This window comes from Cupressus sempervirens, chromosome 11 (genome assembly GCF_028749045.1).
Source record: "Cupressus sempervirens isolate cs-2001-9-10 chromosome 11, ASM2874904v1, whole genome shotgun sequence".
In the NCBI taxonomy this organism is placed as follows: Eukaryota; Viridiplantae; Streptophyta; class Pinopsida; order Cupressales; family Cupressaceae; genus Cupressus; species Cupressus sempervirens.
The window spans coordinates 560,930,933-561,003,021 of NC_143128.1; the positions used below are offsets into that span (position 1 = coordinate 560,930,933).

Genomic DNA, 72,089 nt, shown 5'->3' on the forward strand with positions numbered 1-72,089 from the left:
CTTAAAGTTGAGAGTTTATTGGGTTTCTTGCGATGGTGTGAAAACCTTTGATATAATCCTTATTTGACGGTTAGGAATCCATCTCCAAGGGCAATTGACCTTTCAACAAGTGATATGGAGATTCCAATGCATTCTGCATTGTTGATTTGATTTCCATCTTCGCTCTTGCCACCTTTGACAAGGGTGTTTGCCATTGCTATATATTTGAGCTCTTCTTCTGTATCGGATTCAAATGCTCTTCCTTCTAACTTGTTTCCACAATCAACATCATATCCTCTAGCCTTGACATTAATGTCCTATGCTGCCTTTTTCTCTAAATATAAGTGTGATCTTCTTTTTGAATGCATCCTGTCTTCACCATGAACACTTGATCAAAACATCAGGGTTTCAGAACAACTTCCCTCTCATCTAGGAAATGCATAGACTTACGCTCCCTTTCCTAACCACCTAATATGAACAAATGCATTAGATTGTTTTTGAATGCCCACTTAGATGCACACAAAGGGATAAATGAGAGGAGAAGTTCCTTAAGGGCAATCTAGACACATACATAGCATCATATTGACTCAACCCTAATCCTAGAAGTTTGAAAAATATAGGGGAATTGAAAGTGCCCTAACAACCTAATAATGTAAAACTTGACCATGATTGAGGCGATCTATTTTTTTCCAAGAGCTTTCAATCTTGAGAGTTTATGCATATCCTCAACCTCCCCATGTACTACCAAAATTTATTCCTCCAAGGATAGCTATATTTGAGTTTATATGGCAATTGATTTTGATAGATAGAGAGTACTTAGGCCCCAAATTACATAAGGGAACATTCTTGTGTAGTTGTGTTAGGATAGGGGATTTTTCAATTGGAATGGAGTCTCTTGACCAAATTCACCAATATATGAGACATTATAACTTATCTACTGCCCCTTATGGAACTTATGATTCCAAGGGTTTTGTTAGGCCTACTCTAAGGGAAATTAGAAATTAGACATTGCCAAATAACAAGGAGTTGCCATAGGAGAATTTGATCAAAATTATAGTAGCTAAGGGAGAGACCGATGAAAGATTAAGAAAGTATGAAGATACACTGAGAGTAGAGAATAAGATGAAGAGAAAAAACCCAAATTTCAAGGGTTTTTATCTAGAAGTATCATACCCTAACAGATTCTACAATCTTATGCTTGAGAATTATGCCCATATCATGTCATAAATGCCACAAGAGCCAGAGGGTGAAGAGGGGAGAGTGAATCCTAATTCTCTAGAGTTAGATGTTGTCTTAGAAGTGACACAAGAGGAGACCAAAAATTAAACATGGGTGGTAAAGGGACACAAAAGATAGAGAGTTGTCCAGATGGCTGATAAAGTAAATGAGAGTACTATACAATTAAGATTGGGCAGAAGCCAATATTTTGTTGACATGAGGCAAAATTACTTGTAGAATAGAGTGACAACAACAAAAATTCTCTAACTGACTTGCAAATAACAATTACTAGGTTGGGTGATAGTGTTAGAGTAATTATTCTTTTATGTTTATTAATTAGATCTCTTGATTTAATTAATTAAGTTGTTTATTACTCTAGTTACTTAAGCTATCTCTTAGGTGCATATAATTAATATTTTATATTAATTATATTGTGCAACCTAGCTTTATTTCCCTTTAGGGTTTCGTTCACCTTTAAGGTTGAACTCTTATTTTTTCATTTTATTATCTTGAAATACATTTTTCTTTCACTCCATTGAGATTTCCAAGCTCTACTTTTTTCCTTCTCTAGTTTCTCTTCAGCATAGGGTATTTGCATGTAAGTGTTCTTGGAAAATTGTGAAGTTAGTTTTCACAACTTCTACATGGTATCAGAGCATCCCTACTATTGCCTAGTTTGGAGACTTTGAAGCCATGATTCAACAACAAAAACTCCAGCTTTTCGAGGTTTTTTCTTCAATTTGGAGGAGGCACCTTTTTTTGGTGCACTTTGGGAAAAAATAGACATCACCATTGCATTCAGAAGGCTTGGTATAGTCAAAATTCATATAAAATTTGTGAATTTTGGCTACCATAGGCTCTAAAAAAAATTTGGCCTTCTGGGGGCCATACAGACATGAAAATCAAGATTTAAAAATAAATAAATCAAATTTCTTTGATTTTCGGCCACTCCACCTAGCAGCCACCATAGTGCCACTCTGCTGCCACCAAAGTGACACTCGTGCCTAGCCTATGCCCTGCCACACTTGGCGTACTGCCAGCGGGTTGGCTTGCGCCCAACTGCCATCAACAGGCTGCCCACCCACCACCACCACTGGCACAACACTACCTAGCAATTGTCGCCGCTGATGCAACTTTGCTCGGTGACTACCATCGGTGACCTCCCACCGCCTGGCCACTGACATCACATCCTGACCCCTTGACATCAGCATTACGACAAGTGATGTCACTTTACCAACTACTGATGTCACTTTTTCGTCAAGCTGACATCAGCATTTCAATGGGGAATTTTCAAGGAGGTTGAGATCACTTTTCCAGTTACTGACATCATTTTTTGGCCACCAAATTTTTTTTCTGGTAGACGGCCATACTGTTCAAATTTTTTCTCATGCCTAGAATTTTCTAGAGAGCTTATTTTTGGAGGAGCAATTCATTTTTTGGCCATGACTTGAGCATAGAAAGGTCTTTTTTTTATCTAAAAGAAATGTCAAAAAGTTGGTTCTGAGCTGGAGATGATGATGTCGATTTTATTTTGTTACAAGGTTGTTTGAGTTCCTATTTTTGGTGTTGAAGTAGAGGCTTTAGTTTCCTCCCTCTCTGCATCTAGTGTCTACGCTTTTTTTTCAGTTTTTGTGTTTTCAGTAGTTGTTTTTTTGGTTTACGAGGGATATCTTTATACATTGTGGGGGGCAGGGTACATTTTCTTTTCTACAATTTAATTCAGAATTGACCCTTCTACTTCCATCTTCTTCTCTCAATGTCGGATCCCTCTGTGGCCTGGCTGACACCACACAATTACCATAATTAGAAAGCACACATGACTCAACTTCTTATGTCACATGCTTTATGGTCATGTCTGGATGAGAACCAACCTATTCTATAACACCCTTTTGAGGTTCGTCAGCACAGAAATAAAATGGATGAAGCCAAGGGATTGATTGCACTAAACATCTTCAATAGTCTCTTGTTTCACTTGGATGGTTTGACCACTCCTCGGGCTGTTTGGACCAAGTTTTACAACTTGTTTGACATTGTGAATGAGTTTCAAGCACTACAACTTGATGCAAAGTTGACTTCTTTGACACCTACCAGCTTTCCCACCATTGAGGACTTCTTGATGAAGTTCAAATCTCTGTGTATAGTTTTGTAAGGATGTGGGAAAAACAAAACAGATGATGAGTGTATTTTTTTGATACTCTCAAAGTTGTGAGGATAGTATCAGATCTTTTCTCCCACTTTTTACTCCACTATGGTTGCCTTGGATAACAAACATCAAATGCCTTCTTTTGAGACATTCTATGATCGGTTGACACTGGAATAGGCAAAGATCCAACAGGTGGATGTTTTTGGCTCTTCTAGCCAAGCATTGGTTGCTCAGTCTTCTCAGAGGAAACCAAAATAGAAAGCCAAACCAAAGAAAAATACACCGAAAATTGATTCCAAACCTCCAGCTAACCCTTCCAAGGGTAAATCTTCTTTGAAGTCTATTGAGTCTACCTCCAAGACTAAGAAGAAAACAATTGAGACCTATAGTTTTTGTGAAAAGGATGGACATCCTGTTTCTAGGTGTTTGAATCATTTGGAGGCTTTAGAGGAAGCCATGCAAGAGCATCACATTTCAGCTCCTAAGTCTTCATCCCCCCTACAGGGAAAGCTCACACTCTTATTGCACGAGCTATGACTTCTAGGCCTCCCTGGATTCTTGATTCTGGTGTCTCTCACATATGACAGACATTCAACAGTTGGTCACCTCACTTGCTCCTTGTGCTACTTCACAAATTGCTATTAGGAACTCATCACATCTTTCAGTCATGGGTTTTGGTTCTGTTGCATTAGTTGGGGGTTCTCTTCAAGATGTTCTTTTTGAACCTAACATCTCAACAAACCTATTGTCTATTTATCTAATTTGCCACTCTGGCTTTGGTAAGATAGTTGAGTTCTCACCACATGATGTGGTGATTCAGGACTTACATGATTCTAAGTTGATTGTGGCTACTAGGAGTGTTGACTCTACATCTCACCTCTATAGATTTGATGGATTTGAGTCTTTTGATGACATAGATTCCTATCTTGTAACACATGCAGATTTAGTAAGCAAACTTTGGCATGAGCATTTGGGACATGTCAATTACAAATATCTTCAGTAGGTGAGCACACAGGCACTTATTCTTGGGCTTCCCCATATTTCTTGCACAGATGGTGTTTGTCAGGGTTGTGCTCTTGGCAAACAACATAGGGATCCTTTTCCACATGGACGAGCTACTCATGCTTTGGCACCATTGGAGTTAATTCATAGTGACCTCATGTCATTTTCCACTCCTTTTTCTGGTGCTAGATATGTGTTTACTTTCATTGATGACTTCTCCAGACACACATGGGTGTACATTTTGAAGTACAAGTCGAATGTCTTTGATTCATTTTGAGTCTTCAAGACATTTGTGGAGAAGCAATTTGGTCTTTCTCTTCGACAGATATGCATAGATAATGGGGGGGAGTATGTGAACCAAGCTTTTAGGGATTTTTTCTTTGAACATGGTCTTAAGCATCAATTTTTAGTGCCCTACACCCTTGAGAAAAATGGTGTGGTAGAGAGAAAGAATAGAACACTTTGGGAGATGGCTAATTGTATGATTCAGTCCAGGTCCATGGATTCGTCCTTTTGGGCAGAGGCAGTCAATTGTGCCAACTATATTTAGAATCAGATGCCTCACAAGGCAGTTTGACATATGACTCCTGAGGGGGGTTGGTCTCATGTCAAGCCTGATGTATCTTCATGCCAAATTTTTGGTAGTGAAGCATGGGCATTTTTACCAGATGCTCAAAGGAAAGCAATGGAGCATAAGAGCTGACACCTCATTTTTGTTGGCTACACTGACTTAGATTGGATCGGTGATGTTGATGATTGGAAGTCTACTTCTGGCTTTGTTTTTTGTCTTGGCTCTGGTCTTATCACATGGTCATGCAAGAAGCAGCATGCTCACCCACTTTCATCTACAAAGGTTGAGTATAGAGCAGTAGTGCTTGCTAGTCAATAGATTTTATTGCTTCGGCAGTTGATGACTGAGTTTGGTTTTCCTCCTGATTGTCCCACTATTCTGTGGTGCGATAATTAGAGTGCTATTCATATTTCTTGCAACTCGATGGAGCATTAGTGCACTAAACACATTGAACTTCATATGCATTTCATCTGTTAGCTGATCCAAGATGGTGTTCTCTCTTTGGAGTATATTCCCACTGACGTGCAAGGTGCTGACATCTTCACCAAACCTTTTGCATCACCACGATATCTTCAGTTGCAGTCTATGCTTGGGGTTACGAAAGTTGTCCTTGGGGGTATTGTTGAGGCCTTCCTTCCTTCATGCTTTTTTAGCATGTTTGCTCTATCTCTTTTTGGAGAGGGTTTTTTCCCACTGGGTTTTCTCCTTTGTCTTCGGTTTATAGAGATTTCCTTGTTTTTGGGTACTTGATCAGGCCTTGTTTCCGGGACCCATTTTCTTGCTTTCATAGCTTTGCTAGGTTAGCTTACCTCTTGAGCTTCACTTAAGGGGGGGTGTTAAAGTAATTTTTCTTTTACACTTATTAATTAGATAATCTTGATTTAATTAATTAAGTCGTTTATTACTCTAGTTACTTAAGCTATCTCTTAGGTGCATATAATTAATATTTTATATTAATTATATTGCGCAACCTAGTTTTATTTCCCTTTAGGGTTTTGTTCACCTTTAAGGTTGAACTCTTATTTTTTTCATTTTATTATCTTGGAATACATTTTTCTCTCACTCCGTTGAGATTTCCAAACTTTGCTTTTTTCCTTCTCCAGTTTCTATTTAACACGGGTTATTTGCATGCAGGTGTTCTTGGTGAACTATGACGTTGGTTTTCACAACTATAGATAGAATCATCTAAGCCAAAAAAAAATTGAAGATGATGAGTTGATCAAATCTATAGAGTTTAAAAGCTTCCTATACAAAGTCAAGAAAAATGAATTGACATTGACTCTCAAGCCAGGGGAATCAGTAGAAAAGCAAAAGGATCTTGTTGAAAAGCTATTAGCATATGACCTTGAGAGTGAACTAATGACCCCTACTGAGGCCTAAGATCTTGTACAAAGAAGTGGTATGCTTCTAGTACCTAAATGGGATATGGAGAAAGCTTTTGTGCTAGATCAATTAGGAGGCATGAAAAAGCTATATCTTATGAAGCATTAACATTGAAGGCTTCTAGAGGGGAACATGTTTCAATATAGATTCAAAAACTTTGGTCATATGGAGCATGACACTAGAGATAAATAAGCCTAACCTAATGGATGTGAAAAATACAACATACAAGAGTGCAATAGTGTGGACAATGGATAGTACCACATGTGAAGAGATCTTGAGTGCTATTAAGCACTTTGCATTCATGAATGAGGCCAAAGTTGATCAAATTGAAACAAGACTAGGTAAAACTTTTAGAGATTACATTGATGTGAGGAGAATCTATGAAGAAGAGTTCATAAAGAAGTATGTGTATGCACAGAGAATAAAAGAGCTAGAGGCCAAGACTCTGCAGCTAGAGAAAGAAGTTGTAGCATTAAAAGAGAAACTCAAAGCCATGGAGGAGAGAAAAGTTGAAGTAAGAGTTGAAGAGTCAAAAAAGGCCAATAAAGAAGAAACAATCTAGATATCAACAGAGGTGCAAATAGAGCTTGAGCTTCAAACTGTATCAATGGAGATTGAAACTCCCCAGTCAAACAATCAATTAAAATAAACCTATTGAAAGGTATGGTAATTCACAGGATAAGTGTCTTGAGAAAAATTTCTCAACAGGCACACACCATTTTAATTTCATTGCAAAATGTTGAATACACTTGTCAATAAACATTAACATGGTTGTCACCAATTTTCAACCAATGGGGACCATACATACAATTCTTTAAAAAATTGATTGACTTAATGGTTAAGAAGCCAGATTTGCTACATAAAATATTCATAGTAAAGCAAGATCTAGAAGTTGTAAAAGAGTTAATTAGATTTTTTATTAGTAAACTACAAAGTGTTCAAAGTAAAGTAAAAATAATGATTGAGGGCATTGATTCTTTTGTTCCATAAATCTAAGACCGTGATAATAAGTTAAATGATTAGCAAGAGTGGTTAAATTCATTTGATAAGATTCTGATAGTGGGAGGAGTAACAACTATATTTGATGGAGATGTTGATGAGGTGGCTTTCAATGAGTTGATTGATTCTCTTTTCAAAGTGGAATAAACATGAATTTATTTGTGACAAAATCAAAAGCCATCATGGATGAAAGTTGGAATAAAGTAGTTAGTGAATTGGAAGCAGTTAGGGGTACTGAATGACCTACAAAAAGAGAAATCTATGCTTTGGAAGCAACTGGCAAAATCAAAGCCTTACCGACCAGAGGTAGTTAGATGACAATTGATTGATAAAAAAATAAAAAAATAGAGGAAGGACAACTATTTCAATGGGATACCTTATCTTTGTAGTTCACCCGCTTTGGATAGTCTCATATTAGAAACAATGAAGTTGATCCTGAACATCTAGAATTATAGTTGTTCATCTTTGGCTATCTCCAACATTTTCTCATGTAATTGATTTGTCATATGTAAAACAATATTATTACAATTGATTTTTGACAAGTGTCCTCCCATCTGAAGCTTTTTACAATCCTTATTTTATAAAAGGATTTCCAAGATGTGGAGTCCAAATTTTGAGTCAATTTTGATGGAAATATCATTTGGAGCCGGTCCATGTTTTATTCTTAGTTTATGATGTTCTACCTTGTGTTCTTAGAGTTTTAGAAATGTTTTGGAAATTAAATGAGAAATTATTTCTCAGTTCTTTGTTATATTTCAGAGTCTTATATCAGAGAAATGTATCATTCTCAAGAAGATTAATACAAAGAGCAGTTGTAGGATATTTGTGTGTTCTAAATTCTGTCTCCATTTTATGTGTCTATGACTTTGAGGGTAAATGAACAATGTTCAGTTTATTTGAATGAAATTTGGATGAGTTGTATATTACTTCATTGTTTCTTCTAATTCAATGAATTAAGTAAATGCTTTCGTGAAGTGATAGGGTTATTGATGTATGGAGGGGATATTGTAAGTATAGAATTTAGGGTTTAACAACTGATATATTTAATTGCAAGTCGAATAAATAGATATAATTCATTGATATGACTCTATTCTAACAATGAATTAAGGCATTGGTCAAGATTAGAAAAGCAAGCAAGATAGTCATAATTTGCATTAAATTGTTCATTTTAAAATCAAAATCAATTTATAAATGTTTATGGAAATGAAATCAAATGTCCGTCATCACTGATTGTAAAAGTTTAGAAAGTTTTAATTGGTTGTTGTTAGCTTGTTATCAATTTGCAATTTCAATAAGTTTTAGAGACCAAGTTTGTTGCAAGGGATTTATAGTGTGATAATGTTCAGAAATTGTTGAAATCCCTAGGTAAACCCACCTTGGTTAGTAGAACCTATAGTGTAGAAGGAATTACTACCTTGTTATCCAAATCCAAAATAACATGTGCCAGTCATGAGAAGTAGCTAAACCCTAGGCATCATCTTATTTTTGTTGTCTTCTGGTACTGTTAAATTAGAACACCAACATGCTAGTTAACTACCTTAAAAGTTTTGATCAAAACTTTTAAGGTAGTATCTATCAAAATTACTTGTGTTTAGTTTCGATCGAAAGTTTTATTGGATCTCCTTCTATTCTTAATGGATAGAGATCTGAATAGGATCAAAAGGAAGAAAACTTCTTAATTTCATGTCCCAAAATATTTCAAAGAAAAAGAAAGTCCATACAAATGAAAACCATGTTGTTGATCAAAGAAAAAAATCAATAAATTATCTCCATAACATAATATTTTATTAAAATTTTAAACTCAAACTCCACTAAAGTTCACATGGAAAGGAACTTTAAGTTGGTTGACACACATCCCTTCAGTTACATTGATCATATGTGCAACTTGTGTAATTAATTATTACTAGGCAATGAGAGTAGGCTAACATTAGATAAAATCATTTATTACTTATCCCATGTGTGTGTAAGGGGTAGTGTGAGTATGAAGTAGTAGTGATTTTTAGTATTTGTAGGGTCAAGGCAATACAAAAAATGCAAAGAGTATTTAATGTGTTTGTGATCTTATATTTAAGATATAACATATAATGACTTCTTGCAATGAATGCCACTATATCAGTTTTACTATTGAGTATATTTCATATCACAATCATACTCACCCTACCACACTTCAATTGCTAAGCCTTTCTCTCTATCCAAACTCCATAACTAGGCTCACTTCAGACTTTTATCAACTTTCCCTATATAAGCCCTAAATTCTTATCACTTTCTCTCTACTTAGACCACCCTCTGAGATCCTTAGTCCAACTCAGGACAATCACAAACTTAACAACAACAACAACAAAATTAAATTTCCTCCTCTAAGGCATGCAACCTTCTCCCATACTCGATCTTTCTCAACTCTTTGTACAATAATCATATCATCCATAATATCTCCTCACCTCGACTTTCTACAACTCATAACAATGTTTGATATTCCTTATTGTCAATAACCAATATTCACTCATTTCACACAATTAATCTTTGACCAACCCTTCTCTTAAGCACATATCCTCCTTTTGCAACCATCTTTTAAACCCTTCAATGCTTTTCATATCAATCACCAACATTTTTTCATAGACAAAACCCTTATACAACTTGCTTCAAAATTTTAATTACATCTTGTTTAAGAAAGCTTGTGAAAAAATAAACAAAAAATATTCTTCCAATTTGCCCAAATAAAAAATCTAAAATTAGATGTTACAAAACCGTGAAATCATAGAAACACTCCAAATTCTAATGGAAGACACTATTATAGAATAAATTGATTTTTTTCACCTCTGAATGTAGATAGGAATAGTGAATGTCCTCTCCAGTCCAAGATTTGCAACTTCTACCAAGCCCTTCGCTTTATCCATGAGAAAGAAAATGTACCTTCATCAGTCTTCCTATGCCAAGGGGAGTACCTTTGTTAGTCTCACTATTCCAAGGGTACCTTTTTTAGTATCACTATGCTATGGTCTAGAGTACCTTTGTCAATCTCAGGGAAATGAAAAATGAGAACCCATGCTTTGTTTACGAGTAATAAAAAATAAGAACCCACAATATTTTTTTTCAAATATTGCCCACCTTTTTCATAATTTTGATGAATGCGAGAAGTCCTCTCATTAGAATTTCAATGAATGCCAATAATTTTTGGAATTTTTTTTTTACAGAAAATGCATTGCTCGTTAGGAAACTTCATCAAAATTTGAGGCCAAATGTATTAGAAAATGCCAACAATGCTTGTCCTCATAATTGGATCAATACTAGGCGTAATGCTCAACTCAAGGATAGATTATCCTAACTAAGAAACCTATTTTCTTTATGAATATGCATTTAATCATTAAACACATGAATGTTTACTTGAAATGGGGTTTGTAGTGCCTGCCCTAGTTCACACTTTTGCTATTGTGGCCGAACTCTTTTAGGATAGTTTTATGTTGATGATTATTAGTGACATTATTTTGAGATTACTAGATATTGTTTCAAATTCAATTGATATATGATGAGATTACTTGGTACTTTATATTTCATGTATGTATGATGATTATTACAGTGTTTGCAGTTATTAATGATGATTAGTACGATAATTGTTTATCATATGTGTTTTCTTATGGATACTTACCCCATACTTGCATGTGTATGGTGTGCATGTTGTTTTCTTTCTGTATGGCATTTCTAATGTGGTTAAGGAAGGGAGTCGTAGTCACTTGCTAGTCGGGATCTACACGATACATCACTTCCTACCATTGCCTGTTTAGCTTAGTATATATTGTGCTTGTACATGTGTGGATTTTATGCAGGTTGCAAGTACCAGGTATCGACTTCCCTGAATTGCCAGGATGAGCGTACCCTATCGCATTATCTCAATGGTAAGAGAGGGGAGATAAAATTCTCAAGTCCAAATCCCAACCCTTTAAGCCATTTGTCCTAATTGAAAATTAGGACAAGTATCTAAGTTGAGTACCCTCCAAATGCGTCGAATGACGTAATTCGTGATATTAACCCCTTAGTTTGATTTTGTATGTGTTTTGCTATGATGGGTTTTTATATTTTACTTTATGAGTCTTTGGGGTATTTTCTACTAATTAAGTCTAATTAAAAGATTTAATTAAATGGAAAATTATTACAGTATTTTAATATTTTATTTTATTTAATTAATTGGGAAATTAATTAAATAAAAGGAATTAAATTTGGAGATGAAAGTTACAAGTTTAAATTTGGAACATGACAATATTTATTTTAATAATAATATATTTAGAGTTCATTTTTAATAAATGCTAAATAATATTATTATATATTTTATCAATTAAGTTTCGAAAATAAATTTAAGAGTGGAAAAGATATTAAAATTATTAAAAGATTCTAGATCACGTGATACATGCATGTGATTAAAATATATTAAGATAAAACAAGTGGATTTAATAAAGTGAGTGCATGAGATTTAAAATTAATAAATTTATTTAAAAATAGTCAAGTGAATATTAAATAAATTAATATGCATTATTTATTCACATAGGAGTATGCGAACTCTTGTAAGTTGTCATGTTGACAACACGAGAGTTTGCACTCTAATTATGCACGTGTTGTCTACACTTAGGAGTTAGCATATTATTTGAGCACATGTTGTCTACAACATTCTAGAGACCTCATCATGTTTATCTTCTTATTGTGGAAGTTATGTGCTTAGTTGTCATGCTTATCTCTTAGTTCTTTCTAGACACATTCTAGATGCATCTTAGAGGCCTTTATATAGAGGCTCTCCTAGTGTGTTTGGACAAGCTTACATGCATTCGAGAAGCTCATATGCTTCTACATCCTCATATGCTTCTACAAGCACTCCTAGTCACTTGGGGGGGGCGGGGGGGTGGGGGGGGGGGGGGTCAATTTTGGTTCTTGGAGGAATTGTCAATGTTGGAGAAGGAAGGAATTTTCAGAAAGGAGAAGGTTCTAAGAGGAGGAGCTTCTCAACAATTTTCTGAGGTGTAGCAAATTAGCATCAGTGTCTAGGTAGGCACTCGTGATTATTTCACATATTTTACTACGCTCTTTCTCTTCCTGTCTTCATAGTGTCTGTTATGTGTGTCTGAATAATTCTCTATGAATGAATCTTTAATGTTGTAATTTGGAATTTGAAGCATGCATATTGTTTCATCCAATTATGGGAATTAAAAATATTATTGCAATCTTCCCTAGTAGAATCAAGATTTGGAAATTGATTCGAGTTTGGGTTCGAATTAAAATAGAATCTTATTGTTATGCATTAGTTTTATATGATTTATTAACTAATCTAATTAAATTAAATTTAATTAAGATTAGTTAATAGTAGAAGAAGTGTAATTAATTATTAGTCAATTTAAGTAAATAGATTTTTTAATGAGGGCAAATTAAAAGAAAAATTAATAAGTGTTTAGTGGAATTAAATAATTGAATTATTAATGAGATTGATTTTACTTAAAATCAATGAAGATTATAAATGATTGTCCTTGAAGTGTTTTAAGGAATTTGTAAATTAATTATTTAAAAGAAGATAAGTATTATTCTAGAGAGTTGAATAATGGGAGATGCTCTGGGAATTAAGGGGGTTTCATTTAATTATTAGTAACATTGATTTTAGTAAAATAATGCAATGATTTTATTAAAAGTCAATGGGAATTAGTTTAATGATTTATACAAGTAAATAATTATCTTATGATTATTTTAGAGAATTGTTTTAAAATAATGAAGGGATAATTCTATGTTTTATTCAAAAAAATAAATGGGTTGAGTTGTAGATTAAATGAAGAATCTAATACACTTGAAATGTACTTGAAAATGAAAACTGAAACCTAATATTTGGCTTAACCATGTGATTGCAAAAGCAAACTAAAATATGTGTTTGTATCTTGTTCTTTATGCTATCCATGTTTGCGATTTGGGTGGTCCTAGAGTGTTGACCAGTTAGGATGTCTACCAGAGGCTTGGGAGTTATGAGATGTGATGGCATGTGGATGTTATTTGGTCTCGATTCTTTTAAAACCCAACCATGGTAATGTGATGGTGTGCTCTATGAGATGTTTGTATTTACTGATTGTTATTGCTTCCCAGTCTTCTCGTGTGAAGCTGAGATTTATGTATTTGAGACACTTGACTTAACCATTTTTGAATCATCAATCAGTTATCTTTGGACTACTTTTGAGTCACCATGATGGGACTGAAGTGTTGATTTATTTCTTGATGTTGTCATGTTGTGACATGTTTTGACTCGACCATTTTGGAGTCTTCGATCAATATTATTTGCTTTGAGATGCCTTTTTGGTTGCTCGTTGAGAACCAATGGATATGGTGATTTATCATTGATATGGATATTGAGATTTATTTTGAGATACTATACAGTTGCTCAATGAGGATAGATGGATATTGTGATTATCACTGATACCTTCAGTTGCCAATAGAGAATTGTTATGGTCATGATTATCAATGGATGCTTTTCAGTTACTCACGGAGATTTGATGTTCTTATTGTGGATTGTCTTTTGGTCATTGCTTGTTCAGGATTGAGGTGATTTTATGTGATTATGGATTTCTATTTTTATTGAGCCTAGGGTAGGTTATCTACTTGTAGTGTCGGGAAGTGGCTTGCAATGGGGGTCGGGGACCTAAGTGGTTGTCAGGGTAACTCATTGTAAGTTATTTAATAAATGAAAATATTTACACTAAAAGGGGATTAAAATGAACCTAATAAGATAATTGTATGTTCTCGCCCATGCCTCGAGTGCTAGTATAGACTAAGATGGGAGTAGAGAGAACGCTTGGTTGCGACCTTGATTTTCGTAGTATGCCTCATCAGTACGAGAGGATACTAGTGGCCGCATAGGGATCACTAGGGGGTCGAGGTCTATTGAGAGACTACTAGGGTAACTCTAGCGTGATCCGTGCAATGACACTTTCCCGCTTACATAGTAGGTTTCCTACATGTCTTTGTTGTGCCTCTAAGAACTAGATGTTAGTATGTGTGTTGGAACCCTTGAGTTAGTATACTTTTAGGATTCCTGAACTTAGAGAGTACTTGTGTTATGTGATTTTTTATCTTTTGTTATGTGATTTGATATCCTATTTGGGACTTGAGATTATCTCCTCAACATGGTGGGAGTGGACCATTTAGGTTCCACGCGGTCGGGTGGTAGGGCCTTTTCACTCTTACCATTTGAGATCCGTTTGAGACACCATGGCTGATGTATTATGTTATGATGGTGGACATGTATCCTTATATTGATGATTAGTATATGATAGATGATTTTGTTTACTTATCTTATGCCTTATTTTGCATGATTAGATTTCTGATGCATATGTTGTAGCATGTTAGATTGCTTTCTGTGTATGATGTAGTGTGTTTTAGGAGTGACATCCCTACTATGATAATATCGATGATCTCTTCGGTGACTTGGGGTGTTACGCGCGGAGGGATGGCTAGGGCCCACGATGGTCTAATGATGCTATTTACGGTTGGGAGGAATCATGTACTTAGTTAATTGTGTTTTATGATATATGGTTATCTTTTACAATGGATGTTTATATCTTCTATGATGGTGTATCATGTATGGAATTTGGTTTCATTTACTTTATTGCACTTGCATCATGGATTAGAATAGGATGATGTACTTCATTTTCACACATGTATATTCTTTTAAGCTTTTCATACCCTATGACATGTATAGTGGATGATTGAGTATTCTAGATTTCATTTGCCAAGAGGCATTCAGAACAAATGTATTATATGGACATTGGACTCTTTAATTATTCTTTCATGTGGATGTGGTAGTTGTTAGACTTAGTATTAATTAGATTAAATGTGACTCAATGTCTTAGGATCCTTAAGGAATGTAACCTGTTATGTATGTTTTTAGTTGTATGTATATTATTGTTTCTGCTACTATGTGTTTGATGTGAATGGTTTATCTTTCATGATTTAAAAAAAAAAAATTGTTTGGAAAACTTAGTAAAACTTTAGGTTAATTCTTTTGGATCCCTTGGCTGGGCGTTACAGGGTTGCACTCTATATGTACCAAGAACTAGCTTTGGCCATGCTATAATAAACTCTTGTTGAAAATAAAGTCTACTCTATGGCTGCAAGAAGTAAATGCTTTCGAGGAAACAATTCAAATTAAATGTTTAAAATCGATGCAAGGGTAAGTGGTGGAAGTTATAATTACTCTAAATGACATTCTTGCAAAAAATAGACTGCAACTACTCAATCATTTTTGGCTGCAAGAACATGCAAGTACTAAAGCTAAAATTACAAATTATTGCAAAAATAGAAACTACTCTACTGCAAGAAAGAAGCTACACTAAAATGAACTACTCACCTAGTGGTCTCCCTTGGGTGAGCATCCAAGAATTCAATTACATAAAATAAATGCTTAAATCATTTCTTTATTGATATGAAATAAGATTATACACCACCATAAATTGCAAAATAGGAAAATAACTTTAAAAAAAAGTAATTTCTCTTACTCTCCATATCTCCACCATTCTCACGTAGGAGAGGAGTGTCTTGTTTAAAGAGAAGATTCAATTTCCCAACTAACTTCACCATGAGAATAGATAAGTATAATTATTGCATCCTAAGAGGTAGGAGCGTAATCAATACAAAATAAAAATTGCTTTAACAACACGAGCTTAAAAATCTAGCTACCAATTCATCTTGTATTTTCCTGTACTTAAGGACATTCCACATGACTTAGAATTTTCTAGTTGTCACCATTATTTGAAAGCAAGATGACTCTTAAGTCATATCCTTCTGTGTTAAGATAGTGTCTCTAGTCAATTGTTTATGGCACCTTCCTAAGAATGTTCTTCTAACTATTGTCCTATACCGTAAATGCTAAAACGAAAACAAGAAGATATGCATCCATACATGACATTACCATATCCATTTTCTAGATGATTAAATATTAATCAAAACACATTATAGAGTATTTAGTATGAGTATATTACATAACATGACTATAAACTCTTAAACCATAGTTTTCAAGCCCATAAACAAAATGATCATAAAATGCAAGTTTGAGTGGTTGCATGCCACTAATCAAAGGAAATAACATAAGTCTTTTAAAACCATAGAACACTAACCAAACATTAAAGATATGACACCACCAAGACTAAGCATCTTCTTATCAAGATATAAGCAATACTTTTGTCTCATTAGTTACTATGCAACTTTTTGGCAACTTTGTAATTATTGAACAATTAGCACCCCTAACTATGAAATAGACACTATTACATCATGTTTGTGCCAAAAATGGCCAAATAGATTCAAAAACATGAATTCTACCTCATCCCTATTTGTTTGATCAATTTGACCCATAATGACCTATAAGGTCATAATTGGACTTACAATGTAAATCATCTCTTTGGCCTTATAAGGTCTCCTGAAGAGATTACAACCAACATCAAAATGGTCCAATGGACCTTATTGCAACATGTTCAAGTAAAATAACACCAAATGGGGATGGTCTTCATGAGGTGTCCATGTACCACATTCTATGCTTAATTGCATTGCCCAACAAACAAGAAGATTACATTGATTAACAAACAAGACGATTACATCAACTAACAAATAGGAAGTGCAAATAAAGATGCAAAATCAATCTTTTTCATGTGTTTGAAGGCATTGTGATTTTAAGTTATGCACTACGTTATTAAAAACATCATTATTTTGCCCACATATTTATAATAGTATTAATGACGATGAAAATACGCTATGTAGAAAAATCAATCAAAGAATAGTGAAATCTATAAATTGTTCATCTCACTATATATTATATAGTTTTATGATGCACCATAAAATTTATACTAATGAGCCTCCATTGCTATCTTTAGGTTGAATTGTTTTCATAGTTAATTTTTCAAATTGAATACCCTTGAAGATATAAAGAAATGCATGTTTTTAATTCTCAATTCTTAGAATTAGATCTTAACATCAACCCCCAATTGAGATTTGATTGAATTGTAATGCTGAGTCAAATCCTAATTCAATATTAATATTAATCCTTATGCTAATTCTAACACTAACTCTATCTTTAAACCATCACCATAACCCAAATATTTATCCTAAAGTATAACTTTGAATGGTGACGTAACATTTAACCCAACCCTAATACAAATGTAGTTGAAATCTTATAATTACCTAAACCCAAAGTGACCTTAAATGTAATTAAATTTTATCTTGAGCCTAAATACTAACTCCAATGTAACATTAACTCTAAACATAATTAAATATAAAACCTACTTGAACTCCAATTCTCTTCTTAATCAAACACACACAATTATTATACATTTGCAATATACATTGAATTAATTACTAATAAGATTAAATAACAAATGTTAGTAATTATTAATGCACCTTTGTATAAATTAAATTAATTATTTGTAGGACCAATCAATAGTATAATTATACAATTACCTATAATATAATAGAATGATAGTTAAATTTTCAAAATTTGAATATTTATATACTTCAAAATTATTGAATTTGAAAACTTGTAAAACTTATATTTCTATCAATCCTAATTTTTATTTATAACTTTCTTATTTTCTTATTACAAATTTGATGATTTATTTATATAGATAACTTATTTTATCATTACAAAATTTGATGATTTATTTATATAGATAACTTACAATTTGACACAAATTTTTATTTAATAATAATATAGATATAATTTTTATTTCTTTATAACTTTCTTATTTTCTCATTACAAAATTTGATGATTTATTTATATAGATAACTTGCAATTTGACATAAATTTTTATTTAATAATAATATAGATATACTAGTCTGTAAATAAAGTAAAAGAGTATCTTTTATTATGTACTAATTACACCGAAGGCGTTCCCTATATGAAGGAGGAGGAGCTGAATATGTCCATTGACAGTTGTAATAGACATAAAGGTAAATGACTACCATCAGAAAAATCTTTACCATCCATTGTAGCTGACCTCTTTACATCGATGAAAGAAATAAAATGCACTTTTATAGTTTGCCATCATGGTGTCATTGTGAGGGAGATCATGATGCCCATCTTTGTTGACCCACTCAACTACATGATGATGGTCGGATGGGCTTCACCATTTTAGTGAAGCTTTGTAGCGAGCGAGTTTCTCATGAGGGTTCTCCACTTGATCACACGTAGCCTTGATTTACTGGACCGTTGAAGTTCATTGTACTAAAACTGGAGTAAACCTTGAGGCAATCAGTAGTAATGATAGTGAATGTCGACTATAGTGCTGAGGTTGGTATCCTACTCATAGTAGAGCCAGGGGATGCTTTCTTTGATGAACAATACTTGTGGCTTACCTATCGGAGACTTGCATACCCTACCCACCACTCTGTCAAGGGTAGTTGATTCTCAATCGTCGTCATCGTTGCATGTTGGAGTGGAAATTATCTCCTACTTATCAATTAATGTGATGAGCTTAAGGGACTTTCTAATGAATGTTATTAAGGCACAATACTTGGCTAAGGTTTTGCAATGGGGTTGCAAGAAGAGTGAGTTTAACCATGGAGGAAACTCCATAGTTAAGCATGCTCAAGTCAGGTAGTACTAGGATGGGTGACCTCTCAAAAAGTAATGATGCTTCACCTCTGTGAGAATCCCCTAGATCCAATGAGTGCTAAGTGTTCCATTTATTCTCATGAGAGATGGATTCATGTTGAATCACTACTCATGAAACATGGGTCAATGAGTTTGACTTAAAAATCACACAATTAAATCCTGATAGTAATATCACAATGCTATGGAAATTATCTCCTACTTATCATTTGGTGAGCTTAAGTGACTTTCTATTGAATGATTAATAAGGCACAACACTTGGTGAAGGTTTTGCAAATGAGGCTGTAAGTAGAGTGGGTTTAACCGTGGAGGAAACTCCGTAGTTAAGCATGCTCAAGCTGGGGTAGTATTGGGATGGGTGACCTCCGGGAAGTCCTAGTGCTTCACCTTTGTGAGCACAACCTAGATCCAATGAGTGTTAAGTGCGACAGATGGATTCATATTGAATCACTACTCATGAAACATGGGTCAATGAGTTTGACTCAAAAACTACACAGTTAAATCAATAAAAGCAATATTGCAATTACATTATTATGTTCAATGTAGAGACATATGAAAACTTACTTTATATAGTACATAAATATACAAAATATAAAAAAATACATACAACATATGAATCAAAAGAAAAAGGGTGATTAAAAGGAAAGGAAAGGAAAAGAATACAAAGGAGTATAATAAAGTAACAAAAAATAAATCTAAAATTAAATAAAAATGAGATTAAAAATAAGAATAAAGAAACAAATAATAAAAAAGAAGATAAAAGAAAATAGGAAAGTAATAAAGACAATTGGAGGGAAATAACAATAAAAGGGGAAAATAAAGAGAAAAGAGTTAAAAGAAAGCAAAGAAAAATTAATAATGAATAGATATAAAATAACATCTAGAGATATAAAATAAAATAAAATAAAGAAAAGGAGAAAGTATATATTTTTTAAATTGAAAAAATAATTAAAGAAATTAAAAATAAAATTTTAGAGAAATAATAAATCAATAACAAATAAACTAATCAAAATAATATTCTAATATGATTGTCAGAATATAGCTTTGCAACTTTCCCACCCTTCTCTATTTGAACCTTGCACTTTTATTGTTATTTTTCCTTAGTCCAATAAAATTTTAGAGAAATAATAAATCAATAACAAATAAACTAACCAAAATAATATTCTAATATGATTGTAAGAATATAGCTTTGCAACTTTCCCACCCTTCTCTATTTGAACCTTGCACTTTTATTGTTATTTTTCCTTAGTCCCCTCTTGGACCTCATCAATGCTCCTCACTTCATTCTCGAGGCTTTTTTGAGGCTTTGTTAGTGGAAAATCAACTACCATAGAAAACTACTTTTCCACTATAGTAATCTATTAAACACATTTATTTATTTTATTTTATTTAAAATTACTTATTGCAATAGCACAGTTCATTCTTACACTAATAATAATATTAAAAGTTGTGATATTGCTATGAGGATTTAATTGTGTATTTTTTGAGTCAAACTCATTGACCCATATATCATGAGTAGTGCTTCACACATGAATCCATCTCTCATGAGAATAAATGGAACACTTAGCGCTCATTGGATCTAGGTGATGCTCATAGAGGTGAAGCACTGAGACTTCCCAATAGGTCACCCATCCTAGTACTACTTTGACTTGAGCACGCTTAATTACGGAGTTTCCTCCATGGTTAAACCCATTGTGCTTGCAACCCCATTTTCAAAACCTTCACCAAGTGTTGTGCCTTATGAACATTCATTAGAAAGCCCCTTAAGCTCATCCCTTAAGCTCATCACATCAATTGATAAGTAGGAGATAATTTAAGCATGCTCAAGCTAGAGTAGTACTAGGATGGGTGAGAGAAAATGGTATAAGAACATTCAAAATTAGAACAACACTATCAATAAAGAGCAGAAACAAATAATGAACGTTAAGACACAATTATTTATCCTAGGAAAATCTTCCAACTTGAGGGAAGAAAACCCAGTGCCACAGTAAAATTATTTTATTAATGAATGTTCATAAGGCACAACACTTGGTGAAGGTTTTGCAAATGGGGTTGCAAGCATAGTGGGTTTAACCATGGAGGAAACTTCGTAATTAAGTGCGCTCAAGTCAGAGTAGTACTAGGATGGGTGACCTATTGGGAAGTCCCAGTGCTTCACCTCTGTGAGCATCACCTAGATCCAATGAGTGCTAAGTGTTCCATTTATTCACATGAGAGATGGATTCATGTGTGAAGCACTACTCATGATATATGGGTCAATGAGTTTCACTCAAAAAATACACAATTAAATCCTAATAGCAATATCACAATTTGACTTGCTGTGGAAAATATCTCCTACTTATCAATTGACGAGCTTAAGGGGCTTTCTAATGAATGGTTAATAAGGCACAACACTTGGTGAAGGTTTTGCAAATGGGTTTGAAAGCAGAGTGGGTTTAACCAAGGAGGGAACTTCGTAGTTAAGCACGCTCGAGTTGGAGTAGTACTGGGATGAGTGACCTCTCGAGAAGTCCCGATGCTTCACCTTTGTGAGCATCACCTAGATCCAATGAGTGCTAAGTGTTCCATTTATTCTCATGAGAGATGGATTCATGTGTGAATCACTACTCGTGAAATATGGGTCAATGAGTTTGACTCAAAAACTACATAGTTAAATCTAGATAGCAATATCACAATTTGACTTGTTGTGCAAAATATCTCCTACTTATCAATATTAAAAGCTATTAATAAAAATACATATTTTCATAAATATATTTTGAGACATATATATAGAAATATGTCGTCAATTTATATAGATGTATACAAAAAAAGACTAATTTTGACCTTCCACAACTTCTCGGCGTACCTATTGCACACTAAAGTGTGATTGCTAGTATTCAATGCAATCATTTTAGCATTAAAGAATTTACTCATAATGACACATCTAAAATGAGAAGAGTCTTGCTTACTATTTTCAAATTTTTGTAAACAGACTTTCCAACCTTTTTTTTCCAAATGCCAAAATAAGATCTCATAAAACATCTACTGCACCTTATATTTCTCAATATTTTTAGACGCTCTTGGAAACCCTACTTCGCCCATTCTCAACGGTACTGAAAGATTCTCATATTTGCCTACTGTTTTTGCTTTTTTCTTATTTCAGATTTTTTTAATGGTTTAACAGGAGTGAAGATGCATGTCATGAATATTCTCTGGTGAAATTTATGTGAATAATATCAGGTGAATTGTATGAAGAATTTCTGGTGAAAATTTTGCAAAAATCTATCGCGTTTATAAAATTTTGAAAACTAGACGATGTGGCATTTTATCGGAAGTTAACAGTCTCCTTTGTTAATCAATCTTTAGAGTGCTTCGCTGGTTGAAACATGATCACCAAACTCTTCTTCTGCTTGCCTGTGTGGCGTGTCCTGTTTCTCAAAACCCCAAACCATTTTCGTTCTAATTTCTCAGTTCTCGCAGAAAATAATGTTAGGAATACCTCCAACTTAGAAAATCTCTTTCTGCATTTCATTACCGCCAGATTTGACATGCCTTCAGCCGACACTGCAAAAATATTGAAAAAGAGGCCCTCGCTCAAGCGGCTGAAATCACTAGGTAATATTCAACAGCTCGTGTGCATGCTCAACAGACACGGCTGCAACGACGAACAAATTATAAACATAATCAAATCTCAGCCCGCGCTTTTGGTCACAAGTGCGGAAAGAGTGCTGGAGCTAAAGATTCAACTGCTAAGAGATTCCGGCATTTGGAGGGAAAATCTAAACGAAATTGTATTTGGGCTGCCTCGGATCTTAACAATAAAGCTGGAAGTCCTCCGCTCAAACATTGAGCTTCTCAAGACTCTATTTCCAACAGACGATTTCTTGATCAGAGCAATTAGGAAGTACTACTACTTTCTTCATGGAAAATGCTTGCAGAAAACCCTAAAACCCTCGCTTGCTTTTTGGGAGGGTTTTGGTTTTCATGGAACAGAGCTCACCATGTTTTTGTTGATAGATCCTCGTGTTTTGAGGCACAGTTCTCTGACCCCGGAGCAACTTGATCTCATTTGAAATATTGGCGTTCGCAAGGAAGACAAAATGTACAAATATGTTGTGTGCATGGTGGCCATAACCCCTATTGAAGTGTTACAGGCTAGGATAGACAATCTTCAACTTTGCGGCCTCTCGCAGGTAGTTAGGGTTTTCCCTTTGATTCTCACAATGCCGGAGGAAATCGTTAAGAAAAAATTGGACTTTATGCTCAATCACATGAAACTCTCTGTATACTTTGTGGCAAAGCATTCACACCTGTTTTCAATGAGTTTGGACAAGTTAATCAGGCCCAGGCTTTTAGTTTTGCAAACTATAGCAGCAATAAATGGAGTAGGGCAGGTTAATTCGAATCGGCTTTTTTTGATGTTGATGTTGTCCGAGGCCAAGTTTGTTGCCCAGATCATTCAAGTGCATTCTGAATCCAGTGCTCTGTGGACTGTCTATAAAAATGCAATGTCTCAAAAGCTCGTAGACAAATAGGATTTAAGTTTCGTAGCAATTCATGTGTTTGGATTTGTCAAGCCCGTATGATCAGGCCGGTTCATCCAATGTGAAACGATGATGATACTGACCTTGTTCTTTCTGAGCGCACCAATAGGTGGAAAACATCTTGCTTCACAAACTATTATCCACGAATTGGGATTGTAAGTGCACTGGTAGTTAAGGTATGCTTCTGCCATTCTACCCAAAAATTCCATTATAACAGTAGATATTGTGTTTCTCACAATTCATCTGAGTTCTTTTGGATTCACAGACTACTGTCTCTGGATTGGAATTGTAATTGCACTACTAATCCATGCTCGTTCTTTTGAATTTCCTACTTCTGCCAATAAATTAGGACTGTAACACTACTACATAGTAGAGGTATTTAAGACATTAATTTGTGACGAAAGTTTAATTTTGTCTTAAAATTTTTTTTCATATTTTACTTATATTTCTTATTTTATTTTTAATTGTCTCTAATTAAGGAAACACCTAAAAGCATATTTGTTAGAAATATATTCATGTCGATTAGTCCATTCCCGCTTCTCACTGTGGTAAACACAATGTGCAAACTCATAGATGAAATGGAGTAATCAGAGGCATCTCCGCACAAACTTCTTGAAATGGAGCATTCAGAGGCACTGAAGCTGCGGTACCCACTCATGGAAACTCATCGTAATGGAGTAATCAGGGGCAAGATATTTGGATCAGGGTATTTGTGCTAGAAGAAGCAAGATATTTGTACACTATGCCCTGGCTGCTGTCTTCTTCCACGGTTTTGCTCCCTGCAGATATTTGTTACTGCTGCTGTCTATCAAAGGAGGATCTAGCTACTTTGTTGTTTTAGTTTCAGCAGCCTTTCCCTTGCCCGTTGCATTTTTGTCATCTCCGTGCCCTTCAATTGAATATAAATGGTAAGTTCTTGCTTTTTACAGTTTATTTTCTGGGCAAAAATGTTAATACGCCCTTCCTTCCAACTTTCAAAATAGAATAGTAGGGTAGTTACCCTTTGCTCGTTTATAGATAGAGGACCTTTAGTCCAATCCATCCATCCTGTTGAATGAAGGACGATCACTATTCTTCCCGAGCGACCCTTCCCTTTAGAATAGTAGGGCCACGCGCTACTGAAGGTTTAAGTGTTAAGCGTCCAAAGTAGAGAAAATCAGATAAAACCATTTCATTTTTTGAGGCCTCCAATTCGAACATCTTCCTGCAACTAATTTCGAAAAGCATCACCCCGAAGCTGTAAATGTCCACCTTGACAGTAACTCCAATATATTTTTCCCACTCGGGTGCTATGTAACCAACAGTGCCACGGGAAAGAGTATATGTCCTTGTTTGTTTTTTGCCAATCGATTTTGAAATTCCAAAGTCTGCAATCTTAATATGGTAATTTTGGTCCAGCAGGATGTTTTGCGGATTTATATCACCGTGAATCATAGGGTTTGTACATTCTTCATGTACTCCCAACCCAATATTAAAGCGCGGATCCCAATCAAGAACTCTTGTACCCTTAAATAAAACTATCCAGAGATCCATTGGGCATGTACTTGTACACCAACATTTTGTGGGAGCCCTCATGACAAAAACCATAAAGTTTAACAAGTTTTTTATGATATCATCTCTGTTCTGAACTCGGGTTCACCATTTCGTTTGCCTTGAAGGAGCTGTTTATTAAGCTTCTTCACAACAATAGATTTTCTATTAGATAAAACACACTCGTATACCTTCCCAAAGGTGCCGCTTCCTATTTTTGCCTTGAAGCCTCTAGTTGCAGCGTCTATCTCCTGAAAACTAAATGCCTTCAAGCCTAATGGTTAAATTTATAATGCTCTTGAAATGTGTTCGTTTTGGATCTGCACGTATACAACGAAATTAATGACAAAATTGCTATGAACGCAAAAAAGCCCTTTTGCCCGTTACCTTCCTTGGGCGGTGTAGAAGGTACAGGCATTTAAGGAAATACCACAGAAGGAGCAGCCACTGTAGGAATAGGTGTGGAAGAAACAGAGACGGAGGCCATGTAGACTTTAACAAAAGCTATACCAGTATTATCTTCTTGGTCTCCTAGCAGACGCATTGACTTCTTCAAACAGTTTTTCCAATTTCCATTCTAGATAAAAACTCTACAAATGCAATCTTCTATACATGCCTACGAGCATTTGGTGCCGTTTATGTTTATGATGGTGTCATAATCATTCCTAGGCCAGTTTATTCTCTCAAACTGCTTCATTTTTAAGCCATTAGTACTGCAGCTCAGTTGCTCCAATAGAATCGGATGGCATCCCTTTGTGTGATTACTGTAATCCAGAAAGTTGAATCCCAGAAGACGTTTTCATTTGCCATTTGAAAATGGATAGTTGTTGATCCCACACACCACGCTGTCTTCTTGTTGATACCTATCATGGCGACAGACAAGAGAAGATAAGTGACATAGAGGGGAATGTGTGATATCCCCATTTTAGTATATAAATTAATTATACATAAAGGGTATAATATTAATAATCGATAATTTATATAGAATAAATTATAATTATTCTATGTTACAAATATAAAATGTTATATATTATACAATTATAAATATTAATTATATATATGAATATGTGAATATTGTTATCAACATATATATATAATTAATATATACATCAACTATTTTATGTGCTATAGTATATGACATTATGCCTATATTAAAATAATATTATTATAAATAATTAAAGTGATTCATATATAATATATAATAATAAATAATTAATATAATAATATATAATCATATATTATTATAATCACATATAATTGATATTAATATATATTATTAATATGTAATCCTATATAATTAATATTTGAATAGACACACCTCTATAAAATATATTGATATATATATATGGTATATCTCAGGGTAAGGTAAGGATCATACGAAATATTATCAAATGTATACCATTCAAGAGGAAATTATTTAATGTTCTGAAACGGGACATTACAAGTGGTATCAGAGCATCTTTCCTGCCAGCCTGTGGAAAGAAGCAATGCAAAACATACCTACTTGTTCCCTATTTTGCTCTTATCATGTGTCGTTCCCAATGCAGCACAGTTCTACATATGCAACAGCAACAGCTCTAGAAGCACTTAGTTTGAGACTAATTTGAACACGGTGACTACAGCTCTCGTAAAGAGTATAACATCAGATGGTTTTAGCATCTCTGTTGCCAGACAAAGTCCAGAAACAGTTTACGGTCTTCTCCAGTGTTATGGAGGCACCTCCATCAAGGAATGCTTCGCCTGTTCCCAAAATGCAAGTGCCACCATTCTTGACATCTGTCAGGATGCAAAATCCGGTAAACTTTGGCTAGGCAAGTGCTATATACACTACGATGTTTATTTCCAACTTCGAAAAACTCGATACGGATTCCAGAACGTATCCAAATAAGCAAGATGTCATGGAAAAGCCTGATGTGTTTTGCGCTGCAGTCAATGCGCTCTTCGCAAACCTTTCAGCTCAAGCCCTTCGATCCCCGACTTGATATTCGTATTCAACAACAACAAGTGCCTCTTTGGTTTATCTGATATATGGTCTGGTTCAGTGCTGGAGGGATATTGCCTATTCTGCTAAGGCCTGTAAGACATGCTTAACAAATGCAGTTTGTGATCTCTTTGATGTAACCTTGACAAACAAATTAGGACCTTCCAATGGAGGAAAAAGCTGCTATGGAAGCTGCATTGCTCATTACGAAATGTACTCATTCATCGATGAAGACATGCTTTCGCTCCTACCACCACTTAGTCGATGTACTTTAAAAGAGGATTTACTTGTTAGAATTCATGAAAGTAAGATGAACTACAGCAGTGCCTTTAGTCAGAAACTACCATGTGATGCACATTATGTAAGTCCGTAACAAAGATGGACAGCAAAATAATATTAAAATAAAATAAAAAAACAAGACCCTTTTGTTGGATGGTAAGCAAAACTGGAAAGTTTCTATTGCATCGATTGAGGATGGGAAGAAATCAAAAATCTGCCTTTTGGAGCTGCTGGGGTTTATTTGTAGAATGACATGTGAAGGAGAGGATCCATTCGGATATGGTGGTATATTCTTCTCTGCTATTTTTTCAAACTTTTCCCCAAGATGCAAACTCTGTGGAGAATCATTTCTGGATGAAACCTGAGAAGCTTGCTACGTGAGTGTACAACAATCACAAAATGTGAATCATTCACAGTGCAGTTGTTGGCATTGGCATTTGAACATCCAAAGGCATAGACCTTATTTCCTGAGCAGTCAATTGTAGTCTGTAGTATATCCAGATAGCATTGGGAGCTGAAATCATCATTCCAGTTTCAATACAGCAGGACACACCTACTAGATTTGAAGGCATAATAGTAAGAGTTCGCAGCCAGCAGTCGCAGACCTTACTGTATCCAGTATTTTGTTATGTCTATGATTAGCATAATCACCTAGTATCGTACTGAAGTCACCAAGTTGAAGTTGAGAATGAAAATAAGAAAATACGTAGAAAAAAAATACTATCCACCACATACGGTGAAGGATTTGAAGCCAGCGAGGTCAACTTTACACACAGTCCTGCGTCATAGAGTACAACAAAGAACCCAGCCTTGTGCACGTCAATATTGGTATTATGATCTTCCAAGAACCATGGGTACTCTAACCAAAGGAATACAACGCAAATGGAATTAAAAAATTATTTAAAAAAAAGAGGGCAGTTCATTTGCATCGATCTATCACAATGGAAAAACAAAATAATTTCCAAACCATGTTGCTTGTTTACCGTACAGGTAAAGAAGTCAACACATACAGACAATAATAGCAGAATTATATTCGCAATAGTAGATTAATGATGATTTACAATGATCCCGGACGGGATATAAATACTACCGCCGAACCTTCCCGAATCTGATATGGTCCGACCCTTCTGGCCTTAAACTTTTCCACTTTGATTTCATTCTGACCGTCGTACACATTATGTTTGTTCTGTGCCACCCCCGTCGCCCACTGTGCCTGTGGTCGTCGCGCAAGTGGATTATTTCTTTGCTGTCGGTGCCCTTCCACTAATCTTATGCTGCGGTGTAACCTTTTCTTTCCGCGCAGTCCATTCACCATGTACCGGACAGTGGGATTTGTCGTTTTTCTGTGTTCAGACTATATGTTCTTCCTCTCAGCTTCAGCCATGGCAACTTTTCCTTCTTCCACTTCCCTGCATTCCTCCGGACATTCATTTTCCTCCTTTTTCGCATCTTCGTCGACCTTTAGCATATTGCAACTCGGAAAGAGTTCGTAGTCTTCTATCTGCCAGTGGTAAAGGCCATTAACCGAGTCCAGGTCGTCGTCATTCGATCCTCCGTCAAGTCTCAATACTCCTCTTTCATCCGGTTCCATTCTCCTCTTTCCTTCGTCATCACTTTCGCCTTCACTGTCAGAATCTGACAATGCTGCCTCCTCGCCAACCATTTGCGTGTGCAGGTCAATTATGAATCTTTTGCCTCCGCGCTCCATTGATAGAGTATTTCGCTTCCAGCCATGCTTTACTTTTGCTTGCACCAACCAATCCCGTCCCAGAATAGCATCATAGCCTTTTTTTTTTAATGGAATGACCACAAAATCCAATAAAAATGGTTGCGTACCAATTGTTACCGGTTGCGCTTTTATAATTCCCAACGGTTTGATTCCATGTTGGTCTGCCGTGAGCAACTGAAATGCAAGTGGCCACAGCGTCGGCTTTCCCAACTTCTTCCAAGTATCCTCCGGTAAGACATTCACGCCGGACCCTCCGTCAACAATTGTCTCTGTCAAAACATTTCCCAAAATCCCCATCTCGACGACCGCTGGATGCCGTCCGGAGGTGAGTGCCAGCAACATTGGATCTATTGCCGTCGCTTCCCTAATGTCCCTTCCTGTGTCCTCCGTTGCTTTCGGAAACGGTGTATGATTCAGAATGGCCGTCCGTAACTAGGGCATTGTGAGAAGGAGGTCACTTATCTTGATCGGTATCTCCGTTTGTAAGATCTGTCGTACAATGTTTTGTTCTGCAAAGTTCCTTGCCAAGGTGCCGGTAATATCCTTCAACTGAGATGTCCCCGCCGACGATGCCTTTGCAATGTTCGCCTGCACTTCCCCCACTTTTCTCTTTTCCTCCACTTGCCTCCGTGTAATTGCCAGAACCTCCTCTACCTCCGTACCAACAGTGATCAAGTTTACTCCAGCCTTTGGACACTTGGAATCTTCGTGATCACCGGGTCCGCACCATCTGCATAATAATTTCGGTGTGTTTGCCGCTGTACAATCCCGCGCAAAATGACCCCACAAATTACATGCTCGGCATTGAACGATCGGCCGTCCGTTTGCATCATACTGAGTTTGACTTCGGCTCCCATTATTATTGTTATTATTGTTATTATTTTGCCCTCTATTATTATTCCTGTATCCTCCAGATGTAGCACCGGCGATATTCGTGTTTCCGCTACTACCCGACGGGGAAGCCTCCTGTGTGAGAAACACCTGCGGAGATCCTCTTGTCTTCATGTTAAAGGGGCACTCCTTTGTCGAATGGCCCATGATCTGACAAATGTCACAGAAGTGGTTCTTTGGACACGATCCTTTAGTATGCCCGTCTGTCTTACACTCCGTGCACCACAGTTCACTGCCTTTTGGCTCCTTCTGCATGTTTTTAAATTCCTTCATCATGCGAACCATATCCTTCTGTAGGGCACGAACCTTCTTGCGGCTGCCTTTGTCGTCGCTACTATCATCTTCGGCAGGCTCGTCGTCATCAGAATCAGAAGAGCTAGTTTTCTTCTTCTTTGTCTTCTGCTCACTTTCAAGGTCGAGTGCTCTGTTATACGCGTCCACATATGATGACGGTGGCACAATTTTCATTTTCCTCCGCAACTTGGAGCGTAGGCCGTCCACAAACCACCTTTTCTGCAATCCGTCCACTGGCTTGCTTTCCATTTTGTTTATTAAGTCTTTCAATCTCCTGGCGTAGACATGGACAGTTTCGTGCTTCCCTTGCTTGGTATTGAAAATTTTCGCTACGATTTCATTATCATCCTGCAAGAGTTTAAATTCCGCCAAGAACTCCTTTTTAATGTTATCCCATGTATCTAGCTTCTGCGGATCCATATCCGAAAACCAATCAATTGCAACACCCCGTAGGGTTGCCGAAAATTGCCTGGCCCATTCGTCGGCATCTGTGATTCCATTTGCCCGCCAAATCGTCTCGCATGTCTTACAATGTCGGAGGGGTCGGCTGTACCATCACCTTCAAATTTCGGTAGCTTTTCTTTGGGTCCTGCCATAACTCTGGAGGTCTGCACTCCTATAGTGGTCGGCACTCCCACACCGGCAGTCTGCACTCCCACACCGGTGGTTTGCACTCCCACACCGGCGGTCGGCACTCCCACACCGACAGTTTGAACTCCCGCACTGGCGGTCTACGCTCCCACACCGGAGGTGTTGACAACTGCAACCCTTGGTGAAGACGGAGGATCCTCCGAAATTGTTTCCTGCGGAAGTCCATCCGGGATGAAGAGGTCACTCCACGCTCGTGCTCCGTCGGCACTGCGAGCCGTGCGAGTTGATGCTCTCCTGTCTGAATTTTCTTCCCTCGGCGAACACAAATTCAAGAACTCCTCTCGTGCTTCTTCCACCAATTCCACCCGCTGTCGAGTCTCCTCCAACAATTCCTCCGCACTTAGGTTTCCGTCGGCAATCTTCTGAAATCTTCGTCGGCGTTCGGCTTGCTGTGCCAGAAGAAAATTCTCTTGCGCAATACGGATTCCATCTTTTCCCTTCGCCTTATTCTGATCCTTGTTAAGCTGATTTGGCATTAATCTTCATTCCTCCCACCTTCCAGATTCATAAGGCAACGACGCCAAATGTTTACCGTACAGGTAAAGAAGTTAACACATACAGACAATAATAGCAGAATAGCAGAATTATATTTGTAATAGTAGATGAATGATGAATGATGCTTTACAATGATCCCAGACGGGATATAAATACTACTGCTGAACCTTCCCGAAGGAGTCCGTCGGCCACAATTATTCTATCCGTTACAAACTATTTACCGTCGGACCGTCGGCTACAGAATACCGAAACACCGCCGGACCGTCGGCTACAGAATACCGAAACACCGTCAAACCATCGGCTACAGAATACAGAAACACCGCTGGATCGTCGGCTACAGAAACACCGCCGGACCATCGGCTACAGAAACACCGCTGGACCGTTGGCTACAGAAACATCGCCGGACCGTCGGCTACAGAAACATTGCCGGACCGTCGGCTACAGAATACAAAATACTGCCGGAACCATCCAGTCGGCTAACATTGCTAGATGGACTACCCAACTCTAATCATGTTAGAGAATGGAAGACTATTACCAAGGAGGAGCATAACAATAGATAAAACATTAATATTCCGAATTCCAATAAGAGGATGGATTTTAAAGAGGGACACCAATAAAACAAAGTGTGGTTTAATTTATGCATTTAAAACAATGGAGGGGGTTAGATGAACCATAAAGGAAGATAAAAAGAAAAAGAGGATACATAAAAGGTAATGAGGTAAGTCATTTATTTTCTTCATACATTTTCATGAAATATTATTATCAATAGTAATTTTGATGAATATTGAACATTCAAATATCTATTATTCATTCTTATGATTGAATAGTTATAAGGAAGTGAGATTAATTGACCAAGTTAATAGGTCATAATCAAACAATTAAGGAATGAGATATTATTAAGTTTTCAAAATTCTAATATTGAATTCTAAATGAGATTAGTTTTCAATTGTTATCACAAATTTTTTTGTTAAACTGATTAAATTGTTTAAGGTCATCATCTTCCAAGTTGAGATAAGGCTTGCGGTGGAATGGACTGGGGGACATCACGCGAGGTATCGGATAAAGCCTACGGGTACCAGGTAAGGCCTCGGTGATGGGACACCTCAGGGTACATCATACAAAGGCACCTTCTTGGAAATAATGATCGGAGAGAGATAACGATAATGAGGGAGAACGGTGAGGCCCACTGATTGGGTAATAGGGCACCCCATTATGGTTTCTACTCCTATAATTGAATGATAAGATTAACTATCTGATATTTCAAAAATTATGCTTTAAAAGACTTCTTATTGGAAAATAGTTGATAGAATCACCTTAAGATCATGATTCTCCAAGTCGAGATAAGGCCTGCGGCGGAATGGACTGGGGGACATCACGCGAGGTATCGTATAAAGCCTACGGGTACCGAGTAAGGCCTCGGTGATGGGACATCTTAGGGTACATCATACAAAGGCGCCTTCTTGAAAATGATGATCAGAGGAAGGTAACGATAATGAGGGAGAACGGTGAGGCCCACTGGTTGGGTAACATGGCACCCTATTATGGTTCCTCCTCCCATATTTAGAAAATGATGAGTTAATAAATGGATTGAGACTATAAACACCCTATCAGGGGATTGATTTATATATAATGTGTACTAATGTTTTTTCTTGGTTGCAGGTTCACAATTAAGGAAATACATGATGTGTGTCTTATGTGTTTGCATCATGTTTGCTCCATGTCTTCATCTGTCTGCATCGTGTCTACTTCGTGTTTTCATGATCTGTCTACATCGTGTATGCTTCGTGTTTTCATTCAATGTATATTTCATAAATCTTTTGGTATTTTAAATGCAAGTATGTTTTATGTCTATGACAAAGCTTGCGTATGAATGATTTGCTTGAGGACAAGCAAATTCGAGAGGGGATGGCTGTAATACCCCCATTTTAGTATATAAATTAATTATACATAAAGGGTATAATATTAATAATCGATAATTTATATAGAATAAATTATAATTATTCTATGTTACAAATATAAAATGTTATATATTATACAATTATAAATATTAATTATATATATGAATATGTGAATATTATTATCAATACATATATATAATTAATATATACATCAACTATTTTATGTGCTATAGTATATGACATTATGCCTATATTAAAATAATATTATTATAAATAATTAAAGTGATTCATATATAATATATAATAATAAATAATTAATATAATAATATATAATCATATATTATTATAATCACATATAGTTGATATTAATATATATTATTAATATGTAATCATATATAATTAATATTTGAATAGACACACCTCTATAAAATATATTGATAGATATATATGGTATATCTCAGGCTAAGGTAAGGATCATACGAAATATTATCAAATGTATACCATTCAAGAGGAAATTATTTAATGTTCTGAAACGGGACATTACAGAATGAATTTGTAAAACCCATGACTGGAAATGGGAATATAAGGAATGAAAAGGCAAGTTTATATTTATGAACTGAAACAACTCTTTCACTGTAGAGTTTTATCGGAGAAGAGCTACAGTTCAAAAGCATATAACAAAGTCTGTCACTCCCTTCTGAAATAAATAAATAAATTGAAGCATACATATAGAGTCAAGGTTGACATTTTTGTTGTCTAATCACTTTTGCTTTTAGAGTTGTGGTTGTTATTTGTTGAAGTTAATAGCTGTGAGAAGGATCTTTATACCTGGAATTGGCTGAACATGCTTCTCAGAACTTTATGTATGGTTTCTTTTGTCCTCTGATGGAGTTTTCGTGCCATTCTAGTTGTGTTATCCTTTTTCATTTTGCTCTGAAGCTGTAGAGATGCTCTAGTTCTCTCTGATACAGGCTCATCATATTTCAGTTCTCGATGGTTTTGTAAGTATCATTGTATGTGATTATATGTTATAGTCATGACTTTAATCTACTATAGCATTTTGTTTAAGTTCTAGCTCTCTGTTTATGCTATTCTGGCTACAAAATTTAACATGGTATCAGAGCCATGTTGTAGTAAAGATCCAGAACTAGGATTGGATGTTTGGATACCTCAAGTTTCATGATGTCTAATGTCTGTCATTATTATTGGCATTATTCTATGGAAAATATTCATGGTAGTTGTGAGAGAGCTTATACTTCTTATATGCTTTTCATAAGAATCTATTGTTCGTTGTTGGACTAGTATATTTAATCTCTGTGATATTATTTTGCTGCTAGTTTTCTTCTAGTTCATAGTCTGCATATTTGAGTGACTCTTCGTATGGATGAAGAGTCATTGGAAAATCTGATTGCGCATAGCTGTTGGTCTCATCTTGTGTGGTTTATGATAAGCTAAGAGTTTACATGTTGAAGCAATTATCTCATGAACTGTCTTCAGTAGATGGTCAAACTTATACAACTGAACATCAAGGAGTCTTCTTGTGTGGCCTTTGATTCATCATGATAGTTGAAGACATTGTCTTGGTTGTTGTAGGCTATGAAAAATCATCATTTGAGCAGGGGATCTTTAAGATTGTATTCATTCATTTTGTAGCCATTATTTTTTTCATCTACAAGATGTTGTGATCAACATGATTGTTTTATTCAATGATCAGTAGTCTTCAACAGGGTCTTATTATTACTCTTAAGTTTTGATCATTATTCTTATACTGTGAAGGGTGAAGTATTGGTGAGAGTTGTATCTAGACTTTGTGATATACTGAGAAGTACAATAATTCTCTAAAGTGGACTGGACTTGACATTGACTTCGTTTCTGAAGAGAACAAGGATTATTATATTTCTTAACCATCTGCTAAGTTCAATTTGTTCATTAATAATATCAGGACAATGATTATCTAAGGAGATTTCTAAGTCTCTATCCCTTGAACATGTAAAGAAAGTACTCCCCTTGCTCGGAGTGGAAGGAGCATAAAGATATGTATCAACCCAGCTTGCTCGGGTCATGATGGTAGATTTGGCAAATAGAAATGTAACTTCAATTTGAACATCTCAAAGGATGAGTGGGCAACAAGCCTAGTTTATTTGACATACAATCATCAAAATTATAAGTTGAATCAAGGAGCTTGAGAGGGAGGAAGAGCTTGGTGTATCTTATAAGATGGATTTGTCTTATAAAAGGTTGTAAATTTAAATGAGACTATCTTGGATGAGTATTGAAGGAGACTGAAGAGTGAAATTTCATACTGTCTTGTGATCAATTTCTTGTAAGCAGGGGAGTTGAAATTTAGAGGCTATTCATTTCTAGAGAGCTTAGTAATCTCTGCGGCAACAAGAATCAAGGACAAGTTAAGATGTCAGTTAAGAGGATTATAGTCTTGTGAATCCAAGTAGCTCAATATTAATACTTTTCAAGTAGATCAGTCCAGTTAGAATGGGCAGCTCTTCAAGCTCGGGACACTAACCAATGCACATGTTTGTTAACTTTGTAAGATTGCCAATTCTTGCCAACGTTTTTTATTTTTTTGTACCTACACACTCTGAGTTTGATGAGTGTAGTTGGAAATAATGTTCTTTGCAACTTCTCACAAGAATCAATTACAATCATCTTCCCACAATTATCAAATGTAATACTCTGGAGAGAGTCCATACCCTCCAGACGCAACTCAGACTCAAGCTATTGACACTCGGAGATAATTAATTCTACCAGATTATTTAGATGGAATATTTCTGATACTCTTTTCAATTCTTTAAAAGACTCCAATTGAAGATTCTTCAGTGATATTGGAAATATTATTTCTTCAGCTTCTTACATCTGAATATGTGAATCCTCTCCAGGAAAGTTAGATGCACAAAACAAGATAGCTTTTCAAACTCTAGACGATCCGATATCCACAACTATGACAGATGACCTGGGTCAAAGCTACTTGAGACTACTTTAGTAATTGCACAATCAATGTCAGTCAGCTGGGGGTGATTAAGCTTCTCTTATCCATTAATTTCAATCCTTTCATGATTCCTTAGACCAGAAATAATAGTTATATTTAGTCGCTTTGTACACTTGATTATTTGAATCCCCTCCAAGCAAGTTCTACGTGCAAAATAAGGAAGCTCTTCAAGTGCCAAACAATCCAATATCCACAACTGCACGAAATAGTCCATGCTAAATCTACATTGCACCCCTTCTGAAATGATGCAATCAGTCAACTTTAGATGATTAAGCTTCTCGCATCAATCAATTGCAATGGTTTCTCAACTACTTAGACCATAAGGTATAGGCAAGTTCTTCAGATGAGGACACTAAATAAGCATAGCTCTGTAGGCTTTGAAAAATTTCATATCCCTCCCACCACTTCCAAATTTATGCTCTGCTGCATTGTGATTGTAAAAGACTAATGTTAGCAATATTATCATATGAAATTTCTCAGAAGAGTTAGTGGTAATTCTCTCCAGGCACCTCAATTCAACAGGAGATGGCAACTCCATCTCCAGACACTCAGTGATGGCCAGCTCTGTCGGCTTTGAAAGATCATCCATTCCTATGATCTTTTGTGAATGCATGGAATGTTGCACTTAATGAGATTCAAAATATTTCCTGCCAGCTTGTTCTAGGACAAACATGTATGGACAACTCCTCAAGCTTGGGACAACCACAAATTTATATCCAGTCCACATCAAAGTTTCCTGATACTCTCTTCATATTTTGACATTTGTTCAGCTTAATAGACTTTAGCTTCCCACAGCCATCAAATGTGATTCTCTAGAGAGAAATGACAAACTCAAGATGCAAATCAAGCTCGAGATACCTATGCTGAGAAATAATCAATCCAACCAGATTCTTTAGTTGAGACATTTCTGACCCATTTTTTAGTTATTTGCAAGAATTTAATAGGAGATTCTTCAATGTTCTTGGCAAAGTAACTTTCTCCAGCTTCTTACACCTGAATATTTGAGTCTTCACCAAGGAAGTTAAATATGCAAAGCAATGCAGCTCTTCAAGCTCTGGACAATCTGTTATCATCAATTGTAGAGGATTGATAGACAAATATAATTTACAACAAATGGAAGGAGAAAGAAATAGAGGATTGATAGAAAAATATAATTTACATTCTTTGATGGCTTATTTTTATAAAATCCTGCATCTAATGAAATATAATCTTACCTCTAAAGAAGTAGAAAACAAGTTACTGTTCATCGTGCTTTAAGATGTTAGGATTGGTAGGCTGCTGAGCATTGACAGTCTCCAATAGTATGTTTGGATGTTGACTCTAAATATATTAAGTAGATTGACAAGGTGGTGCAACTGAAATTGGTCAGACTTCCATTGGATGATGACTGCTTCAGTTAGAAAGTGACATAGATAACCTAGATGAGGCATAGTTATAACTTGAAGTGTGAACTTTCAACTTTAAAGTTTGAATCATATAAGAAAGGCTCCCTTTTCACTGTTTTATGACAATCAATTGCATAGCTTCTCTTTGTCATGATAATAAGTATCCTTATAACATGTATCCTTTATGACTATATCTATTCATTTTATAACAAATGTTTAGATCTCTAATTTCTTCTAATGGCTAATATATTCTATCTTTTGATAGTGAATATTATCTTCAAAAAGTGAGAAAAACTTGTCAAGAACAGGCAACCAGTCTTGAGTTTTATACAACAGTCATTCTCTCTTTTCATAGAGTAGTTGTTCACGTATGGGAAAATCTGTTGATCTTCAAAACAATCATTTGATCTTGATTAAATAGACCTTCAAAGATAAATATCTCTTGAAACACAGTAAACTCTGAAAAAGGGTGAAACCCTTATCTAGAGCAGTGTAATAAACTTCCAAGGTAGTGGATACTCATTGTGAATAGAACTGTGATATTTTGCCCCTCAAGAATTAGTGAATAGATCTGCCTTGTCAAATCCAAAAGTTTCTAGAGGCTTCTATTTTTAATATGTGTTTTATGTTGAATCAATATTTCCTGCTATTGTATTGTCCAGCCTAAATTGTTTCCTGGTCTGTTCATCCCATTTGATTGTTTCATTTTTGAAGTTTCAATATAGTTATTTCTTATTCTAATTGTAATATAGTGAAGTAACATAGACACTTCCCCACCAAACCAAAATCTACCTCCCCACTTAAAAAGAGGAGATTAAAGCAAAATAGCATCAATGCAAAATGGATAGTTACAGACTAAAAATAGGTATGAGACAAAGGAGAAACAAAACGTTAGCAGTTAATGGGCCCACTATGTGTTGTTGGTTACATTAATGATTAAAAGCAAATAAGTATATTTACTCGTAAGCATAATTATCCAGGGACATCTTTCTGTGAGAATATGAAAAAGGATAATGGGTATAGGACATATATGATATAGATGTAATTACCACAATTGTAGATACAAAAATGGGTTTCATCTCATTACCTTCAAATGTATTGTTAGGTTCGTAAGCTATGTTGGCAAGTCTTTTTGAAGATGCATTTTTAGATATATTGTTACATAGACAAAAGTTTCTATTTGTAAGTATAGATATGCTATAAAAGTCACTGATCCATAACTTTGGGGGATGGTTTTAAAGCCTTCCATAGACTGGGGTATGTGGTAGTGATAAGGGAGGTTGGATGTAATCTAGAAACCTGGATTTTAGAAAGAGCCTTAATTTCTAAAACTTATACTTTCTTCAGCAAACCCTGTATGGCCAATTTCATGAGAATAAATCTAAACCCAAACTTAGGTAAATACTATTCTCTTCCATTATTGTTTACTGCACTATCATTTGTCTAGCCTGAGATGTTTTGTTACAATTTTTTTTCTTAACCAATGACATTCCATTAGCAGATTCTTGGAGCTTCATTTCGGATCAGTTGTGTTATGTGCAAGATGGTAAGAGAATTGAAGTAGGTAAGAAATTATTAATGTCCAACAAGAGACCACAAGCGTGTCAAAGGGACTGAAAAGAGTACAACCAGGCAATTAGAAAATGACCTGTTTTGTTGGAAAAAAAACTCTACTACACAAGTCTCAGTCTATTTTTTTAAATGGCAGCATCGATACTATCATCAACTAGATAGGAGTTAGTAGCCACTCTCCCTTAGGAAAATGATTCCCTTCTTTTGTTTACTATTTTTTCATTATTAAAATTTAAAGTACAATGCTTACAGTAAAAAAAATCATTTGAACTCTTCATTATAGTTTTTCAGATTTTTAGAAGTTTAATAGTTTCCACTAGTTTCCAATTTTACTTATATACCAAAAAATTTAGGCATTCTGCAAGATCAGGTTTTACTGCATTGCAACTCTAGATCTCTACATGCCTCAGGTTTCAAGATTAATTCAAGAACTGTTATGTTTCAGCTCAGTATTTCTAAGAACTAGGACAGTTACAGGAGGTTTTGATGTTGGGATTACAACAACAGTAGCAGAGCAATACTAATAACAGTTACAAGGGGTTTTTAAGTTTGGTTTGTGGCATTGTTAGTAGAACCCCTTTCTTGGTGTAGTGGAAGGAAATCAACTATAGCCTCAACTAATGATGGATGAGATGAATTGAAACTATAAGTGACAAGTGACTTTGTACAAGAACCAACAAGCGGCATAGGAATATCACCTTGGTTTACGCTACTTTTAGTATATAATCTATTTGCCCATATCTTTATGTTTTGGATGGATTAGGTTATGGAAACCAGCTTGATATGGTAAGATTGAATCTTTCTTTTCTAATATATTGTGTACTTAGAGTTTGTGTTTGTCCTATCAATCCTGTTAGGTTGGATAATGGATAGTCATTAAATTTACTCAAATTTTATGTGCAACAATTGTATTTGTGGATAGAGTAATGATTGCATCATTATGTTATCTCTGTGGAAAATAGCTACACGAGTTTGACAAAGTAGTAAAATTAAGCTATTGTGGAAATTATGGCGATGCATTGGTATAAAAGACATTATATCAAGTCCTATTTTCATTTTATTGCTTTTTCTAAGAATATACAGTAATGCAGTTTGCTTTAGATGAGAAGTACAAAAATTTATTTACGAAGTCTTCTAATTTGTATCAAGGTACAATGATATGGTGTGAAAGTTGTTTTATGTGTTGGTAATTCACATCTGTCTACTCTTTATGTATGATTTTTCTAACCCCCGAGTGTTTAATGGCTGCACAATATCCCTTGGGCAGGGCCTCGTGACTCTTTCATCAATGTCTGTCATTTCAGGTACGTGATGGATCCTTCAAGACCTCTATTAATAAATTAAATTAGAGTTTGCAGGACTTGCACACATTAGATATCGAACTAAAGAGTTTTCTAACAATTAGACTTATTCTTAGAGATTTTATACTGATGTAAATCATATAATTTTCACAATCCATGAGAAAATATAGTAGATAATCTACTATTGGTTTTGATAGCAAGCCTTATGTATCATATTTAGCAGAAACATATCTATATCTTCTATATGAGTACCTCCTCAGTGACATCTGATTTCCTGAAGGGTTGGAATTCTCTAAATGCAGGCTATAAGGGAAATATAGTTTTTGAAAGAATCAAAGGACGAATTTCAGAGGTCTGTTAAGGAGCTTGCATGACAGTTGGACTTGGAAAAACATGTAAGTTCCTTGCTTACTTTATTTTTGGTTTTGTTATGGAGATTTAAAAAAAAAAAAAAAGAGTAGCTTGTGTGTATAAGGAAGATGGTCAAATTTTTCTTAAATTTAGTCAACATATATACTAAATGTTGTTTCTGGGTGACTGTTCTAAATGCTAGATTTTTCAATTTTATCTAAAATAAGTTGAATGTGTACAGTGAAATTTTCCACAAAATATTTGTTCAAGAGTTTTATGTACATAATGCTAGTCTTTCCATGAGCAAGTTATTGTACACCATTGAGAGACATTGGTGTAACAATGGTCACCATATCTTCTTTGTTTGTTTCACTAGCTACAATAGAGCTTTCTGTACACAAAATATCATTCCCAATTGCATTCTGCATAAAAGTCCTCAGACCCTTCTTCCTTTTTTTGAATATGCACCATTTCTTCCTCTGCAAACAGTTTTCCAAAGCCATCAAAAGACTCTAGGTTTGTACATGAGACATCAACATTTAACTGATTGCTTCAAGATTCCTCAGGCTTTCGATCCAACTCCAAAGAATCTTCTTTTGCCTGAAGGTCTTGCCCAGATATTAGATCTACTTCTTTGTAAGGAAGTACCAAAACATCTTAGTCCCCAACAAGAAGAAGAGGAGGCTCTGTTTTAGAGCCATCAGATGCAATAAAACTACATTCAAGATTATCAATTCCTACACAATAGTTCCCAAGTTTCTATACAGTTTCTAATGTCTTACACATATCTTGATTTAAAATATCATCAGACTCAGATCCAGATAGATAAGATAATCCATCCACATGGTATCTTCTAGTGGAGAAAATTCATTCCATCCAGTATCTTCTTGCCTAGAAGATCTATTACATCTTACATCTTCTTGTACTTTAAATATCAAATAGATTTTGATATTAGGAAAGATTCTTTTAAAATCCCCTCCTGATCACTGCTGTCAACTGCTGGTGTTGCTGTGCGAACTAATGGTCTGATGCTTGTTCTTCAAACAAAAATTTCTCTGTTTGCAGTTAGTGGCAAGGACCAATGCATCATCAGCTGCATCAGTGGCGGGAGGGATTGTCATGGCCGACCTTGATCTAGCTACATAGGAACATTGTCATTATTTTCTATGCCAAATCTTCACTCTTCCACAATTTTACTTGTGTTTCATGACCAGGCAGCAAGGTTTCCACTGATCGAGCTCTTAGATCTGGTATTGCTGGAAGTGGTGTAGGGAGATGTTGAGAGCGCTGAGGCAAACACAAATAAGGTGGATACTGATGGTGTTGAGGCCAATTTCAAGGTCAAGAGCTCTGTTTTTCTACTTTTGCCTCTTTTTCCTAAGCTGAGTGTTATTCGTTCATTTCCTTGCAGATACAAACTACCGGTGAGTTTTACATTTTCTTACAGATTGATTGTCTTCTGGAAAAGGAAAAATAAAAGGGGATTTTTTTACTTCTTTCTATGGTTGCCTATGGCTTGGAGGGATTTATATGGTATCCTTGAGGATTAGAATGCAATTCTGAGAGCTTTACATTGCTCCAGTCTAGAGTTTTTTTATAAATCTTTTTCATAAATTGGGATTTTTTTTCAAAACAATGAGAAAAATTAAATTTTTATTCATAGAATTTCCCCATTTTATTCTTCATTCTCACCAGTGCATTGTCCCCATCAACAGGTTGCCTGTGACATTTTACCAAATGCTCAAATTGTTTAAAATGGTTTTCTATAAGGTTTGGGCTTTTAGCTACCCTTCACATTTTCCATTTTTTTATCCAGATTATGTTATGGAAGTTAGCAGAGGATGACCCCCTTTCAGTCAACTTAAAAACCAAATTACAGACATGCAAAAAATATAAATGGTCAAAAAAATAGTTAATAACTAGGTGTGCCATGAAAAAGAATCTTGAGGTAGAGATCCCAGTTAAATTTTGGTTAAGTATGGTGAAGGTATAATTAGAAAACATAATAGACTGTGAGAGACAAATATGGAATGAAAGAAAGACAACGTATTAATGTCCAAATATTAACAAAGTACATTAATATGTTATAAGAGTATATTCAATTACAATAGGGAAGTGCTCATGTAAAAAGACCCTAGGTTACTGAAACTAATCAAACATTAAGCACTAAAAAATTGTACATAAAGAGATGGTATACACCTCAAGCAGTTCAACCCTGAACCATGAGAACCAAGTAAAAAAAATTGCCCTAATGAAGAATAGAGCTGGTGAAGACCACCCACAGTTGGAGATGGAGACTGAACGCATTGTCTGAAGCAAGCCTTCTGGCCTGGGTCAATGCAGAATTCAGAAAACTCTTACGTAAATATGTATAGCTGTAAATGCCATAATGAACAAACCCAGAAGAAAGTCAACCTGGTGTAGAACCTCTTCTGACATCTAACGCCACACCATGATCCCCAACCCCATCCCCCAAAAGATCATTACTAACATATGAGGTCACTGAACCCTTTTCCTAGCTCTCCCCCCCAGTAAGTGCCTTCTCTAAAACCTAAGGCCCATGAATCACAACCTCAAAACCTCTCCAAACAGCCAAGGCCACTGGGATCCCTCAAGTGCCAAAATGGAAGCATACATAACAAGAAAAGTGTCATAAGTTAGCATCCTAAGATATTAATCATGATATTTAGCCTTCTGTAAGCATAAGTCATCGTTGAAGTGTTATAGGAGGTGATTGTGTGTACAAGTATGCACGAACCTGAGCAACTCGTTCTTAGTCAGTACTTTAATTATAAAAAAGATACTATAAAAATTAAAATGTAGTGAAACCTTGAACTTAAGATGTTTATAGGGACTCGTTTGAATATATTTTTAAAATTATTTTCTTATAATTTGGTTTACTCAGATGCATGCTGTGCAGACTAACCCAATTGTAGTTAAAGGAATAACTGAGATGGGAAATGTCAAGAAGGAAGCCTAAGCAATTTGAATAGTTTACAACCCCAAATAGAGGTGGCATCAACATCAATGCAGGGGTGTTCTTTAAGCAGTAGGCTACCTTTTTCTAATGTTGTTTTGGGTTATTTTCTATAACAAGGATAGTAACAACAATTACTGACACAACTATAAGTGCCATGAAAATGTTTTATTTAACACTGTTAACAAGGAATCCTCAAGTCAACCTGGGATATGTCTTTACAGTGGTGCCCAAGTAATAAGGAAGGGTTCAAAAATAAAACCATAAGAAATTTAAAAATTACAGCTTTAAATATCTCGATTTCAAATAGTTATTTGACAAATCCAGTGAGTACAACCCTTTAAAAGAACATACCACATTACCGACATTCTGGTTGTCATATAACATTAAGTAGTAGTTCTAATGAAGAGAAGTGGCATTATTTTGAAACTCGATACTTCTTAAGTGTTCATTATCACCACTTAATGGATTATGTATAGGATGCTGAAACAAATTCACCTCTAGTTTTGTCCAGAGATTTTATTTACACTTTCTATAAGCCCAGCTGAAGCTACTCCTGTGATATTACTGCATTCAACCAAGATCTAGTATGTAGATTCGGCTTTGCCTTAAGGTATTCCCCCAAGAAATAGTAGTTGACAACTCTAATATCTAATATTGTACCATGCTCCCATTATTAGTAACAATTGTTAGAGAAAGTCTTGATATGGTTCAAAAAATATAATGAATTTAATTGAAAATTTTGAAGGGTTGGACCACCGAATTTTTTTAGATGGTGTACCCAACTATTTTTTTTCATGGGTGAAAGAATGATCAACTACTCTAGATAGAGTATCGAAATGTGATCTCTATCTTGCATGAACACTTTACATTCTGTTTTATTTTATACTTTGCATCTTTGTTAACATGGCAATTTTTTTGTAAATCACCTAGTATTTTCTTTGTTTGCTAGATTGCCAGAACAACAGATTCTTCCACTTAGCCTGATAAACAGGATCTATTTTCTGCAACTTCCGGCAAAATTTTGGCAATTCCAAGATTGAAACAAGCATCATATGTGCTTGTGTTATTGGCTATCCCAGTGTGTCTCTACACGTCATATGAGAATGAACATTATAATCGTCTGGAATGATGTAGCTGAGCATTATCATAGATCCTTGCCTTTAGTGCTTCACTGCCACCAGGTGTACTCCAAGTGTTGTAGCCAATAGTGCCAAGAAAATTTTCAGGTGTACCCAACTTATTTTTTTCCATGGGTGAAAGAATGATCAACTACTCTAGATAGAGTATCAAAATATGATCTCTATCTTGTAGGAACAACTTACATTATGTTTTATTTTATACTTTGCATCTTTGTTAAGATGACAATTTTTTTGTAAATCACCTAGTATTTTCTTTGTTTGCTAGATTGTTAGAACAACAGATTCTTCCACTTAGCGTGATAAACAAGATCTAATTTCTGCAACATCCAGAATTTTTTTAGCAATTCGAAGATTGAAACAATCATCATATAGTCTTGTGTGATTGGTTATCCGCGCGTGTCTCTATGTGTCATATGAGAATGAACATTATAATCGCATGGACTGACGTAGCTGAGCATTATCATAGATCCTTGCCTTTAGTGCTTCACTGCCACCAGGTATACTCCAAGTCTTGTAGCCAATAGTGCCAAGAACAAATATGAAATATCTGATCAAAGTTGTCACATTGTAAGAGTATTGACCCTAGAAAAGCAAGAACATGTTTTTATAGGAAGATGAATCGTAAAATAATTACCAATTCATCACCACATATCTAGTCAGCAAGGAGTTATTTGACATCCAGAACTTCAAAATGTAGGCAAGATACTCTCCATAAGTCAATTTACCATGCATCTGCATACTGGAAATGCAAAACTCAGTACAAGTTTTTTATAAATAGGCTATGAAACAAGTTATGAAGCTTGAGTCAACCAGATATTTTCTCAACATGATCCCTCTGTGCCTGTTGAATCCCTGTAGCTGTCTGTATTCCAAGATGCTTCATTTGAGCCACTGAGGAGAGATCTAGTATCACTGTATGTGTAATCCATGTACCCCCTAGAAGTTGAATATACATCACAGTCAGTTGTGGCTGTAGCAAGTTTCTCTTGATTGAAACCACATACATTCAAGTTTTCATTGTCGATATTTTTGTGTCTTATATTATTCAAAATAAAGCTAAGTAGATGCTTTAATAAAAATTGTTTTCATGGATTGACTGCAATTGGATATGCATTATTTTGTGTAGGAATTCTTGATTGGGAAAGTGCTCTTCAAGACTACAAATATCATACTGATAACTTTATCTTCTCTATGTGCCTGGAACATCAACTTTTGGAATTAAATACACACCAAGTTGGTTAAAATTTACTTTTATCTAATTGAATGGATTCTACTGTTGTGATAGAAGCCCAAAAACCCAAAAATAATGTTTATAGCCTGTCAACACCATTCACATACATCGGTCTCCAAATAGATATGACAATGCTCGACTTAAACCTGCAAGTTTTTGGTGTAAATTGCTCATAGTTTTATCCTTGTGCATCCAGAGATTTGATCAAGCTTGCAAAAAAAAACTTACATTATAATGGCATGAATTTGCAAAATATTGAACTCTAAAATTTATCTTTGACAAAGATTCATATTTCCATAATCCATGATGAATTCAAACAAGAAACACAATCCCTCTCTTTCTTCAGCCACACATTATTCTTCTTGCAGTCTATCTTCTTCTGGTATGCATTCTTTTGCCTTTTTTTCTTTTGTTTTCATTTTCCCACACATAGTCCATGAGCATTGGGTTTTTTCCCTCTTACTGCACCCTTCTTAGCAATTTTCTTCCTCCTCACATCTCCATGTCATTACCCACAACTCCACTTCTATTTCTTGTTCACAACAACCTCCCTAATTTCCAATGCGCTCCCCTCTTTTAAAAAAAATTCTTCCATTCGTCTTCCCTAAGGTGATTCAACTTCTACTTGATGCATATTGTCATGTTTAGAATTGAAGTTGAATGGTCTTCTTGGAATGTAATCATGTACAATTGATTTAATAAATTAGTTACTTCTAACGGCTTTCATTCTTGGCGTAAGTGGTGATGACAAATGGTTGACATGCCCGTCTTTGCTTCCACATTAGATGTACGTGTACCAGATCAGTTGCAGCTAAAATCTCTCCATTGTTGTACGTGCATACCTATTTTCAAAGACTTAGGTCAACACACATAGAACATACCTGCAAAGGTTTTTTAATTAGAGTTCAATTTTTTAAAACTATCAAAAAGCTTGTAATCAACATTTGAAATCATGCTTTTTAGTCGACAGTTAAAACAAGTTTAAGTCCCATCTAATTTTTTCAAACATTTGTGTGATGAGCTAGTAACCTCAAAGAGTGTGAGATTGAATGTGCCAAAACTTGGTACCATCTATCCACATGTAAGTCCAGCTCACCACCAATGTTCCCACTCATTGAATTAATTTGTTTTGCTCTCTTCTTGTAGCTCATATTTGCAAAACTTTAAACTTCTAATTTTCCTTATTTTAAAAGGTGCTAGCTCAATGGACGAGCACCTGCGTTAAAAGCAGGGGATGGTGGTTCGAATCCATCGCGCCTTAACATGAATTAATTAATTATATTTTAGTTTATATTAAATAATATAATTTTTTAAATTTATTAGTTTGTACCATCTTCTCTCTAATTATCTTAAGAAATATAATAAGCGAGATTAAAGATACAATAGTTTCTATAAAGACAAAATTAAAATTGTCTTTAAGAGACAATAATAGCGTTGTTCTTTATTGTTTTTATAAGACAATCATTTACGACAATAGTTTAAGACACTCACTTAAAGAAAATAGGTAAGACAATAAATAACTTTTTTTTCTCTCAAATTACGACAATTCTCTAATATTGTCTTTACAACAATAGTTTAAGACACTCACTTAAAGAAAATAGGTAAGACAATAAACAACTTTTTTTTCTCTCTCAAATTATGACAATTCTCTAATATTGTCTTTAAACCCACCTTCATGTTGTAGTGCATCCATACCGTGTTTTGACATTGACGAAACGAATCTGAGAGTATCAAGATACATTTTATGGTGTCATAAGCAGTAGCACCGAAACCAATAAAAGCAGACTAAAGGCAGTGATATAATATTTTAGAATGGTAGGACTTTTGACTAGACAGATGGCTTGAGTGCTTTTGAAATTTATCTTTTTGTAAAAGAGTAAGCAAATGGTTTCCCTTTTCATTTTGTTTAAGCCTCCTCGCTAACAACTCAAGCAAATGGATACATCAATTAAGTGGTAATAATTTAAGTTTATATAAATGTTAAATATACTGTCCCTGTTTATAATTCTAGTACCTTAAAACTCCAATCTATAATAAATAGCAAATATTATGGATCATTCTTGCTTAAATTCAAATTGAAGACACCTGCATGAGCTACAATAGAGCTTTAATATAAGCTAGCTGAACAATTTTTTTTTATCTTTAAACAAATTTCTTGAATGCAAATATCTAGTTGCCATAGACGAGGGTTTGAAGCTTGGCATTTTTGGTAGTTGGAAATTTAATTCAATTCAAAATAGTGATTAGTATGGTCTTTTCTCTTTAAATAAGCATCGTTGACCTGGTTGTTGATGCGTTGAATTTAGTTCTTCCAAGGATTTCTTCCTAGAGTTGGATCTTTCTTCATTGAGGTTTAATATCTAGTCGCTATAGACGAGGGTTTGAAGGTTGGCATTTTTGGTAGTTGGAAATTTAATTCAATTCAAAATAGTGATTATTATGGTCTTTTCTCTTTAAATAAGCATTGTTGACTTGGTTTTTGATGCGTTGAATTTAATTCTTCCAAGGATTTCTTCCCATGAAAACCTCAACACGAGATTGGGAGGAGCCCATTCCATATAATGCCTAAAAATAAAGAAGTTTTAAGGAGTTGAATAATTAATTAATTAACAAATTTTATTACAATTATTGTTCACGTTGAAATTAGATAAATTATGACTACAGATTGTGAAAATTGATGATTAAATTAAGAGTTTAGGTTTAGGAATCATCATAGCTTAACATGTTTAATACTGGTGATAACTTTGAAGATGATAGTTATCAGCGCGAGAATAAATAATTTTAAAAGTGAACCCAGGGGGAGCAAATTGAGATTAGGTGCAAAAGTTAAATGAAAGGAGTACAAAATCCATAATGCAGGAGTGATAATAGAGTCGAAACAAAGGGTGAGATAAAATTGATACGCGTACTCTATTCACTAATTTAAGTGAATGCTCGAAATTTAAAGCATGAATATGAATACACAAAACTTGGAAAAAATAAAGAATTTGGATAAACCATAATTAATCTTAGAGGTTAACCAGTAGAGTTGATGTGATATCGAGATCCAAAACTACAAGGGACACTATATTAAAATGTGCCTTGCATGCTGATATTGACCAAAAGTAAAGGCGGAAAGGCTATCTACAAGGGTACCCATACTTATGATGGAGCGCTAATAACCAAAATTTTGGGTCGCAGTATCATACAAAATGACCTTAATTACATATAATAATCATGTTTTCTTAAAAACCATAATGATTTCCATAGCTTCATGCAGAGAGGTGGCATTAGATCCTGGTGGAAACTCGAAAGTCGATCTTCCCTTACTAGTCTTGTCATAATTTGGCAAGCAGAATTCCATGTCTTCAAAGTTGTTAAGGTCTACATTTGGATGAATGTAAGCATCATACGCCCTTAGGTAGTTGGTGAGCCAGTCCCTGCCTGGGTCTTCGACGATTCTCCTCCACCTAAATAGAAAGTTGAAACTCGACTCCATTCGTGGCCATTCACTGAAGAACTGAACATTATCCCTAATTACTAGGCATGGGTGCCTCAGACTTCTGCCAATCTCTGGGCTATCCACTTCAAATTCCATGTGAGCCTTAGAGAGAGGGTTCTGAAGCCTAGCATCTATATTGGCAACTGCAATTTCTAGGCCAACTAACCAACAGGGATCGAAAATGTTATGGGTAAGCCTAATGATATCCCATTTTTCTACTCTAGCCCCAGCCAAGCAACCTACCTAGAGCCCTAAGGCAATAGCATACAACACAATGGTAAATTTCGAGCCTCTTATTGAAGAGGTCTTGGGTTCAAATCTACTTGTGCTTAATAAGATAATAATACATAATAATTAATCTTGGCTTTGACCTCTTACCGATTAAAAAAAAAAAAAAAAACGTACCCAGAGCCCTACAATGTCATTGTTGGTCCTCTGTGAGTATTCATAACTAAAACTTCCCTCTGCTAATGCCCGACTGATTGGAACACGACTCTTATCATCTATAGGCCAAAGAAGCCAATTAACTCTTTCCTATTTAATCGTCCCACAGAAAGCCAAGGTACAATTTTCGTAAGCATGGAAGAGGCATATATTGGAATCCATAAAACCTAGATCAGACCGCTACCTATCTCTCGGATGAAACCAATTTGCAAGCTAAGATGAAATGCGAGTGAGCCCCAAATTCACTTATAAATATGTGAAGGAGAAAATTCTAGATGCATAATAATGGTGATGGCATTCAAATGATTATTATGGTTCCTCTCAAATTCATCATATAAAAGGATTATATTACTCGATTGAAAGATTTTCCTCAAAATTGGTACTCTGCCCAATACGTATGAAATCAATTCACACATAGGAAATAAAGAGAAAATGATTATTCTGGAATCAATGAAGGATTACAGATATGATTAAATGTTAAGATGTTCAAACCATTAGTGCCTAGATTGGCTAATTTATTGGCCTCCTTGTTGCCTTCTCTATAAATATGCGTGTATTTTACTTCTTCAAATATTGAAAGAGATTTGATGATAGCTTCTAATTTGGAATTTAAGACCCAATTTAGGGTTACTCTTTTTCTGAGAGTGTTAATGATGATTTGGGAATCCCCTTCTATTATAATTTTTTTGATTCTAAGTTTAATTTAGAGTTTGATTCCTTTTTCTACTGCTTCAATTTCAACAATATTATTCGATGCCATATTTAAAGATTTAAATCTTTTTACTATCCATTCACCTGATTCATCCCTTAATATACATCCAATTCTAGCTTTACTTGGATTTCCTCTTGATGCCTCATCGAAATTCAACTTCTTCCATCCTGGCGCGAGGGGGGGGGGAGGGGGGATGGGGTTCCCATTTACAAGTTTTTTTGGCTAGGTCATTCTTCTTTTTGTAATAGAGGGCAGGGTTGATTAATAGTGGCCATCATTTTTTGATTTTTGCATCCCATTCAGAGAAGGCTCCTTTTTCTCTTGGTCTCCTCCTGAGATCACTATTCATGACTTCTGAAATTGCCACTTCTATTTTCACGTAAAGAGCTTGTGTAGATAGACATTGATTTGAGAAAATTCAGTGATTTTGTTCTTTCCAATTTTCTCATAAAGCAATTGTTGGGGAGATATTCCAAAGCTTACCATAGATTTTCTTTGGATCATCTTTAGGCCAACCCGATAAGTGATCTACCCATTTGCCTACTAATGGGGAGGACCAAATTAATTTACTCTGGAGCCACCTCCAACATTCCTGAGAAAATTTACATGCATATAGGAGGTGTTCTGCTTTTCTTCTTCTTCTTTACAAAGAATACACCTTGAGGGCCCTTCAAATCCTATTTTCTGAATTCTATCTACTTTTAATATTCTCTTTTGCATGGCTGCCCAGAGGAACATTCCTGCTTTAGGAAGACCTGCTAGATCCCAGCATAAGTTCATGGGGAGGGTACTGACTTCTCATTTCTACGAGTTTGTGATCATTCTATACCCTTTTTTAAATTTATATGTCCCATCTTTTGATACAGCCCAAATTAACTTATCCTCCCTATCTTTAAATGTAATAGTTTGGTTCTTTACAATGTTTTCCAATCTTTCCTTATCTGCCTGGTTAATGGCATAGTCTTATAACGATTTCCATTTCCATATCTTACCCATGTCTAAGTTGGATTCCTCTATGTAATCTTTCACCTTTGTTCCCCATAAAGTTTTTAGGAGAGATATTGCTTCTGAAGATAAGTCTGCACTTTCACCTGAAGATAAGTTTGCTTCTGGGTTGTGAGTTTGAACTTTCACTTGAAGATGAACTTGGTGAACTTGGTGCACTTGGGCTTGAGCTTCCACTTGAGCTTGTGGAGAGAGGAGGGATTTGAACATCTTCATTACTCATGATGAATGGTGTAGATTGTTGAGCTTCTTTCTTCCATTTCCATACCCCCCCTTCATCTTGACTAATAATCCATTGCTTTGTGTCAGGTTCATAAAATTTATATCCTTTTGTGTAATTAGAATATCCCACAAGGATACAAAGTTGGGATTTGGCATCCAAACTTTTTCTTTTTTGAATAGGGACATGAACATATGCAAGGCAACCAAATACATGAAAGTGAGCTACTGAGGTCTTGTGTCCACTCCAAGCTTCCTTTGGAGTGATATTTTGAAGCACTTTTGTTGGTCTTCGATTCAAAATATAAATTGTGGTTGCCACTGCAACTCCCCAAAAAGAATTTGGAAGGTTCTTAGACTTTAACATACTTCATGCCATCTCCATAATGGTACAATTCTTTCTTTGAATGCTATGCGTGTTACAAAAATTAGCAAACTCTTTCGAGATGAATTCTCCTCCTTTATTTGTTTTGAGTATTTTAATGGAGTACCCACTTTTCTTTTCTGCAATAGCTATAAAATGTTGGAAGCATCCAAGTGCTTCAGATTTATGCGTAAGGAAACAAACCCATGTGTGGCATGAGAAATAATCAATAAAGGTCAAAAAACACATATTCTTACCCAAGGACTCCTCTTGCATAGCACTACAAATGTCAAAATAAACAAGTAGAGGAGATTTCGCCTTTCATGACTTGTTCATTGGAAAACTTTCTTGATGTTTCTTACCAAGAGCACATCTTGAACAAAATTCTTCTTTTCCTTGAATGGAATGATGTCCTCTCACCATGTCCTTTTTATGAATCAAACTTAAGCCCCAAAAATGCAAATGACCATATCTTTGATGCTATTACCACAAATCATTTGTGGTTACCTTAAGAGCATGCATAATAGCACAAACAAAAGTGAGAGGAAACAATCTATTCTCTATCATACAAGTCTTTGCTACAAGATGGTGGTCATCTGATTTATAAAAAAAAAACCAACAATTATCCTAAAAGACAACTTTATAATTTTTCGTGACAAGTTGCCTAATACTCAAAAGATTATGTTGTAACTTGGGCACATGCGAGGTGTCATGAATATAAGTAATTTCTCCTTGCTTAGTTTCCATTGTGGGGGGTACCTTTTCCCATAACATCAACCTCTTTATCATCACCATAAATTACTTGACTTCTCACAGTCATCTAATTTGACAAAGAGATTAGATTTACCTGTCTTATGATTTGAGCACTTGCTGTCAAGAAACCATATGCCCTTCTAAGGTTCTTTTTCCAAATTGCATGTAAAGAATGTGGAGTGTGTTGCATCTTCAAGATATTCTTCCATATAGTTGGCTATTGACTTATTCAAATAAGATCTTTTCTTTCTATATTTAGATTAATAGTGTCCATACCTTTCACAATATCTGTCTTGGATGCTGCTTCGATTCTTAGAACTCCTTTCTCTTCCTCGATTATTTCCTCTTCCTTGTCCTCTTGATGTAGAAGACTCTACTTGAGTTTTGTCTAATTGAAAAGGGGTGGCAAGTGTTGTTTCAATTTTGACTATAGATAAAAACAAGGCTTAAAAGTGGAGTGAGATAAAAAATAAATTATGCAATACTTGTCTCTTTTTAAGAAGAGACTGAGTGTTTCTCTAAAGAATGCACACACATATATTATTTCCATTGAATTCCATTTGAGGTTGTTAGTTTGAACAACTCTTTGTTTCATTAATCATTCTTTTTTAGCGAATACTTAAATATAAAGAAATGATATGCTAAATAAAATTAAAGAACTTTGATATAGCTATTAACAAACTAATAATAAGTTCAAATGGAGGAAAGTAGCTTTAAGATTTTCAGTCAAAATTATTTCAAATTTTAGATTTCAAGAATCAGATGGACAAATGAAATTGCAACCAATTTTTATCTTGTATATTTTTATTTTATAAAAAATGTCATTTAAAATTATTAAATACAACATTTAATTAATAAAATTTAACTCTAGTTTTCTTGTCAAGGAAGAGATGGTGAGGCATAATAACCAACAATCTCCAAAATAACAAAGACTTGGGATGACTCGCTAGTATATAGTGATTCAGAGGTTTTCCAAAAGATCACTCATTATTACATTCCATGACATATTTAATTATTTTTGAATTTTATATTAGAAACATAACGATATTACACACAACTAAGATTACATTAAGAACATTCCTAAATACAACAATATAATGAAATTATTACAATCAAATTTTATCAAAGTCCTTACATCCAAATTTAGTTCACAACTTTATTTTTCCATCAAAATTATCACAACTTTATGTTTCCATCAAAATGATCACAACTATGAGAAAGAATGAATATTATTAGTGAATGTTTTGGCAATATTTAATATGGGATGGCATCAAAGAAGACAATCACAAAAGTTTTGAAAGCTATCCAATGCTCGTATTGGAACTTTTTTGATCTTGGGCTGGAAATTGAATCATTTTTTCAACCTGTTCGTATGCATTGTACTGAATCCTGTTACATTACTGTCGAGAGCAATCCTCACAAATTTGAAAAACCATGTTTATTGCAAACATGAATCACCAATCTCGGGCTGGCGATACCAACGATTCATGATCTTCAAAACGACATGGAATAAGGAGACAACTAGACATGGATCTTTTAAACTTTGAAATCAACACATTTATATTAAAGATAAAGCTGATAAAACGACCAAAATGAAAACATAACAACAATATTTGAGAGTTTTCAAAGATTAAAACAACTCACTAGTGTGGAGATTGAGTCCAATGAATAAATTCTCTGGTTGGGATCATGTGAGATGAACTATTTTCGCTTTCGTAATTTAACTATCTATTAAATAAATTATAATTTACATATGGAGATTAGGCTCATTTCATATGAACTATTTTAATTCTTGTAATTTAACTATCTATTTCAGAAGAATTATTGGCCTTGCTTATAATGTAGATTAGATATATAGTTGTCAATTGTGATTCTAAGTTTGCGTTAAATAGTCACAAGATAGGTTTAAAGTAGCAACAATGTGATCGATCTTGTTTTAGTCAGTAAAACCTCAATTTTCAATTACACTTTTTAAAGTCATGAAATCAATAATATATCTTACTATTAATAAATTCTATTTAAAAAAAAGTCAACCACTCTAGTATGACAATAGCATGGGAACAGAGGTTGTGAATTATATTGGATTAATAACAATTTAATTCATTTTTATCTAATCATATAGACAAATGAAATTGCAACCAATTTAGATCTAGAATATTTTCATTATATTTAATTTTTTAAACTCATAAATAAAGAAAAAATATATTAAGTAAAATTATAAAATACAACATTTAATTAATTAAATATAATCATAAGTTTCTTGTGAAGGAAGAGATGTTGAGGCATAATGTCAGACAATCTCCAAAAAGATCAAATGAAATTAATTGAAACACTCAAACAAATAATAGTAAAATCACAAATAAGTGAGAAGAAAGAATGTTTGAATATCTTGATTTTCAATAGAATGAATCAAATGCTTAGAATTCAAGACATTCAAGAATGTTTGAATGTGTTGTTTTTCAATAGAAACATGAGTCAAATGCTTACAATTCAAGACTTGAATGTCTTGTTTTTCAATAACATCATGAAGCTGACCCCAAAAGATGTTCCATTTGAGGGAAGCTTATATCTTCTGGAATTGTTAAATGATCCAACATATCCGTAGTAATGTTGAAGGAATCAGATGATTCATCATTCTGGTCCATTTCTATTTTAGGAAGATCAACGAGAAATGGCAAGTCTTCATCCATGTCTGCAATTGCACAACTTAGATTTGCCTCCGGGATTTCCATTTGAGGAAAGCTTAGATCTTCGGAAATTGCTAGATGATCCAACATATCCATATTCATATTGAAGGAATCAGAAGATTCATCATTGGGGCTCATTTCCATTTCAAGAAGATCAGCGAAATTTGATAGTTCTCCATCGATTTCCGCGTCTGTAGTTACGCTGCTTGGATTTCCCTCCAAGATGATGATCTCTTCACTGCTACTTGGATTTGCATGCAGCATTTGATCTTGCATTTGATCTTGAACTGGGCCCATCTCATGACTAGTCTTGAGATTAGGAAAGGGATTTTCCCTTTGATCTTGAGAGCCATATTGTAGCATCTGCATTTGATCTTCAACTGGATCGATCATGTCCCTCAGATTGTTTAAATTAGTATCCACTGAAGAGGAGATTTCCCGTGCATCTTCTTCCATTTGTATTTGATCTTCAAGTACTGGATCGATCATGCCCATCCCACTGTTGAATTTAGTAGGGATGATTTCCCTACGATCTTTTTCTGATTGTATCACTCCATTACTTCCATTGATTGTAGCAGCACATAAATCTTGAGGAAGAGCACCACCGAGATACGATCCTATTGGAGGATGTTGATACATTTGAATTGCGCCCATTTCACTTGATGATCCATACAAATTTCCATCTTGCTGATCCCACTTATTGAAATTGCTTACAAGATTTGCACCCATTTGATCATGATGACCATAAAAACATGAACCTTGGCGTTCATGAGTGTGATGAGGATCTTTACGATGATGTGATGAACTACCATTGAATTCCTCAACAATGCCCTCCTCAAACTCTATGCAGCAGATTCTGATGTAAACAGAGCATCCGCAGAGTATTGCAAGCTGTCGCCCTTTATTTACAAGACCTTTCTTCCTCTTCACAAATGTCTGTTGCCGCTGCAATTTGTGCTCCCTCAATTGCTCCTTCAACTTTCTTCTCCCCCTCGTCTTCTTCATCTCCCTCAATCGCTGCTCCAACTTCCTTCTCCCCCTCCTCTTCTTCATCTCCATCATTTCTTTTCTTGCATATTCAGGAACAACCACCATTGCAGATTCATGATTGAAAACCTCCGTAGTGTGTTTGTTGAACTCTTGGGACTAAACTTTGATGTAGATTGAGCAGCCGCAGAGTATTGAAAGCGCTTGCCCCATGAAATGTCCCTTTACTGATTTTGTATGATATTTCCAACCTCTAATCAGATCTTTAAGATCAAACAACCAATATTTCAAAGATCCACCAATTTTTCAATAAACCCCAAATCGGGTATGCCAGAAATAGTGCCAAAAGCTTCACAGCTTCACCTATTATTAATAAATCTGAAAGTGGACATTTTTACAGAAATTTGAGCAGCATAACAGCCTATAAAATGACATTTCTAGATCTGTATAACATGCACACAATAGCTCCCAAACGGAGGACAAAAACAATGCTCATCGGGCTCCCGAAAATAGCACAAAATAGCCCGGAATCACCACAGAAACTTAATAATCTATCACAGAAGTATAATCATATCCAAATACATATTTTCAGCTCTATTTTAACATTTAAAAGTCTGATATACAGCAGCAACCCAAACTGATATGAAATACTCAACCGGAAACACCAAACTCTTACAAAAAATACACCCGAAAACTCACAAATTTGCACTGTTCAGCACAAAGGCAAACTCTGCATGAGCATGCACATGGAATGGCTTCAAACTCCTATCCTTAGCCTTCCTAGAAACCTACAAACTCCTGTTCTTGGGTCTCCCTGGAAACCTGCAAACTCCCGTTCTTGGGTCTCCTTCTCCACAAGTTTGGCAGCCTCTGAAGAATAACAAAGAAATGAGCAAAAATCAAGTTCTGGCATGAGCCCAAAATGCCTCCAAAACCCCTTAAAAGAGGGCATAACCCTAACTCACATCCAAGAGGGGTTAATAAAACATATTTTAATAATAATTTTCATTTATTAGTCCATTAGCTTCCAAAGATTATCCCCTTTTTCTGAAACTTCACCTTTTTGGGCCTGCCTGCCTTAGAAAAGATTATTATTTTTAATTATTTGAAAAGGGGACATGAAAAGTCCTCCCCTTCCAAATATTGCTTGTCCTCAAGCAATGGCTGAACAATAAACTAATCAATCCACCTGGATCCCAAATGTAGTCATGAACTATACTATTGTCAATTAACACAGGCTCCTGCAATATCCTCTGCAATATAACCAAGAGGAATCTGTAATCAAACTGACAATTACTACTTAACCAAACTCCAAAGTCACAATTTCCACAGTCAGAAACCCACGAGACACAAACTCTTAGAACATCAAAACCCAAGTAAAGTGGACAAATCAAACTACCAACACAGTAAATACCATCAACGCATCCCACTGGCCTATACGGAATGTACAATCCAACTCTGCAACAATGGTGAATGCTCTCGAATGAAACTGTACCAAGTATGGAGAATCCACACAATGTACAACTCCTGTAGTCAACACAACTCTGCAAATCACCGGCCACTGTCTCATAACCATAACTCCCATGCACCCCTGATGGTAAAAAACCATCACAAGATAAACAGCAAGAAATGGAACCCAAACCAAATTTGCCTGCCATCAACTCCTCAACACAAGGATCAAATGCTAACTGATGTACATACCCTGCAATATAATGTTGATAAAAAAAACCAACCTCAGTCAACAACTCACCATGAAAAAATGATACAACCCACTGTGATTGATCACCAGCTAAGTCAGGAGATGTCATAGCCAAAGGAGTAGAATCAATAACAACACCCGCTGAAGCATCACTCCAAAACTTGTGCTCTAAGTCATGTATTATCAAGCTATCAACTACAGAACCTATCGCCATGTCGTGCCCATCACAACTCTCATCCCGAGGCATCAAACTATCCCATAACTGATGATAAGCACTAGGAACCAAAGTACATCTCTGTATCATCATCTCATCAACATGGTCATCAAAGGTAAATTGATGAGCATACCTCACAATGTAATGTTGATAGAATGCGCCAATCTCAGTCAGTGGCTCAGACTGCAATCCAAAAGTAACTAACTGCAATTGATCACCAACCAAGTTGGAATTGACTACTACCTCTGAAGGCATCGCCAAGGGAGTAGTATTACTAGCAGGAACCATGCCAACTGTCGGCTCACCAACATCACACATGGTCTTTGATACATCATCTCTAGTCTTTGTGCCATTAGTACTAGAGGTCACCACCATGTCAGGCATACCACAACAATCTGTTGCAGCACCCAACTCAACCGAACTTGACTCTAGTGGGGACAAACTCGATATGCCAATGTTAGTATCAAGGATGGATGCATCCCCATCTCCACTGTCTTTGACAATCTCGACCATGGACACCCTCGGATCACCAGACACCATAGCTTGTGACTGTATAGAATCTGGTAAAGACTGTAGTTGCTCTAACTCCATGGTCACCTTAGCCAAATGAAACTGTGACTCCTTGAAAGCCAACTGTGTACTCTCAAGAATCTCAGAAGTCACCTCAAGCTACTGAGTAAGCTCACTCACCTCAACTTCCTTGGCCAACAATGCATCGTATGCTGTACTGCCCCACTCCATAAGATAATCTCTATCGGCTACCAACTGCATATAATCTTGTCTTAGAATCTGGATAGCCTCCCATAAAGAGTGGAACTCTGTCAAGGAAAGATAACTGCCTCCCTGCTCATCACTAGTAGGAGAACCCCATCCATAAATGGCTAACAATTGACGAGCAACATCAAAATGCTGGCAAGCGATAGCAATGTCTCGCTCACTAACTCTCAACTGATTAGACACATGATGGCACTGGCTAGACTGTCTCCTACAAACCTCCTTTGATAAACTGTCTAAAGGAGTATCCTCAAAGTTACTAGTCTCTAGAGTATTACCATCCATATCCTGTGAATCAACTCCAAAGCTCATATCAACATACGGAGTATCAAAAATTGTAGCACTGCTGTCCAACTCCTCTGTACCAAAAGAAACTGCCAAGGAAACTAAGTCTTCAAAACTGCCCACTGCATCCTCCTGGATGTCATCAATGCCAATATGATCCTGGGACTCATCTATACACACTGCCAAATATGAAAGATCATCAACACATTCCAGCAAGTATGGTCGACTAGATATATGAACAAAGCCCAACACCGGTGTATAAAAACTAATACCAACATTGGACAAGCTGCTGGCACAAGAAAAGAAAACACTGTGCAATCTGCTAATCAAATCCATGATAGCACCCAATCAAACACTGCTACCAAAAAGTGTTAAAGATCTCCAGTCAACCAAATCCCAAATGCCAATATAACAATCTTGAGTCCATATCCGTAAACTAGAATCAGATGGTAACTCAAGCAAACTCCTCACTTGAGTGATATGACCAATACCAACTCCACATACCTGTCACAATATGAGATGATGAGATAATGAAGTCACAATACTGTCTTTGTTCACTTTCAGCTGGCTAGACAAATCATGTGAAGTACTACTAGCCTCAACCTCATGTGATGAAGCATCTAACTGTGCCTGGTACTCTTTTTCAGAAAATTCATGAATGCTCAATGTCTGCTCATCTCTACCAGGTATCTCACCATCATGCACAACAACATCCTCATAATCATCATCTGAACCCACTATGCTGTAGTCACTTCCTGTTGTAACTATACCATCCTAAATACCTGTGACATCACCCTTTGATGACCTATATACAATTGTCTCAATTTGAGTATCAAGTTGACCATTACTATCAATCTGCGTAATATCCTTTCTCACTACCTCCTGTGTCAGAGTAGAATCTAAGACCTCTACCTAGCTATCAGCTAGTTTCTCAAACTCCTCATGCAAGTTCTTGGGAATTGTGTCATCTGTCCTATGAAAAAATCTACCATATAGAAATCCAGTCAACTTATCCACCTTAGCTGGGTCGGACAACATGTCATTCATTATACGGTGGTGCTCAACCAACTGTTTAGACATGTCATGGCTTATTTTTCTAAGTTTATCTCGAATGTCTAAATAACCATCCTTTCTACTGTTCTGACTCTGGATATCAATTGTCCAAGATCGTGTCCTCTGATACTCTGTACTATAATTGTCCATTCTGGATAAAGTAGAGTGTAACCCCAATAGGTTATAACTTCTTCAAACACCAAGAACTAACATGCAAATGATTAGAAGTAGCATGCAACCATAAATTTTGACATGCAGCTGATTAGAAGCAACATGCAACCACCAAATTCACCAAGAACTAACATGCAAATGATTAGAAGTAGCATGCAACCATAAATTTTGACATGTAGCTGATTAGAAGCAACATGCAACCACCAAATTCACCAAGAACTAACATGCAAATGATTAGAAGTAGCATGCAACCATAAATTTTGACATCCAGCTGATTGGAAGCAACATGCAACCATAAATTATGACATGCAAGATTTGGGTAGTTATCAAAATTGACATGCAAGATCTGGGTAGTTGTCAAAACTGACATGCAAGATCTGGGTAGTTGTCAAAACTGACATGCAAGATCTGGGTAATGTCAAGACTAACATGCAAGATTTGGGTAGTTGTCAAAACTGACATGCAAGATCTGGGTAGTTGTCAAAACTGACATGCAAACTTCTACAAACCCTCAGGCTGGCAAGATCATGGCTCTGATACCACTGAAATGTCCTTTTATTGATTTTGTATGATATTTCCAACCTCTAATCAAATCTTTAAGATCAAACAACCAATATTTCAAAGATCCACCAATTTCTCAATAAATCCCAAATCGGGTATGCTAGAAATAGTGCCAAAGCTTCATAGCTTCACCTATTATTAATAAATCTGAAAGTGGACATTTTTATAGAAATTTGAGCAGCATAACAGCCTATAAAATGACATTTCTAGATCTGTATAACATGCACACAATAGCTCCCAAATGGAAGACAAAAACAATGCTCATCGGGCTCCCGAAAATAGCACAAAATAGCCCGGAATCACCACAAAAACTTAATAATCTATCACAAAAGTATAATCATATCCAAATACATATTTTTAGCTCTATTTTAACATTTAAAAGTCTGATATACAGCAGCAACCCAAACTGATATGAAATACTCAACCGGAAACACCAAACTCTTGCAAAAAATACACTCGAAAACTCACAAATCTACACTGTTCAGCACAAAGGAAAACTCTGCATGAGCATGCACATGGAATGGCTTCGAACTCCCATCTTTAGCCTTCCTAAAAACCTACAAACTCCCGTTCTTGGGTCTGCCTAGAAACCTGCAAACTCCCGTTCTTGGGTCTCCTTCTCCACAGGTTTGGCAGCCTCTGAAGAATAACAAAGAAATGAGTAAAAATCAAGTTCTGGCATGAGCCCAAAATGCCTCCAAAACCCCTTAAAAGAGGGCATAACCCTAACTCATGTCCAAGAGGGGTTAATAAAACATATTTTAATAATAATTTTCATTTATTAGTCCATTACCTTCCAAAGATTATCCCCTTTTTTCAAAACTTCACCTTTTTGGGCCTGCCTGCCTTAGAAAAGATTATTATTTTTAATTATTTGAAAAGGGGACATGACACCCCATCTTCATCAGTCCTTTCTTCCACTTCACAAATGTCTGCCATCTTTATGCTTTCACTTCCCTGAAGCACACCTTCACCTTCCTTCTCCCCATGCTTCTTGATTTTCTACTCTGTAAGAAACAACAATTATGATATCAACTGAGGAAGCTGAGAAAGCTGAGAAGTTTGAGAAGTATGGATAATTTATAATGCCTGAAACATTTTTTGAGGATTTTCCAAAATTAGCCCAACAAGCGCAGAAAACATGAGCCCATGGAAAGTAGACTCGCCGTACTCCTGATACTGCACGTCTATATAGCCACAAAAATGCACTTCCTTACAAAGGAGAGGACTTAGAATTTTTTTTGAAAAGTTGGAAAAAACAATGTAAAGGAAGTGCATTTTCGTGGCTGTATAGCCATGGGTCGTCTCAACAGTTTGCATGGAAAACACAAAAACAAGATGGGTTGGAGTTGTTATGCGATTTATAAATTAATTAATTAATTCTAACAACTGTCACGTCTGGTGCAAATCCTTTGCTATTTAGCCACAGGCTGGAATTCATCTACTCTTAGGAAGAACCGTTAGGCCCCGTTTGGTTACGGGAAGATCGGGCATAGAATAGGGTTTTCAGTGCCAAAACCAGGTTATGGAGGAAAACAGTGGCGTTTGGTTCATCAAATGCATAACCTGGTTTTGGGTTTCGTTTGCCAATTTTGCACAAAAATTGGAAGAAACTTCTTCTAGGAAATAGGTGGAAGTTGAAATGAAAACCAGGTTTTGGGTTTTTATGAATGTGTTTGAATAAATCGTCGGGTCTGCCAAATCTGCTTTAGGTTTTTGGAAGAACAAATTGGGTTTTTTGGAAGATGACGATTGTGTTGTTTTCGTGCTCTATTGTGTGAAGGTGAGGGTTTCTGGTTTGCTACGTTTGTTGGGCTATGGCTGTTTGCTGGGTTTGTGGGTTTTCTATGGTTGTGGCATTTTTTGAGTTGGTTGGGTTTTTTGTGGCTGTAGCGTGTGGTTGTGGCATTTTTTGCGATTTCTCCATGGCCGTGGCTAGGGTTTCTCTGCTTTGAACAGCGGTGGTGGCTTTAAATGGTTCTTTTCTCACACCCACCTTTGCATACTGGATTTTTAAAGGTTTTTTTTGTTCATTCGAACGTAACTGCGTATTGCAGGTCTGCTTAGAAAACTAGTTAAAATATATGCTCAGGAATGAGTTCCAGTATGTTTAACTCTGATTACTTGTATATATCATAGTTAAAGTTTTAATTTTTTGTACTCAACAATGAAATTTACAAGTATATCAATAGCTTTTATCTATACATAGCTGACCTATACATAGTTTATCATGGTTCTATTTCTATCTACTATCTGCTTAGCAATTTAGTCAATATATGTGGTAACTATTTGTTTCAAATCTATTTTTAAAATAGTCAATATGTGCTCACTAATAAATTCGAGTATAGTGCTGTGAGAGATCAATACCAGTGAAATGAACAATTAAACTTTGTAACAGTTTTTGGCTGTTTGTTTCAAATCTGATTAGCAAAATAGTCAATATGTGCTCACTAATAAATTCCACTATAGTGCTGTGAGAGATCAATACCAGTGAAATGAACAACCAAACTTTCTAACAGTTTCTTGCCAATAATGAGTTCTAGTATGCTGTTGTGACAGATGAATGCAATACCATTAAATAGAGCCAAGTCATAAACTTGTGCTCACTAATAAATTCCAGTATAGTGCTGTGAGAGATCAATACCAGTGCAATGAATAACTAAACTTTCTAACTATTTCTTGCTAGTAATGAGTTCTAGTATACTGCTGTGAGAGATGAATGCAATACCATTAAATAGAGTCAAGTCATAAACTATGTATGGATCAACTATGTATAGATCAATGGCAATCATGGCTTTTATCTATACATAATCAATATGTGCTCAATATGTGCTTAATAATGAATTCTAGTATGTGCTCATGTGATTACTTGTATATATCATAGTGCCAATCAAGCAAAACATGGCAATCATGGCTTTTATCTATACATAGTTGACCTATACATAGTTTATCATGGTTCAAATCTGTTTAGCAAAACAATCCAATATATGTTGTAACAGTTTGTTTAGAATCTGTTTGACAAAATAGTCAATATATGCTCACTAATGACTTCTAGTATAGTGTTGTGAGAGATCAATACCAGTGAAATGAACAACTAAACTTTGTAACAGTTTCTTGCCAGTAATGAGTTCTAGTATACTGCTGTGAGAGATGAATGCAATACCATTAAATAGAGCCAAGTCATAAACTATGTATGGATCAACTATGTATAGATCAATGACAATCATGGCTTTTATCTATACATAATCAATATGTGCTCAATATGTGCTCAATAATGAATTCTAGTATGTGATCATGTGATTACCTGTATATATTATAGTGCCAATCATAATAGTAAAACATGGCAATCATGCTTTTATCTATACATAGTTGACCTATACATAATTTATCATGGTTCAAATTTGTTTAGCAAAACAGTCCAATGAGTTCCGCTATAGTGTTGTGAGAGATCAATGCAATACCATTAATCAAAGTGAATCATGCCAATGAAATGAACAACTAAACTATGGATATATCAAGTATGTATTGATCCATGCAAAATCATTCAAAAGCCATGATTTCAAACTATGTATAGATCAATGTAGAAAGAAACTCTATTCCCATTGCCAACAATGCTACTTTTCATCTTCTAAAAGATGAGCCTCAGTTTCAGCGGACCCGACAGTTTATTAAAACACATTCATAAAAGCCCAAATTCAGGTTATAGTTTGTACATGTGTATGTGTACATACATACATGTGTCTGTACATTTATACATGTGTGTACATGCATACATACATAAATTTATACATGTGTGTGTACATATGTACACACATACATACATACATGTGTGTGTACGTACATACATACATGCATACATGTGTGTGTACATACATACATGCATACATACATTTGTGTGTACATACGTGCATGCATACATACATGTTTGTGTGTGTGTACATACATGCATGCATACATGTGTGTGTGTGTGTACGTACATGCATACATACATGTGTGTGCACATACATATATACATACATGTGTGTATACATATAGACAAATGGAATCAGTATTATGCTTTCATTGGTATAGATAGATTACATGGAGTATAATGACACATTATTGTAATTTGTTCTTTATGGGCTTATGATCCTCAGTAGTTGGTACTCCTTGCTGTATTTGAATAAATAATTGACTTCTTAATGCAATGAGGCTAGCAAATAATCACATTGTATCTCGATAGGTGATAGTTGATATCTCATAACTAATAGTGTTTAAATTTTCCACCTTTCAGGTCACTGATGGATCCTATGGAGAGTATAGAGGTTCAATGAAGCATAGTCAGGAAGACCACATACACCCGCATTCTCACAATTCTTTTTGCTTTTGTTGGCATAGCCAAAGTACTGGTAGCCCGAGAAGGCAGTCAAATGGGTAAATGAGTAAGAAAAGGAAATTCCTTTTGTAGAGACATTATTCATTCGAATGAGGTGGATTGTCATGATCAGATTCGGATGAGTAGGGAAACCTTCTTTTCTTTAGCTCATATTCTGAGGCTGAAAGGGAGCTTGAGAGGTACGATCCACTTGAAGTTAGAGGAACAACTAGTGATGTTCCTCCACACCCTTGGGCACAATCTAAGGAACCGCAAGATTGCCCATAACTTTGGGCACTCAGGAGAGACAGTTAGTCGGTACTTCCACAAGGTCTTGATGGCTATCTTAGCCCTTCACAGAGATTACTTCATACCACCTAGTCCAGGCACTCCTCCTGAAATTAGTGGGAAGGATTTTTTTGAACCATTCTTCAAGGTAAATCACACATTGTTACAAGTTTATTGTCTAGAATGTTGTCCTTATCTTATTATTACTTGAGCATACATTTGATCAGTGTATCATATCCCATAGGATTGTATTGGAGCCATCAACAAAACCCATATTCCAGTGCGAGTCGATGTCGACATACAGGGTAAATATTGTGATAGAAAAGGGAACCTATCGCAAAATGTTATGGGTGTCTGCTCCTTTGATTGTAAGTTTCAGTATTGCCTTGCTAGTTGGGAAGGCTTTGCTACAGATAGCCGTGTTCTAGCCTCAGCTCTATCTAGATCAGATCCACTTGTAGTTTCCCCTGGTAAGCCAAATCACATTTTAATATACTCAAGGTTATGCTAAATGGTTCAAGTATTGACAATATACTTTCTTTATGTAGGAATATATTATCTCGTGGATGCTGGATATCCAAATGCACATGGATTTCAAGCTCCTTATCGGTGTTCACGCTACCACTTGAAAGAGTGGTCAAGAGAAAACCCAATAAACTCTGCACATGAGTTGTTCAACCATCGACACTCCTCTCTTAAAAATGCAATAGAACGTACATTTGGTATTCTGAAGCAACGTTTTCCAATCTTAAGACATGCAACGTCTTATGATATCATGAAACAATCCTATATTGTTTTAGCATGTTGCATACTTCACAATTTCATTATGATAGAGGATGGCCTTCCATCGAAAGAAGCTATTGAAGAGGAAGATGATCATGATGGGATAGAGGTACCACTGCTTGAGACATACGGGTTGTCTTAGGAGGATAGAAATTAGTGGGCCTAATTTTGAGAAGATATAACAAATAGGATGTGGGAAGGTTATAGATCTCGAGAATAAATGATTTATTAGAAGGCAATGTGCTTTATATGATTAAATTGATGTATGCATATACAATGATGGTGTGTGATTTTGTTATTCTGATATCAGTCTTTGCTACATTCTAATTAAATAAAAAGAACATTAACTTTCAATTTCACACCTACATTATGTACAAAAATTGTTGATCATATCTGCAATACACAATCCAACTTGAAATATATATTACATTGTTTTAAATGCAAGAAAACACAATTATTATACATCTTTGCATTGAGAAACTACAATAACATGCTTCATAATGGGGCTCATGACTATTTACTTGCCATTGATATCACCATTTTGTCTTACTGGTAGTTTTTTTGATGTTGATGTGTTATCATCAATTATTGCTTAAAATGTGTATCATCTTTAGTTAAATGCTTTCAAGTTTATTAAATGTTAGCCTCATTGCATTAAGATTTATTAAAAAATGATATTTAAAGTTTATCGTCTTCAATTTTAAATGAAATACAACAAGGAGTACCAAATGATGAAGATCATAAGCCCACTAGTAGGAAGAGAACATCGAATTCATTGAAAATCCTATTTTTCTGATGTTACTGCTTGCTGCATTCCATTTAGATTTAAAGAGCAATAACTTTCAATTTTAGTCGTATGATTACTTTAAATTGTAATACGTTTACCTATTCAATATGTTAGCCTTGTTCCATTATGATGTATTACAAATTGATAGTTAAAGATTTTCACCTTCAAATTTAAATAAAATACAGGAAGGAGTACACAATGGCATATACCGAGCTCATGATGAGCATGGACGGATCTCATCATGTGAACCAGATGTGTTCTCCCATTACTTTGAGTGATATAGATGGATCCCTCGCTATGAGCAACAAATCTTCTTCTTCAAAGAAGAAAATGTGGACAAAATTGATGGAACACAAGTTTCTAGACTTGCTCCTTGAACAAGTCCATCTTGGACAGAAAGGTGAAGGTGGGTTTAAAAAAGAGGTGTGGACTGTGCTAGAGAGGACATTCAATGTAGTGATGAACTTGAATCTGTCACGAGATCATTTTAAGAATAAGCTGAAAACATGGAAAGTAGGATATAAAGTAATGAAGGACTTGAGAAATACAAGTGGGTTAGCTTGGAATGAAGAAACTCAAACTGTGGATGCTGAGGATTCAGTGTGGGATGACCATTTGAAGGTAGGATGATCTTTGTACTCTTTTCATTGAAGAAATTTTCCCTTCTTATTTTAATAATGAAAAACTTACAACCTAATCCATCTATTAATGCTTACATGTAGAGGAGAGAATTAAAAAATGCAAAAATGTATAAGAGGTCACCTTTCCAATATTTGAATGAGTTGGTTGTAATTATTGGTAATGACATTGCTGAAGGGTTCACATCTACAACGCCCCTCAATGCTGAAGAAGGGCACCCTATGAACGGTGCCTTTAATGTGCTTGATGAGGATGATACCAATTGTGGTACACCTCTTGACATCCAACTAGATATTGATGAAGAGTTATATCATTCCAATCAGTCGAGTGCAAGTGCTAGAGGGAATCCTCCACCATCATCATCAAGGAGAGGAAAGAGGAAGAAGACATCTTTGGCTACATCATTGGATGTGATATGTGAAACTATGAAGAAACTGAAAGATGGCCTCATTAAGCCTCAGATTGTAAAATTGGATAAATTTGAAGATGATAATATTTTGACTACTGCATATACTACTCTCAAAGCTATCTCTGAACTGAGTCGAGAAATTTTTGTGAAAGCACATGATACCTTTGTGCTTCAAAGTGAAAGAGCCAAAGGGTTCTTGATGATGGATGATGTGGAGAGAGTGGAGTGTATTGCAATGACATTTGGTACCATTTAGCTATTTCAGCTACTGACTGGATTGCAAAGACTTATGCTGCATGATTACTCTATTCAATGGTTCTGCATTAATCTCTAATAGCACTAAACTGAAATTATATTGATCTCACATCACTATATTGGAACTCATTATTGAGCACATTTTGACTATTTAATTAGTGATCTCTCACAACACTATACTGGAAGTCATTAGTGAGCATATATTTACTATTTTGTTAAACATATTCTAAACAAACTGTTACAGCATGTCTTGGACTGTTTTACTAAATAGATTTGAACCATGATAAATTATGTATATGTCAACTATGTATAGATAAAAGCCATGATTTTTATTGATCTTCCATGTATCCATACATAGTTTATGAGTTGGCTGCGTTTAATGGTATTGCATTGATCTGTACATAGTTTATGACCTCATAAGTATGTTGAATGATTTTGCATGCATCTATACATACTTGATATATCCATAATTTAGTTGTTCATTTCATTGGAATGATTCACTTTGATTAATGGTATTGCATTGATCTCTCACAACACTATACTGGAAGTCATTAGTGAGCATATATTTACTATTTTGTTAAACAGATTCTAAACAACCTGTTACAACATGTATTGGACTATTTTGCTAAATAGATTTGAACCATGATAAACTATGTATAGGTCAACTATGTATAGATAAAAGCATGATTGCCATGTTTTGCTATTATGATTGGCATTATGATATATACAGGTAATCACATGAGCACACAATGGAATTCATTATTGAGCACATATTGACTATTTTGCTAAATAGATTTGACACAAACAACCAGACACTGTTACAAAGTTTAGTTGTTCATTTCACTGGTATTGATCTCTCACAGCACCATATTGGAATTTATTAGTGAGCACATATTGACTATTTTGCTAAATAGATTTGAAACAAATAGTTACCACATCTATTGACTATGCTAAGCAAATAGCAGATAGAAATAGAACCATGATAAACTATGTATAGGTCAGCTATGTATAGATAAAAGCTAGTGATATACTTGTAAATTTCATTATTGAGCACATATTGAGCACATATTGATTATGTCTAGATAAAAGCCATGATTGGCATTGATCTACAGATAGTTTATGGCTTGGCTCTATTTATATGGTATTGCATTCATCTCTCACAGCACTATACTAGAACTCATTACTGGCAAGAAACTGTTACAAAGTTTAGTTGTCCATTTCACTGGTATTGATCTATCACAACACTATACTGGAATTCATTAGTGAGCACATATTGACTATTTTGCTAAACAAATAGTATGTATGTACACACATGTACGTACATACGTACGTACGTATGTGCGTATGTATGTACACACATGTATGTACGCATGTATACATCCTTGATCTATGCAGTGCATTGATCTCTCACAACACTATACTGGAACTCATTACTGAGCACATTTTTACTATTTTGCTAAGAATGTATGTATATATATGCGTATGTATGTATGTACACACATGTATGTACGTATGCATACAAACTTGATCTATGCATAGTTTAGTCATCCATTTTATTGACATGATTGGCATTGGTCAATACGTAGGATAGTTGTTCATTTCATTAGCATTCACACGATTGGCATGTGAAATCATTCTAGATGGTTAATTGGCTTTGTGTAATGGTATTGCATTGATCTGTCACAACACTATATTGAAAATCATTACTGAGCACATTTTTACTATTTTGCTAAGCATGTATGTATGTATGTGTGGATGTATGTATGTATGCATGTATGTATGTACATATGTATGTATGTATGTGTGTATGTATGTATGTACATGTGTATGTATGTACACATGTATGTACGTGTGTATGCACATATGTATGTATGTCTGTGCACATGTATGTACACACATGTATGTACGTATGTATACATACTTGATCTATGCATAGTTTAGTCATTCATTTCATTGACATGATTGGCATTGGTCAATACATAGTTTAGTTGTTCATTTAATTGGCATTCAAACGATTGGCATGTGAAATAATTCTAGATGGTTAGTTGGCTTTGTTTAATGGTATTGCATTGATCTTTCACAACACGTAGTTTATGATCTCGTAAACGTTTGGTATAGTTGTTCATTGCATTGTTAATTAGAGTTATATTTGAACCATACATATGTGGAATACACAAGGAGTGGAAAATGATGAATGCTCAATTGTAGAACTTGAAAGCATATAGAAATGTGATTTGCTAGATGATTGTATAGTTCATGATTCTGTCTTATGTTATATCTATAGTCCTAATTTTCTTGCATATGTTTTTATTTTTTGTCTTTTTGTCCCTATTTGATTTCCTATGTATGTTCTCGTTGACAAGATTATCAAAAGTATTGAGGATTTCTGGTAGATGATTGTATAGTCATGATTCTGGCCCATGTTATATGTATATTCCTAATTTGCTTGGATATTTTTTAAATTTCTTGTTTTTTTTTTTCACAATTTGGTTTCCTATGTACATGCTTCTTGACAAGATTGTCAATGGTATTGATAAAGTGTCTTTCTCTTGTATTTTTTTATTGCTCTTGATTTGCTAATATTGCAAGACGACACATGCTGATAAAAAATGAGCTATCTGATGATTGTTTACTGTGTTTGTAAATGATCAATATTTATGATGCCACTCCTTGGTGTATTCCATTAAAAAATAAATTAGGTTTTAATTTTTCAAGCATGTTTAGTTCATATATGCAGGATTGACCATCTAACAATACATACAGTAATGGGAAGATTGAGCAGCATGAGAGGGTTGCCGTCGAATGTGGAGCATAAGGGCATACATTGTGGATTTCTCAGTGTTTTTGTATTTAACGGTTTGTTTTCACACCACCATTCAAATCATGGATATTGTTCTATCAAGTTAGCAAGTTTTCATGGTGTAGTAATTATGTGAAATTCATTATCAGAATTTCATGATGTTAAAATATGATTTATATGATTAATGATTTTCATGATCTTTTTTTTTAAAATTGCATGTAAAAT

General features: G+C 35.4%; 1 protein-coding gene and 1 pseudogene across 2 annotated transcripts; one reads left to right on the forward strand and one right to left on the reverse strand.

Annotated features, from left to right (window-relative positions):
• Nucleotides 1-22,131: 22,131 nt before the first annotated feature.
• On the forward strand, nucleotides 22,132-42,290 carry LOC149530874 (uncharacterized; annotated as a pseudogene). The gene is made up of 5 exons (XR_016358790.1): nucleotides 22,132-23,605; nucleotides 40,406-40,442; nucleotides 40,742-40,834; nucleotides 42,005-42,097; nucleotides 42,202-42,290. The product of XR_016358790.1 is annotated as an uncharacterized LOC149530874 (transcript).
• LOC149530875 (G-type lectin S-receptor-like serine/threonine-protein kinase LECRK4) lies at nucleotides 24,498-24,962 on the reverse strand. The gene has a single exon (XM_089808257.1). The coding sequence runs from the start codon at nucleotides 24,960-24,962 to the stop codon at nucleotides 24,498-24,500; it is 465 nt and encodes a 154-aa protein (XP_089664383.1).
• Nucleotides 42,291-72,089: the final 29,799 nt, after the last annotated feature.

Coding starts and splice junctions, on each gene's coding strand:
- LOC149530875 (XM_089808257.1), bottom strand. CDS start 24,962: ATGGATCTCTGGATAGTTTTATTTAAGGGTACAAGAGTTCTTGATTGG.